The sequence below is a fragment of the Papio anubis genome, chromosome 19, assembly GCF_008728515.1.
Source record: "Papio anubis isolate 15944 chromosome 19, Panubis1.0, whole genome shotgun sequence".
Lineage (NCBI taxonomy): Eukaryota > Metazoa > Chordata > Mammalia > Primates > Cercopithecidae > Papio > Papio anubis.
Genome location: NC_044994.1, coordinates 69714796 through 69786884, shown reverse-complemented (window position 1 = coordinate 69786884; position 72089 = coordinate 69714796).

Sequence of the window (72089 nt, the reverse complement as noted above, 5' to 3'; positions counted from 1 at the left end):
TATCAACATCGAATTCTATATCCAGTGAAAGTATGTTCCAATATTGAGGAGAATCAAGACATTCTCAGCTGAAGGAAAACTGAGAGATGGATGGTTAGTATCCCTACCCTACAAAAAATAGCTAAAGATAGTTCTCTAAACAAAAACAAAGAGGATAAAAGAAGGAATTTTGGAACACCAGAAATAAAAAACAAAGAAAATAGTAAAAATATGGATAAATGATAAATATTCATTTTCCTCTTGAGATTTTTAAATTATGTCTGGCAGTTGAGGCAAAAACTTTAATACCATATCAAATGGTTCTTACATTACATCAAAGAAATATTCAAGAAAAATATATTAAAAGGAGGAAAAGAAAGGGACATAGGGATGAAGATTTCTCCAATTTACTTATACAGATGAAACATAAAAATGAGTAGACAGAAAACTAAAGTCAACAAATTATAAAATTGAAATCATACAGAGTATGAGCACAGAATGTATGTTCATGACACAGTAAAATCAAACTGATAATAGATAACAGTAAAATCTTCAAACATTTGGAAATTAAACAGCATCTTTCTAAATAACCCACGGGTCAAAAAGTGAGTTTCAAGGAAAATAAAAAATATATTGAACTTAATGAAAGTGAAACAAAAGTCAAAATTTGTGGGACAAAGCTAAAACATTGCTGAGAGAGAAATTTACAGAATTGAATGCTTACATTAAAGACAGAGAGAAAAAATCAAATAGCCTAAATTTCCACTTCAAGAGCCTAGAAAATGAAGAGTAAAACAAGTGCAAATTAGAAGAAAAGGAGTAATAAAGACAAGGGCAGAAATCAATGAAATCAAAAACACAGAAACAATAGAGAAAATCACTGGTTATTTGAGAAAAAGTCAAAGAATTGGCACTCTTCTTGATAATATTGACACAGAAACAAAGAAAGAAGACACAAATTACCAACATCAAGGAGGAAATAAGAGACATCACTATAGATCACACAGACATCAAAAAGATAATAACTGACTCCAAAGAGCAACTCTACACACAAACATTCACCCACTTAGGTGACATGAATAAGTTCCTTAAAAAAAACCTGAGTACCTCAACTCACCCAATATGAAATTATTTGAATAGTCCTATAATTATTAGGAAAAATAACTTTAAAAACACTTGGAAGAGAACTCTCCAGACTAATATGGTTTCACAGAAGAATTTAATTTCAATTCTATGTAATTTCATCCAAGAAATAGAGGAGACAGGAGCACTCTTATTTCATTTTATGAAGCTACTATTATCCTGATACCAAAATAGACAGACAATACAGAAAAGGAAAATAAAACTAGAGATTAATAATCAATAATGCTTGTGAATATAGATGCAGAAATCCTTAACAAAAGATTACCAATTAGAATTCCACAATACATAAAAAATCATATACCATGATTCCATGAGGTTTATTCAAGGGGTGCAAGGCAAGTTCAGTCTTGAAAAATCAATCAGTATAATCTAACTTATTAATAGGCTAAAGAAAACCACATGATCATATCAATTAATGAACAAAAAGCATGTAGCAAAATTGAACATCTATTCATGATATAACTCTCAGAAAAAAGATGGACGTGATAAAGAGTATTTCCAAAACACTTGCACCTAACATTATACTTAATGACAAAACATCTAATACCTTCCCTCTAAAATAGGGAACAAAGCAAGGATGTTTACTTCTATCACTTTTGTTCAACATGATGCTGGAAGTTCTATCCAGTACAATAAGTCAATAAAAGGAAATAACAGTCATCCTGATCAGAAAGGAAGAAAACTGTTCCAATTTGCACATCACATGGTTACGTACCTCAAATTATTAAGAACGATACATACAATTTTTCAGAACTAATACATAGGTTGAGCGAGTTCACAGGATGCAAGATAAACATGCAAAATACATTTTCTGTATAATATCTATGAATATATGGATACCAAAATTTAAAATATAAGGCCATTTACAATCACTCAAAAAATAATTGGATATAAATCTAACAAAACATATACAATATCTGTATTCTGAAAAATGCAAAAATGTTCATGAAAGAAATCAAAGAAGATACGTAATTTAGTGACATACTCTGCTTGTAGATTGGAAAGCAAACAATCCAATTACAATCTGGGCAAAAATCAGGAAGAGACATTTCATCAAGGAAAATATACAGATGGCAAATAAGTACATGAAAAGGCATTCAATATCTTTAGTTAATAGGAGAATGCCTGTTAAAGTCACAGTGTACCACTGCATATTTTTTCAGAATGGCTGAAATAAGTAGACAACACCAAATGCTCATGAAGATGTGGAGAAACCGGATCACTCAGACATCACAGGTGAGAATATGAAATTGCACTGATATTAGGGAGAAAAAAATGGGAGTTAAAAGAAGAAAACTAAACATGCAACTATCAACTGATCCAACAATTATATTCCTGAGCACATATCCCAGAGAATTAAAGATCTATGTTCACACAAAATCTTAGACACAAATGTATATAGCAGCTTTTCTAGTAACAGCTAAAAATTCGAAACAGCTGAAGTAGCTATAATAAGTGAATGGTTAGAGAAACTGGTGCATCCACACTATGAAAAAAGACTCAGCTGTGATTTAACTGTGTTTCTGATTTCCTATATTTTCTGTATATTTTTCAAACAAGACTTTTTTCAAGCTTTATATTCATCGTTACACTGGGACAAATTTACATCGGGTATATCCCAGTATTTACCACGTGAAGCTCCATTTCGATACACTGGGAAGATTCAGAACCACATGTATGACAGACTAAATTGTTCAAACCTGTGTGTTCTCTTCAGTGCTCTGGTCTAGGAGTAGTTTTCTTGCATAATCTTACAGCTGGTACACTTCACTTGTCTAGTTTCACCCACATTAATTAATAGACAGAGGACATAAACAGAGTTTCAATTAGGCTGGAGTGCCTGAGCAATTCAGTGGCAGCACCTCTTCAATGATCTAGGGTCAATGGATGAATACTGACTTACAAGTGCAAGGAAAATTTTGAGATTTTTTTCCGTTTTTTAGATGTGCTAGTCTTCAGAGTTTTGAAGCGGGAACATTGTACTGTGTGAAGTTCAAGTTTTTAAAAACCTTGGTTATCCCAAAGCTACAGCTTCAAAATAAAAAGTATAAAATCTGGAACACTGATGTTCATTAAATGAAAAAGGACATTATTTACATAATTTTAAAGCCAGTTTAAATTGGGTGTAAAAAATTATCTTCAGATTTTAAGATAAAAGGTGAATATTGGTTTGACAAACTTGAGAATATAGAAATTTTCACAAATATTAGATGGCCCACACATATTATGTACTTGAAATTTGCTAAAAGAATAGATCTTACATGTTCTCAGAATAAAAAGGAATGGAAACTATGAAGTGATATGTGAAGAAATGGATATGCCAATTAGCTTGACTGCAGTCATTTGTTCACTATGTCTATGTATATCAAAACCTCATGCTGTATGCAATAAATATACACAATTTCAATAAAAATTAAATAGTGCTCCTCTTCAGTTCAAAAAATACTTGGAAGAAATAATTCTTAGAGGAACTTTGATCCACATGTTTATCACTTAATTTCTGCTCCTTATTTTTATTTACATGTAATTCAAGTTTATTTTTTTCTTGTTACCTTCTAGCTGCACATTCATATGCTTGGAATAGCACATGAAATCATGAGCCATGTGAATATGTAATATGTCTTACAGTAGTATTATAACATTAAAAATTAAATGTGTTCATTTATATGTGGATCTACAATAAGTCACCTAGTCTTGTTTATAATTTTAATTAACAGCATGTAATATTCATGAAGTTTTCCATATTCTTAAGCCTGGATAACCAGTATTTAATTTTGAAGTCTATCTTAACTTCTAATCAAAGTCACTTGAGGGTTTATGACCTTGAGTTTTCTTTTTCCTCTTGTTGTCTCTCTCTCAGGTGATTGGGGTCCAGATGTCTGTGTTCCTTCCTAATCTCAAGAATTACTTTTGTTAAAAAAATAAAATCACTGTGTTTGAATGAGTTCTGATAGATTCCAGGCTAAAATTGACTATACCCCCAGACAAGAAGGCCATCAGAGGGACCCTTAACCCTTTTTGTCATGTGTCACTTGACCTCGGGAAAAGAGAATGAAGAAGCTTTGACCCTGGGGCAGTGGGCATGATTTATCCGCCATAAATCAAGTGCTCACAAGTCCGCAGGTCTTGGGGTAAGTTGTATGATAATCAAAGTAAAGTAAAACTAATGTGATTAAACTTCATCTGTGGTGAAAAACTTTCTCAGGAACATGCAGCAGTAGTTGTTGTGGTAGTCAGAATACTTTAATAAATGTTCAATGATCTTGCCATCCAAATGTTGTTTATGAGCATCATTGCCAGTTAGACTCACTGCACAAGTATTGACTGCATTTTAGTAGTCAAGAATTCTGCCACTGATATAGTTTTATTTATTTGTACATGTTGACTTTTAGCATCCAGCTGAGATTACTTCATAGTGGTTTCAGTTTTATTACTTCATATGATTAATCTGTTGCCTTTAGATTTAATCTGTTGCCTTTAGAATGCTAAAAAGCAGATATTTTAACTCTCATGATGTGGTAAAATTACAACCCTTTCTACCAAGGAGAATAGCATCGATTATGTAAAAGTGAAGCATGATGGGTTTGTGTGGAACATTTGGCTTCCCCAAACACTTATATCTCTCCTTTGAGGTTATGTGTTGAATTTTAGTTTCTTATTTCCAGGCACCTTGAATGTGGATTGCAGGGCAGACCTGAGCTTGTGTTCGTGCTTCGGGCTCACCCTCCTTTGACCCTACAGTGGAGGAATGGAGAATATAAGCATTTTGAACTCACTGTCTCTCTTCTTAAAGTTGAGGACCATTTGCAAGGTGATAAATGGCTCATCTCTAATACAAAAATATCTCCAAGGGGAAGGAGAAGCATACTAGACTTAAAAGTAGAAAGTCTAAGGTTTGATGACACAGACTCACTTTTCCCTGCACCTCCCTCTAAATATGACTAAATACGCTTGGAACAAATAACTTGACAGAAAACCACAAAAGGCCCCTAAAAGGTGGTGGGAAAATAGACCAACTGAAGACCTTAAGACTAGAGGAAGGCAGAAGAAATGGGCTTCACATTTAAAAGGCTCTCAAAATATAATTAAATTGTCATTGAAATTATGTTACAAAAGTAAGCCAGGATGCATATCCTATACATAAATAGGGTACATGCAAAAATAGAAGATTTAAATAGAACCAAGGGTTTCCTGAGATAGTATCTAAGTATTAAGGTTTTTGAAAAATCACTCATGATATAAGTAAACAGCAAAAATATAACCTGAATGAGAAAAGAAAATCAACTGACCTCTCTTCCTCCAACACTGAGATATATTAAATATTGGAACTGTTGTAACGAGGATTTAAAAATATATTATAATAAATTTTCTCAAAACAAATTAAATGATAGAAAAATATCTACAAATACATACCATTTTGTACATTTTTAAAAGACCTGAATGGAAATTATAGAACTGAAAAATATAAAATTCAAAATAAAAAATTCATTGGATTATCTAAAAAGTACAGTGGCTATAACAAAGGATAAAATCAGTGAACATGAAGACAGATTATGAAAGTTTGCACAATGGAGAAAAATTAACCTGAAAAAAGAGAGAGAACAGAGTGTCAAGGACTTTTGGGGCAATAGCAGAGGCTCTAGTGTTTGTATCATCAAAATCCCAGGAGAGAAGAAATTGTAAAACTGCAGATGTGTTTGAAGAAATAATTATATAATTTTGGTAAATCCTATATAATAAATATGTAATGGCTGAAAACTTCTCCAATTTGGCAAAAATCATAACTCTACAGATTCAAGAAACTTAACAAATTTCAAAGAGTATGAATCTAAAGAAATCCCAAACAAAATGCATTATAATTAAAGTTCTAAAATCTAAATATATATATATTTAGATATATATAAGATCTATATATATATATATATAGCTCTCTCTCTTTAAAAAATAGCCATAGAGAAATGACATTATTTGTAAAGGAAGGCCATCTTAATAAACATGAGTTTCTCGTCAGAAACCATGGAAGCCAGAAGCATCACAACATTTTACTGGTACTGAAAGAAAATAATTTTTTTTTTGAGACCAAGTTTTACCCTTGTTGCCCAAGCTGGAGTGCAGTGGCGTGATCTCAGCTCACTGCAACCTCCGCCTCCCAGATACAAATGATTCTCCGGCCTCAGCCTCCCAAGCAGCTGGGATTACAGGTGCAGACAACCACGCCCAGCTAATTTTTCATGTGTGTTTTTAGTAGAAACGGGGTTTCGCCACGTTAACCAGGCTGGTCACGAACTCCCGACCTCAGGTGATCCACCCGTCTTGGCCTCCCAAAGTGCTGGGATTTCAGGCATGAGCCACCATGCCTGGCCAAGAAAAGAATTTTATAGCTAACAAAACTATCCTTCAGGAATGAAGCAAAAGGTAAGATGTTGCCAGTTGAAGGCAAATTAAGCTAACTTGTCACTAGAAAGCTTACACTTAATAGCTAAAGGTAAACAAATATATAGAAAGTCAATAATAACAGACAAACGCCATAAATGTCATAAAGGAACAAAAATGACAATGAAATGTAGAAAAATGGGAATTAACATAATAAACAATGTTTCACTTCATGAATTTCTTAATCATATTTCACTGTTAAAGCACAAATTGTAACACCATTAGCTATGGTGCTCAATGTACACAGAGGAAACTTTTAAGAAAGTTAAGTTTAAAAAGTAGGCAGGGTAAGGGATTGAATTAGAAGTAAGTTTTCAGTACTTCAGTTGAAAAGGGAAAACACTGATGCTAATGGGCTGAGATAAGATACATATATATTGTAATATCTAGAGCAACAACAAATAAAACGGTTTATGGTAATATAGTCATGCTAGACCAGGTGCAGTGGTGCACGCCTGTAATCCCAGAACTTTGGGAGGCCAAGGCAGACAGATCACTTGAGGTCAGGAGTTCAAGACCAGCCTGGCCAACATGGTGAAACCGTGTCTCTACTAAAAACACACACACACACACACACACACACACACACACACAAATAGCTGGGCAGGGTGGTGCATGCCTGTAATTCCAGCTACTCAGGAGGCTGAGGCAGGAGAATAGCTTGAACCTAGGAGGCAGAGGTTGCAGTGAGCCAAGATCACGCCACTGCACTCCAGCCTAAGTGACAGAGCAAGATTCCCTCTAAAAAAAAAAAAAAAGAAACAAAAACACAGAATTCTAAAGACAATGTTCAAGTATCCCACAGGAAATAAAAGAGACAAAGAAACAGAGGAACAGGAAACTAAGAGCACCCACAGAAAACAAACATGAAAATGGCAAATTGATGACTTGACAATTACTTTGCTACTTTGCAACAGTTCCTTTAAGAGTAAATGACCTAAATATGCTTCAAAAGGCAGATTGGCTGAGTAGAAAAAACATGAAACAATGATATGCTATCTATAGAAACTCACTTTAAACATGTAAAATAATGCAAAAAGTTACATCACAAAAAACTTTAAAGGTGTGATGATATTAATATCTGATAAAAATAGACACTAGAGCAAAGAAAATTACTAGTATCAAAGAAAGGCAGCTGTTACATAATGATAAAAGGAACATGGCAATCCTAAATTTGTATGCACCAAAAAACATAGCTTTCATATACATGAAGAGAAAAAACTGATAGAAATGAAAGAGAAATAAATCCACTTTTACAGTTGGGAGCGTCAACATCCTACTTTCATTAATTGAGAGAAATGTAGTACTTGACCAAAAATCAGCAAGACAAGGAAAAACAATGCCATCCATCACAAGGAACTATTTGACATTTACAGAAAACTCTGCCACAAAATGAGAATACACATTCTTTTTAACCACCCATGGAACATTTCCCAGGATAGACCATATCCTCAAACATAAAACAAATGTTAATGAATTTTAAAAATTGAAATCATCCAGAATAGTCCTCTATCAACAGTGAAAGCAAACTGCTGATGAATAACTAAAAGTCAACAGAAACATCTTCAAATACAAAGAAACTAAACCACACACTTCTAAATAATCCATGGGCCAAAGAGGGAAACTCAAAGAAATTTAAAAAATACATCAAACTATTTTTGCAGAGTTATGAAAACAAAACCTCTACATATCAAGGGCATATAATGCAGCTGTGACAGTGCTGAGAAAGGAACCTATAGTACTAAATGCTGACATTAGAAAAGAGATTTTACATGAACAATCCAAGTTCCTTCTCGAGCAACTGGAAAAAGAGAACGAAATGAATCCAAACATGGAGAAGGAAGGTATTAATGAAGAGGAGAAATTAATGAAATTGAAGAGAGAACATCATTGAAACAAAAAGCGGTTTCTTTGGGAAAACAATCAATGCAATCAATTAAACTCTGGCAATACTGACAAAGAGAGAAAAGACACAAATTAACAATATCAGGAATGGAACAAAGAATACCACAATTTTGTAGCCATTAAAAGAATGATTAGGGATTTGTATTAACTTGATCCTCTAAAGTTCAAAAACTTAGGAGGAAATGAACAATACTTTACAAACGAGAAACTACCAAAACTCACTCAAAGAGAAACAGATACAGGAATAGTTCTGTAACCATGAAGTAAATTGATTTGTAACTAAAGACCTCCTGAAAAGAAATATTCATGTCCATATGGTTTTACTGGAGATTTTTACCAAACATATAAATGTGAGTTAATATCTAGATAGATAGATAGATAATACAAAAAAAAACCCATAGACAAATGTGTCTCATGAACCTAGATACAAAACTCCTCAATAAAATATTAGCAGATTAAATCCAGCCATGTACAAGTATGGTATAATTTATCACATATAAATGGGACTCATCCTAAGCATTCAAGGTTAGTTCAATACGTGAAAATCAACACAATCTATCAGAAGCCTAAAGAAGAAAAAATAGTATAGCAAGTGATGCAGAAAAAGAATGTATTTGATAAAATTCAACACTTATTCATGATTAGAAACAAAATTCAGCACACTGTAAATAGAAGGGAACTTTTGCAGCCCAATAGAGAAGATCTACAGAAAACCTTCAGCGAACATCATATTTACAGATGGAAGACCGAATGCTTTCCCTCTAAAATCAGGAACAGGCCAATGACATAAATTCTCACCACTGCTACTCAACAGAGTACTGGAGGCTTTAGTCAGCATGATATGCCTAGATAAATAAATGGCCTACAGATTGGAAAGAAAGAAATACAACTCAATTTGCATAAGATATAATTGTCTATGTACAAAAATTTCAAGAAATTTGCAATTAACCTTCTAGAACTAACAGTGAGCTGAGTGAGGTTAGAAGATACAAGTTCAACACAAAAGTACCAATTGCATTTCTATATACTAGCAACGAACATGTGGACACCAAAACTGAAAGCATGATTCTATCTAAAAGCACTCCAAAGAACATTAAGTACTTAAGTATAAATCTATAAAACCACGGACAGCATCTTTGCCCTAAAAATTACAAAAATAATGCTGATAAAAATATTAATAAGAGAAGACCTTAATAAATGGCAAGAAATACTGTGTCCCTAGATTGGCAGTTTCCACACAGTAGACATGTCAATTCTCCCCAAATTAATCTATAAGTGTAATGCAACTCCTATTAAAATCCAAGCAATGTAACTTTTAGATATATGCAAGTTTATTCAAACATTTATATAGAAAGAAAAAGGCCCTAGAATAGTCCAAAGCATTTTGCAAAGGCAGAATGAAGGGAGAGGCGTCAGTCTTCTGATGGTAGGGTGTACTATCTAGCTGCATTAATCAAGACTGTGTGGCCAAAGGATGAACACACAGATCAAGGAAACAGACAGAGAACCCAGAAATAGACCCATGCAAATATGCCCAACAGATTTTTGATAAATATAAATAAGCAATTCAAAGGAGGAGAAATAGCTTTTAAATAAGTTGTGTTGGGGCAATTGGACATCTGTAGGCAAAAACATGAACTTTGATTTAAACCTCATACCCAATACAATAGTAACTTGAAACGGACCAGGGAATCAACAGAAGATATTTAATATTTATTATCTCCCTGCTTCCCAGAATCACCTCAACAGTGCAAAGAAATGATGCTAACCCCAGCATGTACATATGTTTCCTTTATAGGTGAACATTGATATTTCTGGAATACACTAAAATTTCCCTTTACAAATAATTCCCCTTTTGTCTGTAGCGTTCCTCTTCGGCTCTCTCCCCTCTGCACCTTGCTGACCCCCACTGATGTGAGGCAGAAAAGCCATCGCCACCCACACCAGGGTGGGATGAGACTAACACTCCAGCATCCTTCTCCCTTGGGAACATGTTGGGACCATCCCCACTCAGGTGAGATGGTTTCTTCTTCACAGGTATGGCTCTTCCTCTATGCTGATTTCTTCCAAGCTAGGCACCTAACCTTTTATCTCTTTTCCTTCAGCACCTAGCAGGGTACCTGGCACACAGTGTTTAATCGCTTTGGCTGCATTGATTTCCACAATCAATTTGAAAAGATTTCAAATGAACTCTCTGTGGTTTGCTTTGATTTGAACGATTTGATTTTGAGGTGAATTACGATAAAGTTGGAGAATAAGACTGAGTGGAAACAGTGAAATTCCCTGGGTCTAGCAATTTACAGTCAGCACTTGTTCAGCAGCAGACTTTTGAGTCAGTGAGACCTGAGTTTCGACCTTATCTCCAACACCTAGTAACGGTGTGACTTTGCAAAATGGCTAATGTTTGCTTAGTAATTTTGCTAGGTAATTTTAATCTTCAAAATATGGGTAATAACAATAAATACCTGTATCAGTCCATTTTCATGCTGCTGATAAAGATATTCCCAAGACTGGGCAACTTACAAAAAAAAAGAGCTTTCTTGGCTGATAAAGATATTCCCGAGACTGGGCAACTTATGAAAGAAAGAGCTTTCTTGGACTTACAGTTCCACGTGGCTGGGGAGGTCTCACAATCATGGTGAAAAGCAAGAGGAGCCAGGCACGTCTTACATGGATGACAGCAGGTGAAGAAAGGTGAGCTTGTGCAGGGAAACTCCTATTTTTAAACCCATCAGATCTTGTGAGACTTATTCACTGTCATGAGATCAGCATGGGAAAGACCTGCTCCATGATTTAATTACCTCCCACCAGGCTCCTCCCATAACACATGGGAATTGTGGGAGTTACAATTCAAGATGAGATTTGGGTGGGGACACAGCCAAACCATATCACTACCTCATAGTGCAAAATTAAAAGGACTCAGTAATATCATCCATTAATTTGATTATAAATATCATCGTATTATTCCAACATTTGAAAGACTAAACCTCTCAAGTGCTGTGACAATGTAAAATGATGTATTCGGGTCTATGGTGTCCATTTTTATATTTGTACATGTGGTAATCTTTGAGCGTGGGGCTAGTGTTTGCCCAGACATTCCCAGATATAATTTGTAGACATGTGTCCCATTACTGGGTATATATCCAAAGGATTATAAATCATTCTATAAAGACACATGAACATGTATGTTTATTGCAGCACTATTTACAATAGCAAAGACTTGGAACCAACCCAAATGCTCATCAGTGATAGACTGTATTAAAAAAATGTGGCACATATACACCATGGAATACTATGCAGCCATGAAAAAGGATGAGTTCATGTCCTTTGTAGGGACATGAATGAAGCTGGAAGTCATCATTCTCAGCAAACTAACACAGGAACAGAAAACCAAACACCACATGTTCTCACTCATAAGTGGGAGTTGAACAATGAGAACACATGGACACTGGGAGGGGAACATCACACACAGGGCCCTGTTGCAGGTTGTCGGGGAAGGGGAGGGAGAGCATCAGGACAAATACCTAATGCATGTGGTGTTTAAAACCTACGTGATGGGTTGATAGGTGCAGCAAACCACCGTGGCACATGTGTACCTTTGTAACAAACCTGCACATTCTGCACATGTATCCACACAGAACTTAAAGTAAAATTTAAAAAAAAAACAAAATCCATTTATTTCCATAAGTGATGATTTGTTGATTATTTAGCACAGATATCTCTGAGAAAAGCTGTATGAAAATTAAGGTTCTTTCTTCATTGACTCAGGTAGTCTATCATTGAGTTCATTGCTGCATGTTAGATTGCCTTGTAACTGATTAGGATACTGGCTCTTAGTGTACGGTTAACACAAAGTATTTACTACCACCGAAATAAGAATCACACTTATTAACATTGTGAGACTAACCACTCCATTAACTACTACTTCTCCTTAACTTTCTATGATGACAGAAACTCATTTGATGCTTTGGATTCAGAAACCCAAGTTTGGTAAAAATCTCCTTTCTATATTCATTTCACTAAACGATAGCTACAAAACTTTCCTCTCTTTTCTCCACTGTCATAGTGAACCCACTTACCAGAACTAATAGGCTGTCTTCAATCTAGAATACTTATATGATTAATCATGTCTCACTTATGCACTATTAAGTTAGACTCAAGAAGGGAGAAGAGGTCCCAAAATGAGATGAGTTCTTCCTGATGAGCAAAAGGTTAGAAACTATAACGGTCTCCATGTACAGACTTCAAAACATGCCGTAGGCCTTGAGTGCAAGGTTTTCCTGTAGGACAAAGGATCTTTCCCATTTGCCTAGAACAAGCAACTTTCTATGCATTTTGTTTGTAAATTTGTCTCTTAGGTTGACTTTTCGGGGGTAAAAGGATACGTTTATTGACATTTCTGCTTATCTTAATGAAATGTGTATAATGATAATGACATATCATAAATTGTTGATACTTAAGGTGCTCCATACACACTCAATTTAAATTAAAGCTATTTTATCCCATTCCATGCACAGAATTTCATACTATCTGAAGGCAAATAATGCTTATTTGAGCCTAAAGCCCAATATAAATAAATCAAGTGCCCTGTTTACCCCCTTTTTAACCCACTATGATACAAATTTTACAGAACAAGACATTTCCCATATCTCAAGGCAGCTGTGGGATACCCTTCAGGCTTTTTTCTTTTTTCTTTATACCTACCAACATTACATGACTGCGTTTGGATTATTTAGGTAAAAATTATTCATCTTATTTTCATTAATTCTTAATTTTTTACCAATAATACAAAATATTTTTGGTGCATGTCGGGAGGTGCATAGAGGGAGACAACATTAGTTTGCTCCCTGCTCCGAAGTCCTATTTATTGGAGAGGAGGTGTTTCTTTGTTCTCCCAACATTCTGTTATGATGAGCGAGACACCGCTGGTTGGATAACCTCTACAGCATGGAAGAGGATAAGAAAATGACATCATTTGGGGGAAGCCAAAGTCACAGACACAAAAAGCTTCCAGCTGTGTTTCAGTAAATGAGGAGGCAGAATGGCACCCTCCTCCTGCGGTATGCCTCCGTGTTTTGTCACAGAGTTACTTGTGGCGAACTCCAATGTCTGACAGTGCGCCTTGAAAAAAGAGAATAGTGAGGCCATTGAATGTGGATGAAGCTTCTCCCTCATGGTTGACTTAAAGTAATATTCCTATTAGAAGGTTATGCAAATCTTTTTGATCAAAAGTATTTAAATCCCTTTGATGGATTCAGGGAGGATTCTAAGTATTTGAAGAGAACATTTTGACATTGAATGGATGTATCACTTATTTCTGTTATGCCACGAGAGGGTGAATTACACTGCATAGTAAGACGAGAAAATTCCACAGATGACCATGAAAGGAAGCACATAAGACATCTCCAGGTAGGCAGGGAACTTGCAGCTGGCCAGGTCTGAGTTGGCACAAGAAAAGAACTTCTCCAACATAAGGAAGATCCAGAATGCGGACATCTCAAAGGAAATTTCTTTTTCTTTTTTTTTTTTTTTTTGAGATGGAGTCTCGCTCTGTCATCCAGGCTGGAGTACAGTGGTGCAATCTCAGCTCACCACAACCTCCACCTCCTGGGTTCAAGCGATTCTCCTGCCTCAGCCTCCTAAGTAACTGGGATTACAGGTGCCCGCCAACACCCCCAGCTAATTTTTGTATTTTTAGTAGAGACGACGTTTCACCTTGTTGACCAGGCTGGTCTCAAACTCCTGACCTCAGGTAATCTACCTGCCTTGGCCTCCCAAAGTGCTGGGATTACAGGCATGAGCCACTATGCCCAGTTTCATCTTATTATTACTTTATTTAACCTACATCTCTTTTCCTTTCATTTGCAAAGATCAGTATGAAGCTGGAACATGTTTTTGTTTTGCAGCAGGGTTCTCTGTGTCCTATTTATGAAATATTGGTGCCATTTCCTGATACCTTTCTCCCTCTGAGCACCTACATTGGACCCAGCGACAGCATATCAACCTTAACTATGACCTCTCAGACTTTCCTCTGCACCTGATCAGGTTTGTCAACGGTCTTCTTAACGTACACAAGTCAAAGAAGAGTGCGTAACTTCCTGGAAAGTCTGGGTATTTTCCTCTAGCTTTGTGTATCTTTCTCTGCCAAACATCTGCCTATCCTGAAACTCAGACATGCTTCTTCCTTCTTCTACTCCAGCTCAAGCAGAAAAACACTTTAAGAGCCCTAGTTCATCAATTTCCAAATTCTAGGACCTCCACAAAACATGTTTCATTTATAAAATAGGTAGATCCATGGTCTCATAAGACCCCTTACTCCTTGGTCATTCATAATATCCATTGGGCTCTGAAAAGCCTACAGTTAAAAATGAAAAACGATTTAGCATTGTCTCAACCAATATTCACAAAACTTATTTGCGCACATAATATTCTTTTCACATACAGTAAGAATTACTGTTCCATCCCAATTCCATGACTCTGCAAAAAGTCATGGTTTGTGGTTGATGCAACTCTGCCTGCAGCCTTCTGCTCCCACAGCTGCACAAATGGAGCTCTCTCTGGGGGACCTTCAAAGAATATTTTCTAATGACTAGAAGCAGTTCCTCTCCTTGAAGGGTTGACTGTTTCTTATCTGTTTTATCCCAAATGCACCACCTCTTAGAGAGGCCTTCCCTGTTCCCTCTATTGTAATCACTCCCTTGAGTCCAAAGGCTGTGAGAAGCAGAATTCCCTCCTCTCCCGGGCAGGTCAGTTTCTTTCTTAACACCTTCAACTGACTGAACGAGGCCCTCTCACATTATGGAGCATGATCTATTTTACTCAGTCTACTGATTTTAAATGCTAATCACATCTAACAAATGGCTTAACAGCAACATCTAGAATGGTGTTTGAACAAAGGTGGAGCACTAGGATCTAGCCAAGTTGACACAAAATTCACCATGACAGTATCTGAAGGTTTGATACCGCGTATTCCGCTGTTTCTAGATTTAGCCAAATAACCTGCAAGGCCAGCCCAGATTTCACAGAGTGGAAATAGACTTGGACTTTTTCATGAAATAAAACACAAAATCGTATCACATAAGGTGTAAATAAAGAGAGGAATAAAGATTCAAGGCCACTAATAAATCAACACAGACTTCCACACCGTCAAAGCCCCAATATCCACATATACACTATGTCTGTGTGTAATGCCTGCCATAGCCCAGGGGGTGAACACCCCTCCAAGACCTCTCCCCTCCCGCCCACTGGGAGTACCTTCATCCCTGGGAGCACCTTCATCCCTGGGAGCATTACAGGGTATCAGAGGCAAAAATACAACAGGGACACCTTGGCAGAACTAATGTTCCAAATTGGTTGTTCCAAATCTGTCAGCAATAAAGAATTTCGCAAGTGGGTTTCTAAATCTAAGTGAGAATGTGTTTGTTTCTACCTAAATATACGTTTTCCATAGATATTTATTATGATATGTCAAATACATAGTGGCAATTTTGTGATTAATAAAATATATGTTAATTTGTAAAAGTATTAACAGTTTGCTGTCGTTCTTCATAATTTTCACACATTTTTTCAACCAGTAGATAGAAATACACCTACTTGTGAAATATTTTGTTTTACAGTAGTCCTTATATAAAAGCAGCTGGGTAAGAGAGTACTGGGTGCTAGAAAGTGTAATTCCATTTCTTGAAATAATATCAAATAATTTACAAAGGGAAGAGGAAAATAAAAGCGGTATAAATTTCAGCTCTGCTCTGTGTGACTTTAATAGTTTGGAGCAGGATATTTTTTCTGATCCTCATTTTCCTCATAAGTGAAATCACAATTAAAATACATATTGTGAATATTTTGAGCAATAATTGATCATAGATGCCAATAAACATTTCCCATTTTTAGTATTTTATGTACAGTGTAACATTGCTCTTCTACACAAAATCAAGACAGAATCCTGTCAGTCACTCATGCACTCACTGGAACCAAACAAGTTGCCAGGATCTTAGGGGAGTTTTTTCTTCTAACTCAAAAGCCGTAGAAGAATTTGTGCATTGGAGATTCTTCACCTGCCGCATCTCAGGTGTCAAGACCCCAGGGTTGTCCTTTGAGTAGGGAGGTAAAAAGGTTGCACACTCCCTCCCTCTGCAGTCCCTCAGCTGTGCCTGCGGGAAGGTTCTGACCCCGGTATTCAGAATCGTCCTCTTGCCGTTGCGGGAGCTGTCATTCTCCTTCAATATCTCTTGCTTGCACAGAACGTCTGAGTGGGATTGGACTACTCTGAGCCTAACACTTCCACTTGCCAAGACATTCAAATGTATTACCAGTCAGTTCATTCCACAATCTTATCCTGCAGCTGTCAGTGACTCATCCCATGCAAGAACCACCTGCTACCATATATCCAGACACCTTGTGTCCTGCTTGTACTTTTTGCTGACTTAGAAATGGTCCTGCCCCATCCTCAGAGAGGGCATCACCACCTGCAACAGGTGCTCCATGGAACTGCCCAGCTCCACAACCCACCTCAGAGGTCTGCAGGCCAGGCTCACACATCACTTTAGCTTGCGAGTTGCAGAAGCCATTGGCAGACCAAAATCTCTGCGGCTACTTCTTGTTTCAGGGGTGCAATCCTGGGACACATGAGGGAGAGGAGAGGGTTGTGAGGCAAGGGAGGAGGAGCGTAATATGAGTGTGCATCCCCCATGCTGGCCTCTGCTGGTCCAGTTACAGAGTGTTCAGTCTCACTGGACCTAGTCCTGGTGAGGCTGATAAAAGTGCCTCCTCAGAGAAATCTGTCCACAGTAAGAAGAGAAAGGAATTTAACCATCAGCTCCCATCAAAGGTCTTTTGCCTGTAACATTGACTCCCTCACACTTCTGACTGTGTGTGCATTGGTGTCCTAGGTGGCTTGTCTTGCCTGTGTCACTGTGAACCCCCACGGCAGGAGGTAAGAGGCTGATCCTGCTATCTGTATGCATGGGAAGCGATCAGAGGCTCCTCCACATCTCAGGCTGGCACAGGTGAGGCCGTGGGGCCAGGGCAGGTAGCAAGGACCTGAAGTTGCCCAGGTGAGGTGTTGGTGGAGCTGTTGGCAAGTGCAGCTCTCTCATCTCCCACAGCATAAAGCAGGGCTGGCCCTGGGCAGGTGCGGACCTTGTCTTCCTTAGTCAACTAATACATGGGAAATTGCATGAATGATGGAATGAATTGATGAACTCTTAGTTTTAGGATAATTCATCCCTCTTTTGTTTTACTCTCATAGACAATCACTGAATGCAGTCACAAAACTTCATTAGGGTTGTCAGAAACAGTGAACGATGCTGGGAGGGCCAGGGAAATGCTTCCTGCCAATCCACTTTTCTCATCAATAGAGTGTGTGTGTTGTTTGTTTGTTGGGCACAGGGGAGAAAGGCCACCCTTTGTATTGCAGTGGCTGCTAATCTAATTTTCCAGGCCAAAGGATAGTCCCTGTGATCTAATTCTCAATCTACTACAGGATTGAGATGAAGACCAAATCATCTTAGAGGATCTAATAATCTTGTTTCAATCGATCAGTTTCCTAGGCAGTATCCTTCGGTTGAGACTTTTCAGATAAGTGAAGAAAATTAGGTTAAAAGCAAAATGCTTCTTTCTAAAATGTGTCTTGCGCGTTGCCCATTCAGCCCAGGGGCAGCTGGGTGGCCTCTCCTCGGGGCGTTTGGGGCCCACGGAGAGACATTTACTGTACTCGGGCAAAGCCGCTGCTCCTCGGCTCAGTGAATAAAACGCTGCGGTTTCTCCCATTGACTGCCTGAAATAAAATAATCTATGATGCATGAACAAGTCTAAATGAAATAATAATATCCTTAGCAGTGAAAAACGGATTGGTAATACAGTAATTGAGCAGATTTATTGCCATCTCCTTGAGCTAGCCTGCTGAAACAGCCGGCTATTTTATTTAATCTCATATCAGAGGAATTACTGGCTGGTAATCCATTGTTAAACATCATTTAGAATGATGGATGAAAATGTCAGCTTTTCCAACATAATCAATTCATATCTCATTAGCACATATTATTTATGATTCTCATAATGGGACCTGCAGGGGTCTCCAGGGGGAGATGGAGACCTCAGCTGTTGTCGAAATGAGATGAGATATACTGTAGCTTATGAGTTAATAACTGCATATAAAAAATACTTCTCCCGTATTGATTGTTCTCACCATTTTACGAATGAATTGAAGGACTGGGCCTCCCCATCTTGCTATGTATTGGCTGTGTCTGGCAGCACTTTCTCGTGTGACTTTTAAGGTTAATCATTAGGCTGAAAATATTTTAAAAACGTATAATAAGGATTCTATTTCAGAAGAACGTTCCCATCCTAGGAAAGCGAGCCGTTGGATGCCAGGTGCCCAGGAACGCTTGGCCGCCATGTGGCTGCCCGATGAGGACTGGGGAGACTCCTTTTCCTCTCGCTACCTATGAAGATAAATCGACATATTTCTTTAGCTCCAGCCCAGTTGCTTTCTAAGGATACTCTCTACCGTGTGCTGCCTCCAAGACCAATGAAAAGCAAACCTTGATTCATGGCCTCCACACTGCTGATGGCGTATCGGTAATCATGGTTACAGTGTCAACCGATGCCTCAATTAAACTACATTTGAGAATCATTTTATGCCTCAGCTCATAAACATCAATAAACGAAAATGAGTAATAAATGACTGTCTAGAGTACAAAGGACCAGCTCATATTTCAGATGAAAATGAAGACAAAATGTAGCTTTTATTTGCCTGTGGAATTCCCATTAACTGCATCACTGACAAGAGAGAGCTGGATCAATAGCTGGCCGGCCGCAGAAAACCGTTTCTGGCTGTTCAGCAGCCAATGCAAAAGGAAAACTGTCATATTGTGATCTTTATCAGGCAATCTTCATTACACCAGACCAATGATATACGCGTATGCTGGTCAGCTAGGGGCACTTCTAATTCTTGGTTCTATTTGTGGTTTGAGTGTACAGCGATCACAAATTATTTGTTTACGGCGATGAAAAATCTTCAATGTTCATCCCTTTTATTCTTTTTATAGGTAATCTATATCTGGAAACTTTCTCTCAAGACTACTTTATTCACTCAGGATTTTAAAGAAAGTATTATATCAAATCTTACCTTCCTCCCCACTCTGAGTAAAGAAGCACCTGTCAAGGCTGGTGCGGGGCTTGACGGAGCAATTTGTAAGCTCCTTCTCCAAGTTCTCGAAGGAAATTTTGCCTTCTTTGTGAGTTGCTGTTCTCCCTTTAATTGAACAGAAAATGCTGCTAGCTGTGAGGAATAGAAATGAGTGCTTCATGCGACACGGAAATACAGCAAAACTCGTTTCTTTTGTGTTTTGTGTACCTGCCAAAATAGAGAAGAAAAAAGAAGATGCATTCTATTAAGTGGGAGACTGGGTCAGTCATTTCAGGAAGACCCTTTTTACATAAATTCCATGTTAATGAAGGAGTTCCATGATGTTTATCAAAATCTCTGTTCCGTTAAATCGCATCACAGGAAGTCCTTCACAGAAAGATGAATAAAAGAGGCAGAAAGGTAGTGGGGGGAGAGGCAAGACATTCCATAGGAAAGACAAACTGGAAGTTGGGAATAGCATTAGTAATAGTTACAAGCATAGCAATTCTAACATTTCCTGTTACTCACTGAAAACCGTGACCCTGACGGATCTCAATGTACTTTACCAATGTTATCGCATCCTTCAGAATTTTTGCAAAGGAAATTACACTGGATGATCGCCCATTTAGATTCTTATTGGCTTAAATTTCAGGAATTGAACCAGGTGGAGGGTCAGGCCTGTAGACTCACCTGAAGAATGTTTGGATGTCTGATGCGTGACTCCTTCTTGAGTTTTCAGCGTTAAAATATGCTTTTTGTCCACATATCTTCTCTCTTCTTTTTACTCTCAATGGTCAAAATTCTTCTTACTGAACTAATATGAATTTGACGCTGCTATGAAACTTCTCCTGTCATGTGAAACGTATCCACTTCTGTTGAAAGTGAAACTCTGACTCTTAGGAATGTACAGAAGTTATTAGCTAAAAATATAATTTACATACCAAATATGGTGGAGGGTCTTACAACTCGCATATTTGCCAGAACATTTGCCAACAAAGAATCTACCAAGGGATCCTAAAGATCTTTTACCCTTTTTGTGCCCAGTAGTTATGGCTACCAGCCCTTTTTATTTTTTAGTCAATGATATAAAAATAATGGTAGATGTCATACCTGAAAAAGTGTCACCTCCTGTGCATTCTCAGGGAAGTGTGATTCAAAAGGACCATTTAGTCAAGTTTTAAAAGTAGTATCTGGAACCTCAAAAGCCCCACCAAATTGACTTTGATGGCCTTTCTTGGCATTTTTTTTCCAGGAACAGTGACTACTAAATAAAGGGAAAGCCGTTTCCTGTAGTCAGACTCCCACGGCCCACCTACAGTGTTAATTATTTCAGAAGTTCAAGGGCATTAGATTCAGAACCTCAAATAGTAGGCAGGTGCTGGATTTTAAAGGTTCTCTTGCTCTCTGCCATCCATGCATCCATTCTGTAGTCCTAAGTCTGTAAATTTAACCATCACCATGAGGTTCAAATGGGATGTTCGAGAATTACATGGTCTATTTTCACCAGCATTGTTTTTAGGCAAGCGACTGCTAAATTAGTTGAATATTCAACGCACAGAACATTTGATTGTCAAAAGAAGTCAATGAAGCAAATGGAAAAAGTAACTTAGAACATTTCGTGCATTGCTGGTGGGAATGTAAAATGGTGCAGCTACTTTGAAAATGGTTTGCATCTCTCTAAATATTAAACACTGTGTTCCCATGTCCCCAGCAATTGTACTTCTAGGCATGCACCTGAGAGAAATGAAAGCATACATCCACACAAAAGCTTGTGCGTGAAGATTTACAGCAGCATTATTGACAACAGCCCAAAGTGCAAACCATCCAAATGTCCATGACCCGATGAATGTAAACACAGGCTGGTGTATCACACTGTGTAATACCATCCACAGTGAAAGGGGATGAATGGCCGATGTGTGCTGCAATATGGATGATCCTTGAAAACATTACGTGGAATGAAAGAAACTAGACTCAAAAGCACATGTTGTATGATTCCATTTATATGAAATGTCCAGAATACAGAAGCCATAACAAGAAAAAAGTAGATGAGTGATGACAAAGGGCAATGGGGAGGAGGAGACAGAGAGGGATGGCTAAGAAATTGCTAATGTCGGCAGGGTGTGGTGGCTCACGCCTGTAATCCCAGCACTTTGGGAGGCCAAGGCTGGCAGATCTCCTGAGGTCAGGAGTTCAAGACCAGCCTGGCCAATATGGGGAAACCCCATCTCTACTAAAAAACATACAGAAAATTATCTGGGCATGGTGGCGGACACCTGTAATCCCAGCTACTCTGGAGGCTGAGGCAGGAGAATCATTTGAACCCCAGAGGCACAGGTTGCAGAGAACCAAGATCATGCCATTGCACTCCAGCCTGGGCAACAAGAGTGAAACTCCATCTCAAAAAAAAAGAGAAAGAAATGGTTAATGTCGTTTTTTTAAGATGTGATATGTTCTGAAATCAGCAGTAATAGTTGCAAATTACTATAGGTGTGAATATACTAAATAGTTGTGAATATACTAAAGACCACTGAACAGCACACTTCAAAAGGGTGGGAGTTACAGGATATTAACTACATCTCAATGAAGCTGTAAACAAAAGCAACCAAGGACAAAATACACCATTTTAATAACACAAATAGGTGAAATATCAACAAATACAGACGCCATTCAGTGCTACTGGTGGTGTTTATCAGTTATTTTTCTAACATAGCCCAAATATTACAGAAAAAATGTCTCTGGAGCTCCCCAAGTTCAGGTTTCACAGATATATAATCAGTCAGCTGGTCCATCTGTCAGCCAACAGGTAATATCTATTGAGCTCCCACTGGGTGCGGATAATTCAGATGGGAAATTAATGACAGCACGTAATAGTGACTCATTACGATTAATCTAAGTAGTTATTATCATATGGAAAGCAGGTAGACAAAACCCACCTAACCTTCAACCTCTTGCATTGTGGGTAATAATACCATTTCGTGGAAAGCCAGAGCAACTCTTCCTCGGGGACAGCGGGCACACTCTGTCGGGAGGAAGGAAGCAGAGGTTCAGCTGGCGGGAGCATGAATGGAGGAGCCCGCATTCAGCAGAGATGGTGAAAACATGCTGCTGAGTTGAGTAAATGTTCGTTCATGTTATTTCAGCAAATAAGCACCTAACGAACATCTGCTCTGTGCAAAGCCCTGTGCTGAATATTATGAGAAATAAGTGTATTTAGACCGAGCCTTGTAGGAGTCTGTGATTTGTCTGGAGACGGTCCATAGTGTGTTGTGAGTACACAGAACTTGGAATCTGAGTTCTGGATTCAGACTCTATCCATGTGCTTTACTGCTTGTTACAGTAAGATTTAGTCACTAAACTTCTCTGAGCCCCAAATTTCGTGTATTTTACCAAGTGCATCTAATGTTATCTATCCTGCTTATCCCATAGAATCAGTCTAATGGCCAAATAAGATAATGCATAAGCATTAATTTTATGGGAGAAACAAAATATCAGTCAGAGGCATTTTCTTTGGATTTTAGTGCTAAAATGGCTTTCAGGACAGTGATAAAGAGGTGATTTGTAACACGAAGAATGGGTAAGATTTTTCGAGCTAAAGAGGAATAAAGAAAATATCTTCTGTATGAGAGAAAGAAGGGGACATCATGAGCTAAAGTAAAAAGGAAAGAGGGCAATAAGATATTCTCACTATTAGAGAGCTTTTGCTTCAAAACAAACGAATTTCAGTAGCATGCGTTTATTTTACACTCACGCATCAGACGTTTAAGTGGGGTGGTCGGGCTTCACAAGTCCCATCCTGGGGCCAGTGGCAGGGGAGCAACAGCTACACAAGTATTTTCTGTTCATGGCAAAGGCAGAATTTCAAGAAGTCAAGCCCCACCATGGAAACACATTTTAAGCCGCTGCTTGCACCGTGTCTCCTAGTATCTCAATAAACAAATCAAATCACATGACCAAGCCTAAAATCCATTCTGTATCTATGACACCCACACCATCATGTAGACTCATGACACTCTTAGGGATGAGTGAAGAATTAGAAGCAGGCATTCTACCTACACAACCAGCTGGGCTGGAGGTGAGCATGGGGAGCAGCAAGCACACTGCAGGTCAGAAAGCAAACATTGAGGAAGTGTGAGTGTCTAAATCATTAATACAAATATGATTTGGTGAACATTAAGAGTCAAGGACTATTTTAAAATAGGAATTGGCTTTAGGGAAATGGGCTACTGAAAGCAGGTGTTTAGAAAGATGCTCTCGAGCTCACTGGAGCCTGTCTTCAGCTCACTGAGATATCCAGCTCTTGTTCTCCCCAGGCTATCGTACCTCTTTTCCCTGCATAACCTGGGCCACAGGTTGGTTATCCTCATCACACTCAACTGCACCCCAAACCCACCTGCCTCTATCAGTTTCTCAACTCCACACAGAGAAACTCCAACACTAGATTAATGTAATAGTCACTCACCTTCACAAAGGGTATTGTGTCCATTCTCTGTTTCTGCTGTAAAAAAAAAAAAAATCACTGCAAATTTATCAACTCAACACAACACAGATGTTTTACCTTGCAGTGCTGTGGGTCAGAGGTCAGGTCAGAGGTCCTGCATGGAGTAGCTGGATTCTTCCCTCAGGGTTTCAAAGCTAAAGTGGCAGTGTTGGCCAGCTTGAACTCTAATCTGAAGTTTTGGTGGAGAATTCACTGCTGGGTTTATTCCAAACTCATTGGGCTTGTTTATTCCAAATTTATGGAATTTGCTTCCATGCAGTTGTGGGACTGTGGTCAGCGTGGTTCCTCTTGAGCTTCCAGATCCCACCTTCATTCCCTGGCTCACAGTCAGGCCCTTTTCACCTTTTAGCCAGTGTCCCATGCACTGCACACCTCAAATCTGACGTCTTCTGCTGCATCTCTCTTTGTTTTCTGTCCACCTTTTTGAGGCTGTGTGGTTACACTGGGCCCACCCTGATAACCAAGGATAATCCTTATTTTAAGGTCAACTGATAAGCAGCCTTAATTACTTCTGCAAAGTCTCCTTTTCCATGGAAGGAGACATATTCCAAGGTGCAGCACGGCAGCACAACAGGGGTGGTGGGGGCGTCTTCCTGGGCCATGCGTTTCCTCCCACCTCCGCAGTCTGCTCTGGTGCCGAATGGTACTGGAGAATGCCCTGAGCCACACAGACTCTCTGCCCTGGACGAAGCCCACCGTGAACAAACTCACCCACGCCAGTGAGCTCTCCATTCCATCCTTAATTCTTTCCATGTCCTTGCTTGGTTAGCTCACCCATCGCTCTCAAGCTAAATCCAAAGTCCCAAAGTCTCAAGTCCCAAGATCCTCCATCCTCCTTCAGCCCTGCACAGGAGCTCATCACTCTTTTTTTGCGGGGGAGCGGTGGGGGGACGGAGTCTAGCTCTGTTGCCCAGGCTGCTGGAGTGCAGTGGCACAATCGCGGCTCACTGCAACCTCTGCCTCCCAGGTTTACACAATTCTCCTGCCTCAGCCTCCTGAGTAACTGGGATTACAGGCACACACCACCATGCCTGGCTAATTTTTGTATGTTTAGTAGAGACAGGGTTTCACCATGTTGGTCAGGCTGGTTTCAAACTCCTGACCTCGTGATCCACCCAAAAGTGCTGGGATTACAGGCATGAGCCACCGTGCCTGGCCTCATCACTCATTCATAAAATCAGTTTGTCGTTTATGTAATTGAGGAAGGTGCAGCCAGCAGGCAGCTGTGCACTGACACTCCTGCCCACCTCACAGTCACAGCTGCCCCTGTGTCCAGTGGGCCCACCCCTTCCTGCAGCTCCATCAGGGAAGTGCACTGTCTGCATTGCAGGGGCCTGGGCTCTTCCCCCTGGCCCTGGCAAGTCCAGCCCCTTGGCTCTGAAGCTGACTTAGCGATTACCAGCACTGCATTCCCTGCTGACTCCCTGATTTTAGCCTGTTTGTTGAGTTCTCTCTCACCTGCCTCCAAAGAAAATCCCCCCTGGACTGCACATGCCACCCTAGCTCTATCCATCTGTCTCTCCTCCCTTTCCCAATGGGAATTCTCCAAGGCTGAGCTTCCACTGACTGTGGACTGCTCATTTTCTTCTCAAGCTTCATTGGTCATCTTTCCTTGCACCTCCACTGCCTGGACTTCGGGCAAGCATGGGCCACTGGCCTTCCTCCCCTCATCTTCTTTGTCCCTTGACCTCCTCCTATGGAATCATCTCCTGAGGGGATCTATTCACTTACCCACTTTGCTGGGGTCTGTCTTCCTCCATTTGGTGATTACTTACAAACGGGGCCTAGACCCCTCCTCCAAGCTTCAGGCTCCTCCACCATTCACCATCCATCACTGTCACCTCCATCTTCACAACTTCAAACTTGACACCTTCAGACTGGGACACATGTTCTCTCGTTGATGAGCTCTTGACACCTTCAGACCTGGATGGGTGTCCTCCCATTGATGAGCTCTTGACACCTTCAGACCTGGATGGGTGCCCTCCCATTGATGAGCTCTTGACACCTTCAGACCTGGATGGGTGTCCTCCCATTGATGAGCTCTTGACGTCTTCAGACCCGGATGTGCGTCCTTCCATGGATGGGCACTTCCTCTCTGGGCATTCCGCCTTGGCCCCTACGCCTGTCCTGGCTTCTCAACTTGCCTTTGGCTGCATATACTCAATGCCCTTCCATTTTTCCTTTTGAGATTTTTAACCAGTCTGTCTTTCTTTTCCTCTTCAGAAGACATCATCCCCGTTGAAGCCATTGCCAACTTGGAGATTCCTAAAACAAGCCTCCAAATGGCCAGGGGGACTCTTCAGTCTCTGCTGCTGAGATAAGTTTTCTTCACAGCCACAGGAAAGCCCACCTGAGTGAAAATCCATCATCGCATTCTCCAGCAACGTGTGTCATTGCTTGACACCTCATACTTTTGTCAGGTCTATGCATTTGATTTGTACCATAGGTATAGCAGTCACTTCTCTGTCTCTATGATCCTCCCCCGTTTTTCATGGGGTGCATTTTCACAGGGTGCAATCAATCTCCGTTTTTCATGGGGTGCATTCATCATTTCCCTTTTGGATATAGTCCAATGGGCACTGCCTTCCTGCAGCCGGCTGGCTGGGAGAGCTGCCATCCCTTGGATTCTTAAAGAGTGCAATGTATCCTTGCATTTGGCATGTTTTATGTTGTCATCTGCTCACTCCTCTAATTGAAGGTGAATTATTTGAAAATAGGGCTTTTATCATTCAGTGAGGTCATTAGTGAGGTAAGCGAAATGAACTAAGATGCAGAGCAAAGGAACAAGGATCTGAGACAGTGGTGAAATGATGCTGGTGGCATGCAGCGTCCGGCACGTGACGAAAACTGTAGCCACACCAGGAGGAAGACAGCCGGCACTCCAGGTGGAGCCCTGCGTGAGCCCAGACCGGTGGCAACGTGCTGGGACCCCTGCACAGGGCTGGTTGTAGCCAGCACAGAGCCAGTGCTGGCCTCTTTCCTCCCTTCCTTTTCTATCGTTCACAAACTACCAACAACTGTGTTTCCTTGGGGAGGAGAACTATGTAACTCTTTCTGAAACAGGAGTCACAAAGGTACAAATGTTGGCCTTTTCCTGCTAGTTTTGGAGATAAAATTGTGGCTACCTGATATTGAGAAAAAAAGATCTAAGTTGACCAAGATTTAAACTCGAAGCAAGCAAAACATTCGAACTCCAAAATGAAGATTGAAATACTTTTATAAAAATATATTGTAAAATGATATTGGCTCTTACATGCTAATAAAGCAATATATTTGCATACATCTGAATTTAGTAATAGTTTCAGAAAAACCTATTAAGTATTCTGCCACAAATTTACCGCACTTACTAAAACCAGAATATATTATTTCATATATCATGTATATATGTTACATATGTATGTAGTTAAACTGCATGTTAGATTAAATCTGAATGAGGACAGAGTATTTTATCTAATTTGAGATTGTCAAAATACTAGGAAATGACAAGATACAGGGAGGAGATACAAGGGTCCAGAAAAATCATTTAACAAAGGTACCATCAAGAAGAATTTTAAATGAATACAAATTCAAATTTTAGCTAAGAACAAAATGAATTTAGTTTCTGGGTCTTGCATCATTATTTAGTACATTCGTTACTATCTATGCCGATCCTCCTTAAGTTTTTCCACCCTGAATGACCCAGTGAAGAGTTTGGGTCATCATGTTCTTTAATTCACGTTCCTTCACAGAAGTAAGAAAGTCCTCGTTCTCTAAGCGGGAGTTTTGTGTAGGTGCAGCTCTGAGGAAAAGCCTGGTGGACTGACTGATGCACCACCGTCTGGTGGCCGCCCTGCAGAGCTCGGGGGCAGCGTCTTCCTGGCGGTGCGGAAGAGGAAGACGGCTTCGCCTTGCTGATCTGGGTGCCATAAACCCAGCAACTCCCCATGCACAAGGGAAGTAAATGGGTATGTGTTATTTTAATTCTGGAGAGTACTTAGAATAGGTAGTGATGTTCTTCCTTTTTGCTTAAGGAGACCCCAGGTTCCTAATTCTTAGTCTTATTTCCTGAACAGATTTCCAATAGGGAACACCAAAATGGATGGCATGGGGGCTGTTCCCTGATGGTGACCACAGACAGTCATCAACACAATGGAAACAGTTACATGAAGTCTCCAGGGCTCATTCAAAGGGAAGAATACCGTGTTTAAGAAGCTAATTACAAGAATTGCAAGCAAAGCTTGTCCAAGGTTTTCCACTAATTCAAATATGGAAGAAGATTACATCTTACAGGAACGTTTGCATTTAAATGCCCAGTGCAGATACACAAACGACCAATGCCTTATGCAGCACCCAGTGTTTCCAAGGGTGGGGAGACCCACATCCAATCAAAGAGGTTCAGGCTAGCCCTAAAGATTGTAACAGCCCAACCACACCATGTCCACAGGGCTGAAAGATTAAGACAGTATTCTTATCTCTTCCCAGTGAGAGACTAATTGTCTATTTCTTTGTCTTTTAAGAACACAGCATAGTTTTCACAGCCATAACTAAAAAGTAACCTTATTAATTATCTGTAGATATACATGTTTCTATCTTTCCAAATCACAAATACATTTATAAAGATCTTCTTTACATAAAAAGTTAAGGCATATCCTGATTTAGAAAACAAAATACGTACTCAACATGCATAGTTATTGAATGAATGATTGTTAAGAATAAGGATATGGCTACTTCTGAAGAAAATACACTAAAATTTTTTATATTCTCAGATTCAAATAAATATGGAGCCCCAAAACGATAGCGGTGGCATCTCATTCTGTGTATGGTTACTCTGTGCCAGTTACCTCAACAGAGCCACCCCAAGCATTTTGGGGGATTATGCCCTCTTGGAGAATACACTGAGCTAATAGATCTAAGTCACGTATGGAGTGTTAATCTGGGAGGTGGTGTTGGGCACCAGGTAGTCCTGAGCAGTGCTCACGTAGAACATTTCTGTCCTTGCAGGAAATTCCTGAGCGTGCTGATTTAGCCCTCCACTGTGGTGAACACAAGACAGGCACAACGCACTTTAATGCTGATTCCCAAGGAAAGGTCAACAATGACATGATGCAGGATTTTTTTTCTTTTCTTTTTTTTTGAGGTGGGGTATCGCCCTGTTGCCCAGGCTGGAGTGCAATGGCAGATCTAGGCTCACTACAGCCTTGACTTTCCTGGGCTTAGGTGATCCTCTTGCCTCCGCCTCTCAAGTAACCGGAACTACAAACATGCACTGCCATGCCTGGCTAATTTTTGCAATTTTTGTAGATACAGGGTTAAGTTATGTTGCTCAGGCTGGTCTCAAATTCCTGGGTTCAACTCATCTGCCTGCTTTGGCCTCCCAAAGTGCTGGCATTACAAACGTAAGCCATCACACCTGGCTGGATGACGAACATTTTTGTCATGAAAATCCAGAAGTTACCTTAATCTAACAAGTGGGACTGGTTGATTTTTTTTATGTGTGTGTGTGTGTGTGTATATGTGTGTGTATATGTGTGTGTATGTAGCTGGAAACACACACACATATATATACACACACATATACACACATATATATACACACATATACCTTTACATATACTTTTTATATATACACACAGCAATGCTGCGCAGTAATAATGCTGCCCGCAGTAATAATGCCGCAGTAATGCCTGCCGCGTAATGCCGCATGTCTGCGTAATGTATGCTGCCGCGTAATGTCTGCAATATCTGCCCGTAATGTCTGCGTAATAATGCCTGTCGCATCAATGCGCGTAATAATGCGCGTATGTCTGCGTAATCATGCCGCAGTAATGCCGCGTAATACGCATTAATGTCTTGCCGTATCAATGCGCGTAATGCGCGTAATGCGTAATGCGCATTAATAATGCTGCAATGTCTGCGTAATGCCTGTCAGCCATGTACGCGTAATGCTGCGCATGTGCGCGCGTATGCGCGCAATGAAAATGCGTAATGCCGGATGCTGCGCGTATCAATGTGCGTAATGTGCGTAATGCTGCCGCGTATGTTGAATACGCAATGTCTGCGTAATAATGCCTGCAATAATGTCTGCCTGCAATGTCTTACTTGCAATGCCTGCGTTAATATATATACACACACATATACACACATATATACACACATATATATACACACACATATACACACATATATACACACATATACATACATATATATAAAATATTCTATAATCCCCTAACAATCACCACCATCCAAAATCTAGCCTTAATCCCAAATACAGTGACCCAATGTACTGAGGATAGACCCTCTGCTCTCTTCCACATAGAAGAAGAGCTGACCCAACTCAGGATGTCACAGACAAAAAATAAATAAACTAAGGCCACTGGTAATAGAAGAACACACCAAACAGACAGAAGAAGACAAAATTAAATGTGGTGCTTGTGGTATTCAATGTAGTATTTCACTCTTGCCTCCTTCCCAGGTCTTCAGCATAGCAGCCTAATGATACTCGGGGTGAGCCTGGAGTGAAGAGCTGGAAACGCCACCTACTGTGACAAGTGCCGCTGGGCTTCTACCTGCAGGTGCCATGCTGGACAACAGGGACACAGGACCTACTGCCCCTGCCCATCCTGGCCTGGTCTGGCTACACAATCCCATCACAGAAAGCCTTCCAGACCTGCCCAGCCTTCAGTTCTCAGAAACCACCAACCTGTCCTTGACTCTAGGCAGCTGCTCACGCTATTTCTGTGGCTTTTTCTCCCACTCCGTGCATGCTTATATCCTATTGATTCTTCCAGTCCCAGCTTAAATGTCATTCTCATAGAAACCTTTCCTGCCTCTCTGCGCTAATACCCCTCATTTCCCACAGTCTGCACTTCTCTAATGAGGAGGGGGGTTGCATGCTCGGCGTCTGTTGTCCTGTGAAGACCGTGAGCTGCAGAGGGCATGAGCCTGGGTGCACATCTTCATCCTGGGTGCAGGGCATGTAGTAAGGGCATGTTCAGTGTTTGTTACCAGAACACATAAATGCTGTTATGAGTAAAAGATTGGAGGTGAAAAATGATAAGCATTTGCATTTAGTTTAGCACTGGTGACGGGTTGATCGCATCTCTGCTCCAAATCCACTTTCACTGGCCTCTGGGTGTGAATGGAACTGGGCCCCTTAACAGATCTTTCTTTGCCAGTCATGCAGTGTCAAGCCTTGTCAGAAGAGGGTGCAGAAAAGACACCGCAGGAAGAAGGTTTTCCTTCCTGCTTTCCCATCCTCCCCTCCATGGCTCCTCCCTCACAGGCAGGGTCACCAGCATGCGGCCATGGGCAGCCCCTTGGGGTGGCTTTGCAGCAGGGGACCCCTCCAGAGACACCTTCCCTGAGCTGTCCCCTGCCGCAGAGCGCCAAGAGTGCCAGGTGGTGGATTTCCAGCTTGCTGTAGAGGATATAGGTCTCCAGCATGTCCTGCAGGGCAGGTGTCCCTCGGTGTCTGCAGGGTGAGTTTCTGGCAAGCTCCTCCAGCACAGGGACTTCCCTGCCATTCAGGGAGACTCACTATCCCTCCCCACAGTGCCCAATCCTGCTCTAGGGAGCCACTCTCCCATGTCCACCTCAGTCCTAGGGGCCGTGGCTGCTCCCCGCATCTGCTATGGCCACACCCCTTCGAGCTATCTTTCTTTCCATTCTCTTGCTCCTCCCTTTCTTTATGGTAAATTTCTCCATCAAATTACCACATTAGTCATCTCCTGATTGGACTCAGACACTGCTTCTGAGTAAGATGCTTATATATGATTGTAGCTGGGATAAAAAGTTGTGTGCAAAACCATAAGAAATGCAGGGTGCATGCTGCCACCCTAAAAGTGTGGTTAACATGCCCGAAGCCATGAGGTATGTCCGTGCTGGGACTTCAGTTCTAGTGATGCCAGTTTTGGAAACGAATGTGCAGCAGCCTGCTGTGAGCCCCTACAAGGGTAATGCTGCTTTCACGTCCACGCAGACACACCTACGGAAGGCGGGGTTAGTCAGCTGCAAACCTCACTCGAGGTGTTTGAGTCTGGACACCAGGTATATGGAAATTCTTTTTCTCTTGAGAGTATCTTGAATTCTAAATTTCTAAGTATGAAAATACATACTCTTATTTTCGGTTTTTTTCCTTTTCTTCTTTTTTTTTTTTTTTTTTTTTGAGACAAGTCTCACTCTGTCGCCCAGCCTGGAGTGCAGTGGCGTGATCTCGGCTCACTGCAACCTCCGCCTCCGGGGTTCATGCCATTCTCCTGCCTCAGCCTCCCGAGTAGCTGGAACTACAAGCACCCGCCGCCACACCCGGCTAATTTTTTTTTTTTTTTTATTTTTTTTTTATTTTTAGTAGAGACGGGGTTTCACTGTGTTAACCAGGATGGTCTCGATCTCCTGACCTTGTGATCCACCCACCTCGGCCTCCCGAAGTGCTAGGATTACAGGCGTGAGCCACCGCGCCCGGCCACTTATTTTCATTTTCAATCTACATTAATCAAATCACTGCTGGCTTTCAAACTCAATGCACTTTAGTGAAGCTGAAATTTGTTTTTTTGTGTATTCAATTTTTTACAGAGGGAGTGACGAGAAACTTTTCAAAAAGTTATGAAAGAAATAAACTTAAGCATATTTGCAAGGACCATTAAGAAGCTGTGGCTACAGGGACTCAGTTGTTACCATCTTTCTAGATAGCCGACTGACATATACAGCTAAAGAGACAATACTGCATTCAATCAAGATGAATCGAATATTGACATGTGCCTTCTGCAAGGCTCAAATTTTCCTATTATTCATTGAATACTTGCAATTGGAAGCCCTAGGCTGCATAGAAAACCTGGTGTGTTTCTAAAGTTGTAGAGTCTCTGATAGTTTTAGACATATTACATTTAAAAAAAAAAAAAAAAACTGAGCTGTGTAGAATGGACACTTAAGGACCAGAATGGATCTGAGCTTGTGGAGTGAACCACACAGATCATCAGAGAAATGACCCCAATACACCTAGTCTCCTTAGAGGTGTTGGACAGGTACCTGTGGTGATATCAAGGTACCAAACTGCCTTTCCTGAAAAATGGGAATTGAGGGCAAATGTGAAAAACAAAGCTATAATAATTCTAATGCTCATTATATTATTGAACCATGTGACTAGGCAATAAGTGAAATTCTGAGAAAACTGGAATTTGAGGCTAGCAAATGGCCAGGTGAGGTATTATTTTTCTAAAAGTCTTAGCTTGTAATGCAAATGCATGCACTTACACACACACACACTGAGGAAATACTGTTGCATATTGGAGTTTCTTGCCCATCATAAAAAGCTTGTGACATCCCATCAATATCTAATTGTATTAGTTATTCTACAGGGGTTCCAGGAAAACTGATGGAGAGGACTCTCAGTATTGATCAACGTCCTGAAATCCCATGCCCATTGTTTACTGAACTGGTCAATTATCATTGAATTTTTCATTTTGAGTTGAAACGGAAAATTAACAAAAATTAAGCAATTTTGTAAAACATGTTATAATGAATGGAAAAGAACTGAGGTTTTAGTGTCACAAACATACTACATACTCATAGCTTTTTGTCTAGACATATTATAAAATAAATAAATGTCATTATTAACATTTCAACTAGCCAAAATCATCTCCCACTGCCCTTTTCTATCAAATGAAATAGAACATAAACAATATTAATTTACCTGTTATCTTAGAGTTACACTCTTCTCTCTCAAAGTCAGAATATTGAAAGTTACCATTAAATGTTACAATCACAACTATCATCTCATTGGTTTAATAATAAGCAAGATTTTAAAACATCTATTGACAAAAATTATATGTTAACTGTTTGAAGTTTTTAAAGAACTAACCATTTTTAATTAAATTAATTTGCTGGTCTTAAAGTAGGAAAATAGAGAATCCATCGGGTGGATTATTTTTTAGATAGGTGCGCGGTGGCTCAAGCCTGTAATCCCAGCACTTTGGGAGGCCGAGACGGGCGGATCACGAGGTCAGGAGATCGAGACGATCCCGGCGAACACGGTGAAACCCCGTCTCTACTAAAAATACAAAAAACTAGCCAGGCGAGGTGGCGGCGCCTGTAGTCCCAGCTACTCGGGAGGCTGAGGCAGGAGAATGGCGGGAACCCGGGAGGCGGAGCTTGCAGTGAGCTGAGATCCGGCCACTGCACTCCAGCCCGGACAACAGAGCGAGACTCCGTCTCAAAAAAAAAAAAAAAAGGTAACAATCTAAAGTCCAATCTCCTGCATGATATAAGCTAACAGTGGAACCGTAGCAGATTGTAAAATATGCATAACCCGGAAATGCCAAAATGTCATGGGGAAGAATTATAGGAAATCCAGAAATAGCAGTTTCTACCTATGTCTCATGACTGAGCTTGACACACGTTTTCGGTCTGGGAAGCAACAAATGTGTGTTTGTCAGGCCTACAGAATGCCTGCTGTGGTCTCCACGCCAGCTGAGAACACTGTGACAAATACAGATGAGAGGAATATTAAACATATTTCACACACAGTCTAGGGGTTACCTTAGTTGTTCACACACGGATAATTGTCAGTTCTAGACACTGAATTTGCATTATGATTGATCCCTTTATGGATTTATGGAACAGAAAGTAACATTGAGGGAAGCAAAAATAAGCATGCCCAGGGTTTTTCAGTGGCAGTAAAATGTGCATTTGAGATCTAATATTTGAGAAAAATCAGGCCTGTATGATCAGCAATTAACAAGGCGGGTTAAAGAGGCGAGTAGCAGATGGAGGTCAGACTGTAAAATGACCCCACCATCATGACCACATCACCAGACAATGCCACCATGACCACACCATCAGGATTATGCCACCAAAACCATTCCAACATGGCCATTCCATCACGGCCATGCCACCACAGCGATGCCACCAGGACCATGACACCAGGACCACAGTGCCATGACCACATCCTCATGACCACATCATCATAACTAGAGATAGAGAGATGATTGCTCAGCCCATCAGGGAGCACAAATATCAAGTAGAGTCGGTTCTTTGATTTTGTTCCACATTATTTATAGAATGCAAGATGTCAAGAGCATGATTTACAGATAAAATCTCCTTTAGAACCTTTTTATTTCCTATGTAAATTTACCAAAATCACAGGAAAATGTGTTTGTCTTAATCTTAGAAACCTTTTACTTTATCATTGCATCATACCTTTTATCAAAAGTAACCTTTAAAAAAACCATTGCCTACTGTGACCAAAAAGAGTCAACAAAAAGAACCATCTTAATCGCTTTAAAGGAGTCCGATAGAGTTGTAATTTGCCTTATAAACCACGTCACTGTGCCAGAGATTTACAGCAACATGTGATCTTTAAATAGACTGTATATCACCTTCCTGATGGTCATGCAATTAAGGATCTGGACATGAGGAACAAGACACCGCCAAAAAATAGTTCTCGAAAGGGAATTTGTAATGTCAGGGAAGATAAAAATAATTTAGAATTCAGGGCAACATGATTTTAATGCTAAATACTTTGTGAAGATTAAGCCCCAAATGTCCTGTCTAATGCATAGAACCTTCACTCTGGTCAACATGGGGAGAATGAAAGGAGATTAAAAAAGAAAACATAAGAAAAAGAATTTAACTAGGCAAAGAGAAAGCATATTGTAGATTTAATGAAATAAGATTGTTCAAATTATTTTATAAATAAGTAGTTTTAACAGCAAAATGTGAAATGCCTATATAAAACAAAAGAATGCAATCAAGGTACTCCTTGCAACCTCTACTCAACCAAATATTTTGGTAAATTGAGGCATTAGATTCATTGACTGAAATTTTCAAATTTTATCCAGATACTGTGTCAAATACGTAGAAAAGCTAAGATTGCACCAACATGTCATGACAGGCCTCGCCTTCTCCCACTGAGCTTATCCGGGGCCTCTTCATGAAAATTGAGCTCAGAGTATTTAACAAAGAAAACAAATTGCCCAGACCTACTTCTATTCCCAATATACTACCAATATGAAAGGATTCTTACATCTATTAAATACAGTACTTATAAAAATAGAATGTAAACATTATTTGTGAAATTATTGGAATATTATTTGTTTTTGTTCTGCTTCATGAGTTCAGGCTCAGTGTTTGTTTATTGCTTTATCCCTAGCTTCTAATACCAAGACCAGAAAAGGGTAGACATGGAAAGGAGGCTTGTTGAATAAATGAGTAAATAATCTCCACACTCTTTCTTCAAATATTTCAAATCTCACATTGCCATATTCCCCTTCCTTAATATATTATTATGATATATAATACACTCTGAGTTGTATATATAAAAAATGTGTTACGTATTGTTCATACATAAATGAATATGTGTGTGTGTGTGTATATGGATTTGTATGGATATACCTGTGTGCCTGTATACATGTATATATACTATATATACTATACGTACAATCTGTTATATATAGTTAACTACATGTTGATAGGCTCACATGTATCTATGCATGTATATGTGTATATATAGTGTATTATACATACAAGTTATTATTCTCAGTACATAACCCAATTTTTATTTTTAGTTTTTACTTTGCTCACAGGCTGAAGAATGTGCTTTGCCCACCGCAGGTGTAGGAGCAGTTATGAGGCAGAGTCTGAAGAAGAGCCCGAGGGATGTGCGTCCCTTGCTTTCACTTTTCTATCCGTATCTATTGCTCCTTTGCCGCACACCAGGTGCTGTGTTAGGCTCCAGGGATTAAAGCAACAGTAATAAAACCCATAGTACTTCTGCATTGGCTGTGATTCTTCCACACGTTTAACCATTAACTTCTCTTTTGGCTAAAAAAGCTGTATTTTTATACAGATCAACCACATAACAATTCACTTCATTACTATTAAAATTATTTTGTTTAGAGGCTTTTTGTTTATTCATTAAACTCCAGTAAGTAAATCTAGGACCTAGAATTTTTAGGAGCCAAAGCGTATTCCGTCTTGGCTGTAATTGCTGTAATTGCATCTGGTAAAAATATGGTACCTGCTATGTATCTCTGAAAGAAGTAGTGAATCCAGGAATAAATGTCATTTTCAGACGCGATCATTGGGACAGAATGAAAATACAACAATATTTCAGAGGTCAAAACACTGGAAGGTTTGGGGACTCTCTTGACTTCCTTTATAATGTTCTTTACTGTCATTCAGTCTGTTCCAAGTAAGGTGTGGTTTCAGATATTTTGCTTTAAAATTGTTTGCTTCTCCATTCCCCTTGTATCAAGGAACTGATGGCACTGATAGATATGTAGGAGTTAGAAGGAAGGAGGCCAGGGGAGCAAGAGGGCTGCTGCCGTGAGCATCATGGCGACCACCTTTCCCAGTGTGAGTCCCGTGAGAAAACGGACGTGTGCTGGGATGCTCTGCCTTTTATGAGACACGCCCCCTGGGCAACTTACCTATCTTACATCAATATCATCTGACTGGTCAGTTTGCTTTAGGTGAAAAATAATTTCTACTTGGATTTAATTAATAACAGTTCAAAACTTTGAAATTTAAATATTTGAATAAATAAAAATTTAAAATACAACTAAAACTCGAAAGTAATGTGCACAGTTAAAATATATCGCAATAATATATTTAGGTGACTGTTTTCATAGTAGCTATCTTGCCCTCAATTGGGTGTAAAGAACACATATTATGCATTAAAGAAAAATTTTAGGTATATATTTTTACACTTATTTTATTTAGGTAGAGAGCATATTTTAACCAAAAACGTGTCTCTTTTTCAAGTGACTTTTACTTGTAGCACATACCTCTTTGAATATTTATGAATATAAGTTTTAAAAAATTCTTTCATATAGAACTCCTTCCTAAAGAATATGTATTATTTTTGTCAAACACTAAAAATTAGGTTGAGGATTTCAAAAACACAACTTTGATATGATTGAAAACAAATGTTGGTTACGTTAGTTTAGTCACTGACTAAGTGATAATGATAGAACAAATGCTGGATTTTTATCCTGGCGGAACACTTACTGGATATTTGAAATATGAAAATTAAGATATGAGTATAAATAGAAGAATTTCATAAAATCATGATTTTTATTGAATAGTATAACTTACCTGCTGCCTCCTTAGGTTAATAGAAATTAAACCCCTACATTAAGTCGTGTTTTGATGATTAAATAAGTGTTATGAAATATGTCATAGATGTAACTGTGGGATTTTCTGGGAGCCATCCTGTATGTACAATGTCGCTTCCTGAGAAAACCACAGGGACTTTAATTTCTGCCGTCTCCAAAGGAAGGTGCAGTTCCAGCGGTCTACACTGGTGCAATGCTGCCACCAGATGGTAGAGATCACTACACAGGGCCGGTTAATGTGTTTTCAGAAAGACTCAGTGCATTTCTGACATAAAAGGGATATTTTAAATCCAAAGATCCTACCATGTACACCCACTCCCATTTGCATGTTCACACTCCTTGCCTTCAACAAAGAAAATACTCAGAGCAGTGAAGATATTAATAGTTTTCCCTGTATGTAACAGCCTAGGAGAAGGGCAGCATGTTAGTGGTTTAAGGTATTTACTCTGTGTGTGTGGATAATGTTAACAATTTATTGAATGAAAACAGTAGAAGCTTAAAATTATGAACACATCAGCTGCTGCTAAACTGGCACTAAAATGGGTTTCTAGGAAAATTCAACATTCAGAGCTCGACTGTGACTGCTGCCGGCCCGAACTTAGTGTAGACGCTGAGAGTGACGACAGTAACAGCAATGATGTCCTTAATTAGGACAGAAATAAATTCTGATTTGTAACATAGAATATACCTAGGAAATCATTGTAGACATTTTCTTCTTCATCCACTGTCAAGTTAGTTAAAAAGTGCTTTAGGCTTGAAGAACGTTGAAGCATAGTACTGGAATTCCTTCAGTAGGACTGAAAGCTTTTGTGTTTCAAAGCAGATTACGTTGTTCAAGCCGGTAGACGAAATGACTCCAATTACTCTGTCCTCATTCACTAAAGATTTTAAAATAATATTTAAGAAAGATGTCCAGTCATTTATGTTAGTGCAACGATAACCTAACCCTCTTTAAAAAAAACCAGCAATAAAACAAATCTTGAGAGACTGTCTTCCTTCGAGTTTGCAAAATTTATTTCAGTGTAGAACTATCAAATTTTCAGTTAAGAAGCTCATTCATTAACCCTTTAATATGACCGACGTGCCTTTTATTACTTAGTGACAAAGTTCAAAAACGCATCAATTACCGTGAACTCAGACTTGGGAGATCTTTTAGAAAATAGAACAAATACAAATGGTGTTAGGGTAGAAAGTATATCCTTCAATGGTCAGAGCCTTACAAATAGGTTAAATATTACTAGAAAAACAGGAATGTGGGTATACATATATAAAAATATATTTTATTGATATATAATTATTTAAATATATAATTTTACATTTAGCCTATCTTTCTCCTCATAAATATTTTGAATTTTCTAGTCAAAAATGGAATATTCAAGACATTAAAATTGGTGACAAAGTATTTACAAATATTTTATTATAATTATATGTTTCTATAGATATGTAGTAGCTTCAATACTACCTTAAAATGTATTTAAATAAATATATTTGGCTACATAGTTGCACAATCATATGTGTTGTATTTATTCTATGTAAGAATTATTAAATCATTTTAATGAATGATGCATCTTTAAACCTTTCCGCTTAGATGTCAGAGATTGTCATTGTTGTATTGGAGTGCAGCGGTACTGAATAACAAAGTGTACTCTCTCAAAGGAAGGTTACGTTGTCAGTTAGGATGAGCAAGAGAAGAAGTATTTTTCTGCAACAAAAAGGGACTATAAATCAAATTATTCTTAGCCTGTGATTAGTTCTGTCCTTCATTCTGAATTTCTTTTCTTGTGTGGATTTGAGTCAACCCATAATGTTATTTTAATTTAGTTTTTTGTATGTAATACATGCTCCTGTCAGGTAAATGAACTTGTCATGATGGAATTCAATAGATTATAATGACCTTTTATCTGTATTGCGGAGCCTTAGCTCATAGTAGGCAGGACTGGCTTAAGCGGCTCCAGATCGGGAATGAGTTCTAATTGAAAGTCTTCATCAATCTTTAATGACAGCATTATTATCATTGTTGAATGTGTTCTCCCATTTGCTTTCCCCCTTTTAGAGCAATTTTTAGCAGCTTCACTGGTGCTGGTGAGGGGAACGGTTCAGGAAATGGCAATACCTGAGTTTCCTATTGTCAAACCCGTGACAGAAGCCAGGCAGCCGCTCTTAACCCATTCCTTCTGGCGGTGCTCACCTCGGACCTTGTTCTCTGGGGACAGATCCAGCGCAAGTGCTTAGGAAAAGCCTCTGAGGAGTGCTGCTTGGGGGAAGTGGTGTGATATTGTGGCAGAGCTCACAACAGAGCAAAACGGGCCAGTGAAGTGACTATTTACGAAATGTTGATCAAAAACAGCACAGACTGAAAATGTATCCTCCTGTGACAGTGTTCGACTCAGAATGGGCATTTGGTCAGTTTGATCTTTAATTCTGATTTTTAATAAAACAATCAGACGTTAGAAAGGAATTAACGTTAATAAATGTGCAGGTGTTTATATAGTCATACATGAGTGTATTTGAGTCATATAGGCACACATACATACACATACGTATTTGCATATTTATGACTGACTGGACTGATATTTTTAGCTAGGTAATGTTTCTTTGATTTTAAGTGAAGACTAAAGAAAAGTCTCTTATTAAATTTTGCTAGAAGTGTGTCACAGATCCCAAACACTTTTCTAATACACACCTATCATTCGTTGCTTACATTAAGACATATTCCAGTAATGATGGTGAAGTGGCCATTTCCTTTGTATTTACAAATTGAAACACTTTTTAAAATCTTTAGTTTGCACTTCACTATTTCCAACATTTGGCCACAATAAGTATTTCCAAAAGCCCTACTATTGTGTGCACCATTGTGAATAATTTATGCAACAAGGAGGCAGGGATTTTAATTGATAGCGATTAGTGAACTTTCTAAATCTGTAAAACTTCAACAGGCTTAAGCTTCCAATAAATGCCAGTGTCTATTTTTATGCTCCAGCCTCTATGTAACAGAAAGCCAAGTGCATCAGCCTGCAGCTGCTGGTGCTGCAAATGCCAAAAAGAGGCTTTTGTTCCACCCACCATGCCGTGGGAGGGCCATTCTGCACAAGCATTGGGAAACTGCTGTTTGCATTTCCTTTTTGATATTCTTACGATAGGGTGGAGAAGTTGTTGTCGGGCTTTTGTTTTTTGTTTACAGAATGATATTCTGGTGACTCTCAGGTTCCTATCACCAAGGTTGATACCTAGAAGGAGTGGAGGGAAGTCAGGCCCTCATAGAGAGCACGACATTAGTCGATGGAGTGCACTCGCTTAAACAGCAAGCTTGAAATTTAATAAGGAACGGCAGATTATCAAAGACCATCTCTGTGTAGTGCACTAGACTCTGGGAAAACTGAGCACTGCAGAGAGGGAATGTGGTGAGCTGAACTGGTTCTCAAAGAGCTTCCTTTGACAATCGTCGACTCCTTCTCTATTTTTACGTTTTATTTTATATTTAAAAGGGTGCATGCTCTTGAGTTTCAAATTCTGTTAGTGGAAATTAGCAATAAATTTTTACAGAACAGACATGCTTTGATATGATAAAGTTATTAGGAAAAATTATTAGGAAAGTCTCAAAATTTGACTTGGGTTAAAGAATAAACCTACGTTTTTAGAAAGTCAAGTTTTGAGGAAGTCATCTCTTATACTTTAACCCATGATTAAGTTTTGAGACTTTTTATTACTTTTTGAAAGTATAAAACAGGAACATAGCCCTGTTCTCAAAATTTAAGGAAGTCATTTTTTATACTTTAACCCATGTTTTCAAACTTTAATTATAAATGTAAAAAATAAATAATCCCTAGTGAGATAGCTCATAAGAAGAGGAAGTTTACCCATTTTGATTTTAAACATGTTCAGAGAATCATGCAATCAGGAATCATGGATTTCCCATTATTATTATTACTCATTTGAATAAAAATATTCATACATTTGAAAAACCACAATGCAAGTTAGTCAAGCAGAAGGCTGTCTTGAAGACCATGTATTGGTGTATAAGTTTTCTATGCTTTTGGTGCTATTTTTCTTTACAAAAGATAAACAGAGCTGCTTCTCTGTTTCTCAGAGCATGCAACATTTTTGTTTCTGCTCTTCCAACATGATTATTGTTTGAGACAATTTAAAGATGTAAACTATACCGTCTCTGTACAGACTGCAAATGTGAGAGAGAGTAAAGAAAAAGAGTGAGACACACACTTTGACGAGTTGTAAACTGTGACTCTTCTTAGGTTGAATATCATTATGCAAATGAGTTAGTTATTTGTGAAAATTCAGTGTCATTATGTAAATGAGTTAGATGCTTGCGTAAATTCAGGGTTGTTATGTAAACGAGTTAGGTGTTCGTGTAAATTCAGCATCATTATATAAACGAGTTAAGTGTAAATTCAGTGTCATTATGCAAATGAGTTAGCTGTTTGTGTAAATTCAGTGTCATTATGTAAATGAGTTAAGTGTGTAAATTCAGTATTGTTATGTAAATGAGCTAAGTCTGTAAATTCGGTGTCATTATGTAAATGAGTTAGGTGTTTGTGTAAATTCAGCATCATTATGTAAATGAGTTAGGCGTTTGTGTGAATTTGGTGTCATTATGTAAATGAGTTAGCTGTGTAAATTCAGTGTCATTATGTAAGTGAGTTTGGTGTGTAAATTCAGTGTTGTTATGTGAATGGATTAAGTGTGTAAATTCAGCATCATTATGTAAATGAGTTCGGTGTTTGTGTAAATTAAGTGCTGATTACGTCCACTGCCCTCTTTCTGTCCCTTGGGATTACTCAGAGCTTCCCCAGGAGTCCAGGTTCTTTCTCCAGTCTCTCCCCACGCATCCATCCCTGCCGGTGTAGACCTGATGGACGCCCTGTCCCCTGCACTCTATTGCGTGGGGCTAAGGAGAAGCAGGCTACAGCAGGTGCAAGATAAAAGCTTGGCCAGTGAGGGCTCACAGTCCAGGGCAGCTCCCTGCCATCATTCCACCAGCTGCCCCAACAAGGGCAGCACCCAGGGATGGGAGCTACGACCACCTCCTCCTCACTGCTCTCTCTTCCCAGTCACTGTTTGGAAGGCCTGACTCCTAGCATGCTGCCTTAATTCTCACTTCACACTCACATCCACACTTAAGATCTGATGACAGTCAATGTTAATTCCAGCACTGGCTCTCGGCTTGCCCCAGTTCATACTTCAGAGGGCATTTATCTGTGGCTGGCTGGGTTCACCCTTCCTCAGCTTCAGATGGGCAGACTTCCCCACAGAAAAGCCCTTAAAACCCGCAGTCTGGCCGATCCACCTGCTCGGTCCTAAATTGGGCTCATAAGTCCATCTACAATCTTAAACTCAAGAGTTCCTGTCTTTGATCACAGCCTCCTTAATTGACTCATCTTATGAATTGACTGTTTTCACTGTGATCTCAAATCATTTAATCCGGCTCACTTCACCCAACCTATTAGCCTGTTTGTAGTTACATTTGACTTTCAGAGATAAAGGATATGTAAGTGCTTTATACACTTTAAAACATTCACTAAAACTAGCTGATTCTTCATCAACCAGATGTTGTAATGAACTACTTAAATAATATCCCAGATAAGGCCCTGGACTCTTGGGCCCACTTGATTGTTGTCCTGGTGTTGAATCAATGCCCCAACTAACATCCTAATGACCTGGCTACACTCAGCATCTCTTCTCTGTTCTTGATCTGGACCACACTGCACAAAACAACCTGCTGATGAGTTCACTATGCACAGTGGTTTTTTGATTCAACTCTTTAAAAATTATCTTATTCCAAGAAGCATTCCCAGCTTCCAGCACTAAGCTCTGGCACACATGTAGTTGGTCTTCATGGAACGTCTGTTAGTAAGAATGCTTTTCCTCCAAGCCCTCATGTCAGCCCATGTGCGCTCACTCTTGGTGAAGGTTCATATCTACCCTGCAGAGATGAATGAGGGTGTCCACACTAACCAGTCAGCCATGATCATCCCACTCTCCATGTGAAGGCAAGTCTATGCATCACTTAAACTATTTTATTCTTTACTCAGCCTGGGTGAAATAGTATTTATTTCAAAAGGCAACATACAGGACCTCCTCGGCATGCTCTCTCTCTCAAGCAGTCTGTGTGATGTTGAGGAGCTCCGCCTCCCATTTTCTCTCTTCATCTTTCCTCACTTTGTGTTTGTGTCCAAAGTTCTATGTCTTCCAGACTAAGGGGAAAAGCACAGGAAACACATTTTTTGGTTCCTGTCGATCGTTGCTGCTGGTGGCCAATATCTGCCTCTCTTTTGACAAACAGTTGTATTTAACAAAAGGGTCATGTCCATTGTTTCCATCTACTGTACAACAGCCAACAACTGTCCTTCATTTCCTTTCATCTGGCTCTTCTATTAAAATTTCCTCCGGGAGGCCATTAGAAAACACAACGCCAGGTTGTTACTATCATCCTCAATCCCTGTGAGGACTCTGTAGCCCTTGGCTTTTCAGGGCTGTTTGCTGTTGCAGGCATCTCCACGCAGAGCAAGCTCATTCCTGGAGTCGAGGGCTCTGACTGTTCCCTTGCATCCTCTTCCTCCAAAGGATGTTCCTCAAAATTCATTTACTTGCACACTTTTCTCTTTTCAGGAGATACATTATTTATCCGGAAGATTTAAGGTATCATCTCAATGCAAACGAGTAGCAAGTCAAGGTTCTCACTTTAACAACTTTTCAGATCTCAAGGTGAGACGCTTCAGTCCACAGCAGACAACTTTTCAGATCTCAAAGTGAGAAGCTTCAGTCCACAGTAGGACACTGCCTCTTAGACACAGCCTCAGTGATCAGAAGTGAACCCTCTCTTGCCAGAACTTCCAGCTCCCTTTTCCAATGTCATTTCAGAAAAGCTTCAACTTCCCACAAGTCACACAGGCTGAAAAACTTCATCCGCTCTGACTCCTTTCTTTCCCATGGTCTTCTCCTCCACCTATCACCGAGATGACTGTTTCTTCATGTTTTCTGCCTGCCTTTTCATTTCTACAGGGTCTGGGATCTACCGTATTTCTTCTTTTTATAAATCCCTAACTGTGCTATTGGAATAGCATCTTACCTGTTACCCTAGCACATCCTAAAGAGCACTGGAAATTAATCTCCTTTACATTCATGGCCATGCAAGCAACCTGGCTCAAAAACTTGTGAAGTTCTAAGTTTTTATGGGAAAAAATTTATAAGTCTCTGAGCTCCGGACAGAAGGTCCTCTACAAAGTGTTCACCCTTATCTCTCATTATTACTTCCTCTCAAATCCATTTACTTTTCTCCCAGAATAGACATAGCTCAGGGGTGTCTCTTTCTTTTGCTCCAGATGCCCTTCTACCTGCTCAGAAGTCCTGAATGTCCTTTTATTCCTGAGATGGAGTCTCACTCTGTCACCAGGCTGGAGTGCAGTGGTGCAATCTCGGCTCACTGAAACCTCCACCTCCTGGGTTCACATTATTCTCCTGCCTCAATCTCCCAAGTAGCTGGGACTACAGGCATGTGCCACCATGCCCAGCTAATTTTTGTAGTTTTAGTAGAGACGGGGATTTACAATGTTGGCCAGGAAGGTCTCACTCTCCTGACGTCGTGATCCGCCTGCCTCAGCCTCTCAAAGTGCTAAGATGACAGGCGTGAGCCACCGCGCCTGGCCCTGAATGTCTTTTTACCAAAACGGTACCCTCCGCAGGCATCAGTATTCTCTGTGAAACATGCCCTGGACATTTAACTAACAGCAATTTCTCTTGATGATCCATCAATTACCTAAATCACTCTTTTGCCATCCAGTTGTTTATTGTTAGCTTTTTGGCTACTTAGCTGTTCTATTTTTAGTTTAAAAATATAGTATGATTCGATCCAGGTGGATTTGGGTTTGAATTATGACTTTGACTTTTTTTATGTTTATGAAGCTGAGTAACTGATTTGAACCCACGTGGTCCCCTTTCCAAACCTATAGTGGCGGAGATCATTACTTCACAGCACTGTGGAAGGATGAGCCAATGATCTATCAATGTCACATGCAAAGACTTTGATTACATAGTATGTGCTTATTAAAGTTGAGTTTCTTTCTCTTCTTTAAGGACTGATGCCCAGAAATGGCTTCCTTTTCTCTGTATCCATATCACTTAGACCTAGCACCATGCGTGCTTGTTAATAAATGTGTAGCATAGATAATTATGAGTAGAATCCAAAGGAATTACGTTTTTGCAGGTGTGTTGGTCTAGATGCCTTTGTCCAAATGAGGCACTTAAGAACTCTATTGGAGGAAACAACACACACACACACACATACATACACACACACATACACACACACACACATACACACACATACACACACACACACACATACACACACATACACACACACACACAAGTTTAATGCATTAATGATGAACAGAATATTATCTAATATCACCAGATTTATTTTATTCAAGTTGATCTTTAGAACATTGTGAGATTTATAGAGAGATGCTAATATTTATTATTTAAAAGTTATAACATGTTTTTTGAAAAGCCAAATAAAATATCTTTTAAAAAATGGAGAGTTTAATCTTAAGGTAAACTTCTATTCAGGATTTTTAAAAATTATGCCTTATTTGGTAATGGCATAACTTGTGTCCATTTTCTTAAAGATGTTTAATACATGTTTTCTTCCAAATTAATATATCTCTGTAAAGAGCTATTAATTATATGCACAAATTTAATGCCTTTAATTTGGGTACTGTTTTTCATCTTTCATTATTGAAGCTTCAAAGTCCATTTAAGTTTCTCATAACCCCATCCGATTATCTTAAATAGCGGTTCTTAGATCATATGCTTGCCAATGAAGAGAAAAGTCATCAAATCTACATTTTATTGAGTTGATAATTTTACATATACTTTAGCTTTTAGTATAACCAGCTCCCAAACTGTGTGCATGACTCGTTTCGCTGTAACGTAACTGAGTCTTGACACAATAGTGCCCAGGCCTCCAGCAGGAACTCGTGTCCGCACCTGCCCCGGAGGGCATGGACCATATCCTCATCATCAGTCAGGTTAACCTTTGTACGTTCATTGAGACACTGTGAATACGACCTGCTTTTGTAGATTCATACAATTTTATCAGATCAATAGAGTCATGAAAAACTAGAGTTGGAACAGACCTTTTAAATAACTTTGTCCAATTCCCTCACTCTACTGATGAGAAGCCTGAAATCTAGGGAAGGTTAAACATCTTGCCTAACAGAAACTCTATTTTCATGAATACATTCTATATTTCTCCTCTAGTTACTTGAGAGCAGGAGCTGTGGAAGATTATCCCCACAGGACCTCATGAAAATCTGAGCAATTTGATGGAAACATTTTCAAGTCAGCATTAAAGCATTTAAAAGAACACATCAGATAGGTTACTGTATACACCTTGGCCACGATGCACCAATTTGAGAAAAGAATATTTATCTGGCTTGTGTTATTAGTCAAAGTATCTGTACATAATGAACATACAGTGGATTTTAACCAAAGGTCTAAATTCTGTTTCTTTTACCCCTAAGAAGTCCGTAGATCATTTTCATGATTTGTATGGATCCCTGAAATTGTATTTGAATTTCCCGTGTGTGTGTGTGTGTGTGTGTGTGTATTTTGCAGAAAGGGTCTGTTGTTGACAGGGTGTGTGGGCCAGTAATAATCCAGCAAGGTCTGATGATGAATGCCCTTCTAGGGAGGCGAAGGCGCTTTCACACCAGCAGAATTGCTTCTTCTCTAGGCCCTGCTACAGCAGGGCTTGCTGCTCCCACTCACTACGGCCACAGCAAAGCTCAGAGCACTGTTTGGGGTTGTCGAGGCTGGGATGGTGCTAAAAACAATCTCAATCAAAAGATAAGGGAAGTGTGGTGAATTCCAGAGGAAGAAATCTGATAAAATTAAAGTGTAATAGACACTTCAAACTGTGTGATCTGACCTAATAAGTTATTAATAGGGAACCATTACTCCTCATACATTTTTTATTAGGAAGGCATTGCCTTTTTGTCAAGATTAGTGGATTATAAAATATTTGTGCTACACAATATAAATGACCCTACCTATTAATAAGTCTCTAGAAAGATATGCTTAAATTGAATTACATTAGGAAGACAAGTGACAACAGAAAATTAGGCATAATTAATGGGAACACATAAATAAACCAGATATGGAGGGAAAAGGACATTCTTCCCATTGATCATTTTGAGAATTAATTGCCGATATATCCTAATGACATAGCTACTATTACTGTTTGCATAAGGGCTGTTACATAGAAGATGAAATTCATGTGACTATGAATATGTATTATAATTTATAGCTGGGAGATAACTAGGTTGATCACATGTCTCTAATTAGTGGACATAATTTTGAAGAGCTAAAAGCTACCACTTAAAACACAATATTGCAATGAGGGCTCATTAAAATTTGTTTCACTGGAGCAGAATTGGTCGTTTCCCTGTGAATCGAACGGTAGCTGTTCCCAGTAAGCTTGAAGGAAGATGACACAGGGTCCCTGCTGAATGTGGTGGTGTGGGCAATGTCACTTTATTATTTTCCATGAGCCAGAGCCAGCAATCCACTTAGTGCTGGGATACCTCAGAGATACAGGAAATTATTTTTCACGTCTCATTCACATAATGGGGGGTGTGAATTGAGTTACACAGTGGACAAGCTTCCTGCATCATCTCCATTTGCAAACATGTATAAGGTTTCCACTGATACCGCAGCCCCTCCAAGTAAACACTGCCCCAACAGTTTCAGGAAGCTTTGTACATGAAGGATTCACTATCTGTCACCGTTTTAGATTTGAATCTTTGCTGCTGTAACATGCTGATTTTATAATTACATATGTTATTTTTTGTCTGCTTCAAGTAGCCAGCATCATACACTCTATTTTTCCTTTTGCTCACAGTAAGCAAGTCTAATTAAAAAATGCTCAACATTCAATTTAAAATAATTGCCAATGCAAAAAAAAAAAAAAAAAAAAAAGCTAATCAACCTCTTATTTGCTAATCCACATTATTAATCCAGAAAAAACGCATTAAAGCAATGTTCCGGGCCAGGCAGAGCACAACATGGGCAATGGGGTGGTGGAGCCCTGATTCCCACCTGGGCTGCCTCCCAGGGAGGTGCTGTCTTGCAGGGGCCAGGCCTGTGGCTTGCAAATGTGTCACATGCAGAGGGTTTTTCACACGGATACCTTTAATTGTGTGTTTGTGTGGAGCTTCCTGCCTTTTGTTCTTTGCGGTTTAGGAGGAGGTGTGTTTTAATAATAGTTTGAGAATGGTTGACTCAATAGGAGAGAATTCCTTCAGCATGCTAGCACCATTATCACTAAACTAGGAGAGCAGGTGCTTGCTGCCGGGAAATGCATTTTCTTCACCTGCTCGCTTGCTCCCTCCCTCGGAACACTGTCCTGTGACACTATGGATGGGCAAGGTCACTCCGAAATAAAGAAGCTGGGAGCCTTTTCTGAAGTTGGAGGACAGAATAGCCCACGTGGGATGAAGGTTTGTGATAAAGACGGTTATCAATGCTTCAGGAACAGCCAACACTTAGTATTCTAGTGTGATTTGCTTGCTCTTCTTGACCATAGTAGCATTACCTTTTTAATTTATGTGTGTATATATGTTTGTATTATTTATTTATTTTAACCTTTAGATGATTATATTTTTATTCAATGGTCCTGGAAAACGTGCCAACGTTGAATTTACCAATAGGAAAACCAAAATGCAAATACTTTCATGCACAGACGTGGGCTCTCCTGGAAGATGCTTGGAAATGGAAGAAGGAGTTGTTTCCTGACCAGAATTACAGCCCCAAATTTTCTATCAGGGAGGCGGCCCCAGAAAATGTTCTCCTCTCTGACCTCATTCCCATTATATGTGAAGTGAGGAGCGTGGTGCAACAATCGTAGTCTGTTCTAGAACTGGGCTTATTTAACTTTAATTATTGCCGTAAGTGTTCTTGGAGGAGTGAACAAGGGGAACACGGACATGCATTGCCACGAGTAGCCCAGGCAGGGAGGTCAGAATATATGCACGTGTACGGTTGTGTGCTAGGAAGAGGGAGCAAATGTTCCAGTCAGCCACAAACACTCAGGTGTGCCTGGGAGCCTGTGCCTCCCACACTCTGAGGGGCATCCTGGTGTGGCAAGACCAGTCTACAGGGAGCTGTAGGTGCCAACACAGGCCATGCCTGTTGCTCTTTCCTTTTCCCTTAGCTAACTCTGCACCCATCCTCCTGCAGCTGGCCATGCGCTGTGTGCACCTGTGCTCACCCGTGTGCCAGCCCCTGTGCAGGCCAGGCAGGCATCTCACACCCCTCCAGTGGGCTGCCGAGCTGGGCTTCATAAGGTCAATAAACACAGGGCAGAGGCTCCTCTTCCTCTGTGAGGGCAATGTCTTGAGAGCAAAGGAGACGCATTCACACCCGGCAACCAGAACATCACAAGCTGCACTGACCCATTGGAATCCACTCTTGGGCACAGCTGTGACCAATGTTTCTGTGATTCTGTGCCAGTGTTAGCTTTATGCTTGAGGGAGTTTAATCACAATTTGGAAAAATCATGAAAATTTGAAGTCGTCGACATTGTAGATCATCATCGTCATCATCATCAATAAGTAAGTTTCTGAGTCTATCTCAGGCTTGCAGTGGGTCCCAGTTTCAGGCTTGTAGTGAGTCCAGTTTCATGCTTCCTTGGGGCAGTGGGAGAAGGGAGGTCATTGCCACTGGGTGGAACAGGCTGGCACCTGCAGCTCCAATAAGGCCAGGAAAGACATACAATGCCATCCACAGGATCAAGTTCAGATGGGTGGCCATGAGGTTAGGGTTAGAGTTAGGGTGGCCACAAGGCCAACTGACCTGTGGAACTGGGAAACCTTGAAAGGCCCTGAAAGTTCAATCTGTGAAAGGCAGCTATGATTTCCTTTAATATCCTAAACACATGATCTACTTATTAACAGAAAGCTGTGTTCTGACATTTGGAAGCCATGCTCAAATCACAATTGAACAAGCCCCCAACATTTTCTAAATTACGTCCGTTTCGTTCTTATGTATTTCTTTCTACTTTCTTAGGTGTTTTGGGAGGCAAATTCATTGATATCAAGCATCAGCGCTGTTTATCCTTTGGTTGTTCTATCGTCTTCTATCTGCTGTGTTTATCACTCTGTCGCAGCAGCTGCTTGTTTCTCTATTTATTCTTGTACTTACATCTTTTGAATAAAATGTCCAGTCTGTCCCCTCAAAACTATAGGATTTTATTAATGCAACCTCACTAATTTTACAGAGAAACCCATCTCTACAAGTTGTAAGATGTGCATCCATCTTTTTAGTGGTTGCAAAACCAAAGACCTCACTGTCTCACTTTTCTCTTTTATAGAAGGAGTGGATTAGATTAGCCGCTTCTCCACAATTCTATATGGCACGACTTTTAATACATACTAGTTATTAGTTGCGTAGGTGTTTATTCTATCCTTCCTGAACCCTTGCATGTCAGAGGCTGTGAGTGATTCCCTACTCTGGGTAAGAACACTCTCAGCTGATAGTAATTAAAAAATTGAGCATGTGCTGGAGAAACTACCGAAACAGTGAATAACAGAACATTCCTCAGCACTGGGAATTTCTTAGTAGAATATCTCCTCCTTTGTACTCAACATTTGAGTCTGAATACAAAGGGGAAAAAGAGACTTTCTTAATATAGCAGGAACACAATGTCATTTTCAAAATAACTTTGCTCAAAATCATAACAGAGCAAAACTAAACTAATTATAGAAAAATTAGTATCTTTTTTTTTTTTTTGAGACAGAGTCTTGCTCTGTCCCCCAAGCTGGAGTGCAGCGGCCGGATCTCAGCTCACTGCAAGCTCCACCTCCCAGGTTTACACCATTCTCCTGCCTCAGCCTCCCAAGTAGCTGGGACTACAGGCGCCACCACCTCGCCAGGCTAGTTTTTTGTGATTTTTGTATTTTTTTTTACTAGAGACGGGGTTTCACCGGGTTTGCCAGGATGGTCTCGATCTCCTGACCTCGTGATCCGCCCATCTCGGCCTCCCAAAGTGCTGGAATTACAGGCTTGAGCCACCGCGCCTGGCAGAAAAATTAGTATCTAAACATTATTATCCCTCAATCAAAGTCAAGATGACCCCCCCCCCACCATAGGTGCCCATCAAGCAGGGCAGCATTTTCCAGGACACGAAGCCTAGTTATTCAAACATGGCTGTATTTTGCTCACAAAGAAACCCTGAAACTCGCTGGCTTCCTTTCTCCCAGATTCTTGGTTGCTTCCCCTCCTCCAGACAACATTCGTGCTCCCTGGCAGTTTACATATTTGTCCACATTGACCTCTCCAAAGATTCATATCTAGTTTGTTGAGCATTTTTATGCATGCATTGCATAGATAGTATGGAGGATCCAGACCAAACATTGCATTGCAGATTTTTTTTTAACATCTTCCATGTGCAAGATGCTGAATTCACCTTCTCTGGTTCCTGAGGCCTCGTTAAGCCCATGGTGCACTTGTGTGTAGGGATGAGCATCTCACAGCCCAGCTCTTCCTGCTCTGTTGTGGGTTGCTGGACCAGGAGTGGGTCTGTGTGTATGCCCTGGGGCGGCTGCCGCAAATGACCGCAGATTAGTGACTTAAGACCACAGAAATATATTCACCCACAGCTCAGGAGGCCAGACATCTGAAATCAAGGCCTCAGAAGGGCTGGCTCCTTCTGGAGCCTCCCAGCTCCGGTGTTTCCAGGCATTCCCCGGCTTGCAGGGGATGTAACGCAGACACATCCCTCCAGTCTCTGCCCCCACCATCACACGGCCTTCTCCATGCGTCTGTGTCTCTTCTCCTGTAAGGACACCAGTCATCAGATTTAGGGCCTGCTCCAAACCAATATGTCCTAATCTTAACTTAAAAGATATTGTTTCCAAATAAGGTCACCCTCAGGGGTTCTGGGTGTACATGGACTTAGTGGGGGGGCACTCTTCACCCATGCCAGGGCCTGGAAGCCTTCCTGAGTTCTCCCGGCCTCAGCTTTCCTTTCCTTGTCCTGTGTTCACCCTGAGACCTCGGTGTTCAGCTTGCGGGTGTTGATAAAGGGCCCTCTGCGTGTGTGTGAAGGTCCAGTTACAGTGGCCTCCAGCCAGGAGGATGACTTATCCTCTCAGAGCCAAAGTCCCACATAGTTGACAACACTTTCGAAGAGCGACCTGATTTGAAATTCTCTAACAGGACCCATGTGAATTGTTACGTATTGCAGACAAAATATCCCAAAAGAGCCCAGTAAAATGACTGATAATGTAATGCATAACTGTAAACCATGTCTGCCTCCTTTACTGGGCCCTGCTGGCAAGTTCATAACCTCATCAGGAAGCTTCCTTGCCAAGGTCCCAATTTCGAGAAAGGTATTTATGACACAGATTTCACTCGCTACAAAGACATTCGAGGTTTTATTTTTTGCTTTTTTTTTAGGTTTAGAAAGTTCTGAATTTTACCCTGTATTTTCAAAAGGAAAAGATTGAGCATTTGAATGCAGTCAACATTTTCTGTGCCACATTGCTTCTGCGCTTTACATATCCCAAGTGTAAATCCATTTTAAAACACTGATAGGAAAAGAACTCATCTCCTCTCTGAAAACATTGTAAAGGTTCTAGGCTTGAGAGAGGGGACAGAGCTGGTAGGTAGTGAAGTCAGGTTTCAAGTCCTGTTTCCCCAGCTTCCAGGAAGAGCTCTTCTGGGACACCTGGGCTCTCGATAGGAGATGCACCGCCCCTCCCCCCACCTCCCGCCCCCAGTCGTGCTCCTCTCTCTGCCCCGCAGCATGGAGAGGGGGAAATTTTCTGGGTGCCTTCCTGCTATAAGAAATACTATCCATATTGTTAGGCAACTAAGGTCAACCTCAAATGGAAAAATCCAGAAGAACATGGTCCATATTTTCACAGCGTTATCTCAGAGCGTAGAGACCATGCAGCATTTTTGTTTTCTTCTTTTGCCTTTATTCCATGGCCCAAATCCTTTATCATAGGTTAGTATAGCTTTGAATAGTATTTTTAAAGTTGACTTAAAAATGCAGTTTTCCTCTCTGGTTTTGCACACACCCGGCACACAGCTTTTGCTCGTCTGCTCTCACTTCCTTCCCTTCCACATCTGTGCAGAAGTCTGGTCCACTTTTCACCCTTTCTGCAGATGTAACCACTGAAGAGGCTTTGGAAACAGGCTCCTCCCGCACACAGTTCAGCCCTGTCTGCTGGGCGTGGAGCCGCAGACGCCAGCACCTGTCTGTTTGCATCTTGGGCTGGGGTTTCAGCCCGGGTCCCTCACAGCTGGAGTCTTGGGGGTCATCACACAATGTGCTTCTTCCACAGGGCTCGGCAATTGTGGAAATACCAGTGATAAATATTAAATAATAGCTTTGTGCCAAACCACTGGGGAAACGAAACAAGCATTCAGCAGCTCTCCTAATTCCTTCTTTTGTTCCTGCTGTGGGGTGGTCTGGCAACGGCACACTGAGCAGCAGAACAGAGAGGCGGAGACAAAGGTTCGGGGCCTCTTTCCGAGTTGTTTGTGCACTGATTGGCAGGTACACCTGGCCGCTGTATTTAGATTTCTGCGTTTTCTTTGTTTCTTTCCATGTACATATTTAGGTGATTCAAATGGGAGAACACCATTTATAAAGCCTGCATCAACACACACATGTGACTCTTCCTGGAAAGATGGCAGTTTGTGATTTTTTTTTTTGTTTTTATATGAACCAGTAGTTAGAGATGAATTTATATCCAAAAATGTAACTGTTTTCTGTAAATTTAGCATCATCTAAAAAAATTCAAGCTGGTATCTTTGGCCCTTATTCAACTATTTTTTTAAAGAATAAAAAATTGCTTGTGGTGATGCCTAGCTTTTAAAATATCAATGTTCCCTCTTGGTAATGAGTAAGTGTAAATTTATCCTCAATATTTAAGCACGTCCAGTTTGGAATCCTCCCCTCACTTGTCTTGGGCCCAGTGCCCTCTGGTGGCTTTCCCTGAAAGTGCGGCTCCAGGTGGCGGTCTCCCAGGGGCAGGTGGGACTGGGAAGCGCTGGCCCCGCTCTCTGCACATCTAGAGATGTTGAATTCATCTTTTTTTTTTTTTCCTGATATGTACCGAATGCTTTGGAGACGTGTATAAAGAATATTATCTTTCAGCTAAAAACTCTCAAGCATGTCTCCATTATGTATTGAAATGTTATTTTTAGCAAAAGGATAATTCTTGTACGCTACATGAACTAAATTCAATCCATTGCACCATGCTGGGAAAAATATCAAAAGTACACCCAAGGTGGCCTCTGAAAAACTGAATTAAAAATGTAAAAATAAGAGAAAAAGAACTATTGGCTAAGAGTGTAGAAAAAAAAACAAAGTGTTCCAAAGTAACTCCCCTACAGGTTACAACCTTCCCGCAGAAGCTCTGCTCCTTTCTCTAAGGGTCACACTAGGTGTCCTACAAAGACAGTCACGTCAGCACGACAGAGGCTCTCCCGGGCCACCAGGCTTCTGACCACTTTCTTGCCAGGCAGAGGGAGAAGGAGGCCAGATGGACGACTTCTAGAATTCAGCTCGAGTGACGAGAAGAAAGCGCTGGAAGACATCAGGCCAAAGGGAATCACGCCTCCGATATACACATGGGGACCTGGGGGAATTTCTTACACAAAACATAAATCAGTAAATATTAGTTAACTACGTAAAACATTCAATCTTTTGAAATTTTGTTAAAGAAAACAAAATTTGATAACTCATGTTTTTAATTTGGCCCCCAAAACCTATACGCTTGTCCAGGCACAGCTGGTAAGGGAACCCCTGCTGGGGGTGCTGTTTCTGTTCATGATGTGTTCGATTTCGCTGTGACCTCCGAGCAGAGCGATGCTCTGTAGCACTGCACATCTCCGGGCCGCAGCTAAAGCACTTGTTCATCGTGGGCTAACTGGACTTGATGTTCTCAGTCCCCTGTGTGGTAGTTACTAATATTACCGTTATCTGGAAAAGGTTCAGTTTCTATACCTGGTCTGTCTCTAGAGGAGACACCTGAGTCTTTCAAATTATAAAAACAAGGTTGAGGTGCAGCAACAATAGGCTTTGGAGTCGGAGTAAGTTTCCTCAACGGTTAAATTATACATTGCAAGCAGACCTAGCCAAGTCAAGGAAACACGGCACGTTCTTAGTAAGAGATACTGCTGATTTGCATGTCTCCACATCTGGTCCCAGATTCCAAGTTCTTTTCTCTCTAAGTCACTGACTGTGCCTCTGTGGCCTTCCTCTGGTATTCACCCTTCATCTTCCTGAGCTGGTGGAAGCTCCCTGCGTGTTCCCTGCTTATTTGTCTCTGTGCCTTCCACTCATGTGCACCCATCCCAGCAGTATCCTCCCTCTGCCTTGAACATGACATTACGGCTCACTCATCGTCCCTCCCCTTGGTGGCCTTTCACACCACTGGAGCTCTCCCACCTGACCTTACCTGACGTGGCACGTCCTGCCCCTTGGTGGCCGTCCACACCACTGGAGCCCTCCCACCTGACCTCACCAGATGTGGCACGTCCTGCCCCTTGGTGGCCTTCCACACCACTGGAGCCCTCCCACCTGACGTCACCTGACGTGGCACGTGAGGCTTCCTCACAGCTCCTTCACACTCTACTGGACTTTCTCACCTCTCGCTGCGTGTGAGCCTTTAAGGGCATTATTTGTGTTTGTGTTTGTTCATATGTAGCTACCAACTAGACCAATGCCTTCCCTTGGCAGGGAGCACACTTAAAAGTGTGTCAAGTGTATGGACAAATAGACAAAGCAATGTCATGCTCCTGACAGTTAAAGAAAACATCGACGCAAAGCAAAATAACCACCCTCAAGATGTGGACTGCTCGGTGAGATGTGTGCCTGGAAGGAAAAGCACCGAGTTCTATGCGCTGCGGGCAGGAAGTGATCCCGGAGAAGCGCACCTTGGGGAGTCTGCTGAGATCTGAAGGATGAGTCTGTGGGAAAGAAAGAAAGAGAGAGAGCAGCGTGGTCCAGGGTCTGTGCCACGAAGACATGGCACGCAGAAGGAATGTGTGGAAGGCTGGGTTGGAGGAGGCAAGAAGCACAGAGATGCCCTCAGGACTGTGGACAGGACCTGGGCATTCACACTGAGGGCAGCCAGCACTTTTCAGTGGGGACAGCAGAAAGCAGGCGGCATGGTGAGTGGAGGTACTTTTGAAGAATGTTGCTTTGGGCTCCTGGATGAAGAGCCAATGGTGGTGGGCTCCGGGTGGATGAGGACATTCAGCCAGCTGGCTGGGGTCTGGCAGGTGCCCATGGCTCCTGGATGAACAACTGGGAGTGGTGAGCTCTGGGTGGGGAAGGATGTTCAGCCAGCTGGCTGGGGTCTGGTAGGTGCACACGGCTCCTGGATGAACAACTGGGAGTGGTGAGCTCTGGGTGGGGAAGGATGTTCAGCCAGCTGGCTGGGGTCTGGTAGGTGCACACGGCTCCTGGATGAACAGCTGGGAGTGGTGAGCTCTGGGTGGGGAAGTATGTTCAGCCAGCTGGCTGGGGTCCGGCAGGTGCACAGGTGGGAAGAGGTAATGAAAAACTGCTAGGGTTCTGACAAAGACAACAGGTTTGAGGGCAGTGACAGAGAAAACACCTGAATTGACCCAGATGTGAGGGCCCTGTGTCCATACATGCCTGCTTTGGATTTTCTTCGAGATGTCCATGTGAAGAATGGATTTAGAGAGTCAAAGCTCACAGGAAAGCTTTGGACTGAAAACAGGAATTTAGGAAAGCAAATCAAGCAGGTCAGTGTGAAGAGTCGCTGGGCAGCGCTGGGGGCCACAGCTCGGATGGGCTGAAAGAGTGGCTACGGTGGGATAGATGTGGCCGTGAAGCACAAGGACTCTGAAAACAACTCGGTGCTATTGGGTAAAAATGAAGATCTACCACCTCGCAATTTCTCCCCTAAGCGTATCTTGGAGAAATGGTTTTTTGTGTGAACCGATATACATGTGTGTGTAGTTCCATCAGTATATATGGATGTTTTAGTGTTTGTTTTTGGACAGGGACTTCAGGTTCTTTTAATTTTTGACTTTTATGCATAATTCTGTTATGAATATGGATGTATATATAATTATGTATATATAATTGTAAGACACAAATATTCAAACAATTTAATTGCATGTTTATCATAGAACAGATATCTAATTTCTGGCATAATTCAATTGAATACTCTAGAGAAACACAGAGTAAATAATATCAACCTATTCATAACAAAATACGTTAACCTTAAAAACATCGTATTTGCAAAGTAAGGAAGGCACACAATATACACAGAGTGTAATTTCTATTCATGTCAAGAAACAGGCAAAATGAAATGATCGGTATTTTGGATATGGAATGGCACTGTAATTAAAAGCTAAGAAATGATGATCAGGAGGGGCAGAACAGCGGCTTCCAGGAGAGGAATGATGGGCTGTGTCAGGAACCAGAAGCCAGGGGGATTCGGGTCTTGCTTTTTTATACAAGCTGAGGACCTCAGTCTTTTAATTGGTAAGATTAGACTTCTCACATTTGATGAGATCAATGATACTGTTTGATTAAAATCCAACATCTTTCTATTGGTTTTTTGTTTATTTCATCTTTTATTTGTTTATTTTTTTCCTCTTTTCTTCTTTCTTTTGGTCTAACTGATCGTTTGCTATGGTTCCATTTTATGTCCACTATTGACGTATTCATGCCTTTAAAAAAACAATTAAAGATGGCCTAGCATTTACAATAGACATCTTTAATTTCTCAGAGCTAGCCTTCAAGTAATGCTGCACTACTCACAACAGTAACATGGCCTGGTCTTCTCCAGATTTGGTCCTTTGTACTTGCAGGGACTCTGCATTTCAAAACTCTCTCCTTTCATTACAAGTGCGTTCCCACAGTAGCTTTACTTGACATGAGTAATCATTGTTTTCCATGGACTCTGGACACTTTCTTCTTCTCTCCATCATCTTCAAAACATTGATGAGGAGTATTTCTTCTCTGAACACCCCCTTCTGTTCTTGTTGCTCTCTTTCCCAATATGGCCACTACAGCTGTTCTGCAAAGTAACACAGAGCTTCAGGCCACAGACTTCTCCCACTACTAAGACCTCCCTTGCCTCCCATTCTTTCCCAGCCACCAGCCCTTCCTTGGCCTTCCAGCCACTGAACAGAAGAGCTCTTCCCCTTCCTCCTCCACTTTCTCCTCCCCATCTTCCCCACCCTCCTCTGCCTACTCCATTCACCTTCCCCTCACTCCAACTTCCCTTCCACACTCACCAGCAACCTGTGATCTTCCAGAAGACAGGGACTTAGGTTCCTTTGTGTTCTATCTTCCTGCCACACCTGAATATTACCTAGGAAGAAGATACTGAACAACTATTTCATGAGTACAAGGATGATCTTCACTATGTTTAAGGTAACATAACACAAGAACAGTCCACTTTGTGTCATGTACTCTGTGTGTGTCTGTGTATACTCTGTATATGACTTTGTCTTGTCTTACAGGTAAAAGTACAACTTCAAGTACCACTAAACAGCACAGTTTTAAGGTTCTATGGACCCTAGATGTAGTACTGCAAATTAAAATTTTTATTTCTTGCTCATTAGAGACTCCATCTGTATGTGAGCCTTGGGATAAAATATCTCAATTTCTAGTCACATCTAATTTCTACTTCTATGATATTAATATTATATGGTGCATTTAGTTAAAAAAAAACCTACTATCCTTGTTATTGTACCAAACATTTATTTATGCATTTAAGAGAAAAACATGATTTCTTAGATATGTTTGTCTTGCCAAAATACTCCAAACTTTCAACTTCACCTTTCACCTTAAATCCAGAAGCAACATTACAATTCACTAATTCTGTCCTTTCATAGTAAAATCATACGTGCTCATTTAGACCTAAATGACATTTTGCTGAATATTCCTTTGCTCTTCAGAATTTTTAATCTTGTGTGGGATAGTTTTTGTAATATGGTTATGGAAGGATTCTGTTTTCTTCCAAAGGCAAGTCAGAGGACAATATTTCCAACCACTCATCCCCTAAGAGGTGGTTCCTAAATGCTTCTCCCATCACTTCCTGTTCCCTGTGGCCCATAGGGCCTTGATGGTAACAGTCCAGGTCGTAGAATGGTGTCACACTGAAGAAATGCTTTGTCATGCCTCCCAACAATGGATCTTTCCCAATAAAGTTGGAGAGACTAAGTACCCAAGTTGCCTGAGGATGTGAGTGTGTTTAAAATCAGGTCCCTGGAAGGTTCAGACTTGTAACTATTGGACTGCTCTGAGGAAATATGTTTACTCTTGAGAAATCATTGTTTCTCACCTGCAATATCTCAAGGTTAGAGTCAAGAAAGAATATAACTTCTATGATATTAATCATCTTTTTCCTGAGATGTATGTATCAGTGGAATTCTTGCACTTGAAGATTTCAGTCTGATAAGCAGGTGCGACCCGATAGCAGTGAGCCTCTATGTTTGCGTCAATATCATCTTTCCTCCAGGACACAGGATCAGTTCTTGCATTACAAGCAAAGAAAAAAATAGCTCTCCAAATAGAATAGCTCGTCTTGATGTGTGCAATTTAAAGTGACTTAACTCTTTGACAGTTAAGCATCAGCTTTGAAATGTTTCTCTCTCAGGACTCGCCCTCCTGCCAAATGCTTCATTTACGGTCAATTTGGTAATTGGGGGCGAGTTCATCTGTTCCTTTAATAGCACTTGCTGAAATTCCGGAGCCACTCGTGGAATAAAACTGTTGTGCACAACCTCGTGATTTTCAACATTGATTACACCCATTGTGTAACGTCTCTTCAATCGTCGCCATTTTTATAAGTTTCTACTGATTCCTTCTCCTGTCAGCTCTTTGGAAGTGATTCTGTATTTTTACCGTCATCATAATTGTGTTGCTTTATCAGTTAACACAATCATGCCTCTCAAGTCTTTACAATGAGTCAATTTGACTCATTTTATTTTAGAACGACCCTGTGAGGTAGCAGCGTGCCCTCATTCATGCATTTAATACTTTGCAAAATTATGCCAGAGTTTATGTGACTCATCATACTACGAAGTAAGTAGACTGCAGATCCCCAAATTAGAACCCACAGCACTAATTTCCATACAATTGTTACATTGTTTACTCAATGAAATGCCTCCTCTATCACCCCCCCCCCCCCACACACACACACACACACACACACACACGAGAGAGAGAGAGAGAGAGAGAGAGAGCGCGCGCATCATCTGTGTCAGTGCCAGTATCATGTCTCATATCGGGGTCTTGATGAGTGAATGAGAAGGAAGGCAACACCTGATTTTCTACCACGTGGCAAACTCAAAGACCTGTATATATGCAAAATATTCACATCACAACATAATAAGAAAGTATATTCTGATTCCAGCCCTTTGCTTTGACAGGGCCATAGCTAAACCATCACAGCTCAATATGGTGAAGTTGTTTTAAACACTAAAGAAGAAAATTCCAGAATATATTTTAATAAACCACTCAGATGTCTAGCTCTCAGTGTCTTCTACATATTCCAACCTAAGACTTTTGCATTGTTATTTAAGTATATTCATTGTGTTCTCTTCCTAAGTAATAATTTAAAGGTTTTTTTTTTTTTAAATTAAGCACTTTAAGCCACCCAACCCTCCTTTCAATGCCAGTAAAACGACTTACTCCGTGCATTTCACTCTGTCCTGTTTATTTACATACCTGTTTCACAGATGCTTGGATGAAAGACACGGCTTCTGGCCAGTGTTCAGTATGCTTCTGTGAACTGTTCTAGAATTTGTTGGGTATCTCTCGTGAAAGTCCCATTGAGAGCCTTCTGGATTTCCACGGAAAGGGCTTCACTGTACTTGCAAGCAGAGTGGCACTTTGGTCTAATATCAGTACTAACTGGGAGACTCTGTGTTTAACTGAGGTAGATAATTTGGATTTTACTAGTTGATATGGGCATCATATGTATCTTTACGAGGCCAATGAGGCAGGCAAGGGGATTTGGAAAGAACCTTTTTATGTTTTTCAGATTTTCATTGGTATAAATGATGATTTCAACTAAATATAAGTTATTATCATTATTTGAGTTTTCATTTGTTTGGTTTAGGTTCATGTTACTCAGTGGTTTCCTCCAAACAACACTGAGATCAGCTTCAGAATTTGGGTCACTTTAAAGATTCTGCAACTTTGTTCTCTAGTTTTCTCTAAAACTTGTCTGCTTTACAAAGATGAAATCGTATTATTTTCCACTTAAAAGTTACTTGAGTCATATTTCCTTGGAGATGAAGCATTCTCACACTCACACTATCCTTTTAATAATTTTGATGAAAACAATCCAGGCCATGTTTACAGAAGATATAACCAGGAGTGTAGCACACAACAGAAGTCTCCTATGATATCCTAAACATTCGTGTCTAAGGTTTGAGGGGTTCATCTGATAGCTTGATGAATTGGAAGACATGCCAAGTCCTATGATAGCTTTACCAGTCACTTCTCAAGTGATTTGAAGAAGGTCCAATATCAGCTATATAATGATGATGAAATTTTAGTACCAAAAAAGAACATCCTTCATTCAAGGATACAGGATACTACCGCAAACTATTTTCTTTGACATTTTCCATCAGTAAAACCATTATATTAATACTTTTACTGCCCAAAATGGAAGCCATTAGTGACAGGGTTTTTTAGTTGTCTTAAGAATAGGTGGAATTCTTTTTTTGTAATATTTTTTTCAGCTCATGGAAGGAAAACAATTTTCCTTTTATAACAATCCAATATTCGTAAGTTCAAATCAAAAATACTATTTTGAATAAAACATTACCACAATAGCAAAGACTTGGAATCAACCCAAATGTCCATCAGTGACAGACTGGATTAAGAAAACGTGGCACATATACACCATGGAATACTATGCAGCCATAAAAAAGGATGAGTTTGTGTCCTTTGTAGGGACATGGGTGCAGCTGGAAACCATCATTCTTAGCAAACTATCACAAGAACAGAAAACCAAACACCGCATGTTCTCACTCATAGGTGGGAACTGAACAATGAGATCACTTGGACTCGGGAAGGGGAACATCACACACTGGGGCCTATCATGGGGAGGGGGGAGGGGGGAGGGATTGCATTGGGAGTTATACCTGATGTAAATGACGAGTTGATGGGTGCTGACGAGTTGATGTGTGCAGCACACCAACATGGCACAAGTATACATATGTAAAAAACCTGCACGTTATGCACATGTACCCTAGAACTTAAAGTATAATAATAATAAAAAAAAAATTACCTAAATATGAACAAATAGATTATTTTACCAGCTAAGTAAAAATTATTTTAAATAACATATCTTCTAGGTCTGAGAAAAATAGAAACTTTAATGTGATCTGAATGGCTTCTTGTTTGATTAGTTTGGCAGGATCTGATGAGTGCCTGGTCTCATCAATCATGTTAAATCTATGTCAAGATCTACGGGTCAGATTCAGGAACTACTATAAGAACACAGTGGCCAGACAGCTGTCATATAAAGGATTTCATTTAGATGATTCATGTCCTAAATTTGTTATACTGAAATTGTGACATTACAAAAATTAGTTGATAACATCATCCTTATAACAAAGACATGCTTTCATCTTTCATCACGAGGGATTCCTAGTATTACAGGTACTTTTCCATGTGACTCTATGAGCAAGTGCATGAAATAATATTATTCTATATTTAAATGCACATTATTAGATAATACTAATATTAAAGGTTTGGTATTTTGATTTGGTTTTTGTTCATTGATTGGGGAGGGATTTGACAATTTTCATTTAATAAAATGCAAATTTTAATCTTTTCACCAGTCTCCATGGGTTATTTATTTTCAAGTTAAATGAAACTTCTCCTTGGAAATTTCTATAACTGTCTCCACTGACCTTCTCTGGGTTTTCAATCTTAGCTGTGTTTCGGAGACATGGTCCTATTAATTTGTACTTTATACAAGTGTTAGATTATTCTGTCCTTAATTACACTCTGTCAGTTTCCTGGCTCTGCGATCTGTAATTATGGAGGTCTTCCCTTATGGCTGGGTACCATGTTGGTATCTTTCCATTCTTGAGAAATCATTTCTATTCTTGGAAATGCAGATCTTCTTCCTTCAATTTCTGTTCCTTAGGACACTTGGATGACTCCTTCCTAAACTAAAGGGTAATTTGATACCCTTAACCTACACCGAAATATGTGCTTTAAAGTTTTTCAGTCTTTAGGTTAACCCACAATATCATGATTAACAGGAAAGAAATCACCTTGTAAGTTACTTGTTCACGTGTTTTATGCAATTATCAAGTAATCAACAACACAATGAAAGTAATTGCCTTTAAAAAAATGTTCTTCTGATTGTACTTTATCTTATCTCATTTTATTAAGAATTAGGAGCTTATTATATTTCCCAGAAAATGAAATATAATGAAGAAGTTCTTGATCCAAATAAGATACTGTGTTTTTTCTCTCTCAGTTTAAACTATATTTTTAAAAATTTGCTTATATGTAGACACAGAAAAAAATTATAATTTGCTTCTTAACCCTTCCCAAGATGTTGCTATCTACAAATAATTTTTCTTCATTCAGTGGTAAGTGATACTCAAATAAACTAATTTGCAAAATTTGCTGCTCAAAATGGAAGCCATTTGTGATTGACTGTTTTAGTTGTTTTGAGGTTATGTGTAAATTTTTTTTGTTGTTAATTTTTTTTCAGCTGATGGATTGAAAATAATGTCTTTTTATAACAATATAATATTAGTAAGTCCAAATCAAACATTATCTTTTAAATAAAACATTACCTAAAAATGGAATAAAGATTCTTTCACCAGCTAAATAATACTTTATTTTCATTTTTATGAAGTTGAGGATGGTTTCACAATTATTCTCACTTCCATCTAGCTTCAAGAAACAAAAGATTTTAACATTTCTTAAATTTTCACTACATATTCCATAGTTAATTAATTTTACAAATACTTTAAGAAGATATATTTAACTACTTCACATAATGTAGATATATATTATTATTATTGGGACAGGGTCTTTCTCTGCTGCTGAGGCTGGACTGCAGTGGTGTCGTCACTGCTTAGTGCAGCCTCAGCCTCCCCAACTCAAGCGATCCTCCCGCCTCAGCCTCCTAAGTAGCTGGGACCACAGATACATAACCATGCCCAGCTATTTTTTAAAGTTTTTTGTAGAGAGTAGGTCTCGCTATGTTGCCTAGACTGGTCTCGAACTCCTGGGCACAAGTAATCTTCCCACTTCACTCTCCACTTTTATATTATTAAATGTTGAAATTCTAAAAACATTTCCTCACATAAAGAGGAATGTGTAATCATTTAACATAATGAATGATTCAGGACACAGTTTTTTTCCCACTTTTTATTTATTTTTTATTTTCCGTCTTCACAATAATATTTCCTGAGGAAGCAGTGTCATTGCTTAAGTAAATTATGAAAATGTACGATAGTTATATGAAGCTTTCATACTCTTTTTTTCTGATATTGAAAAAGTTTGAGACTGATCTTAATTTCTCTCTACTTTTCAAAGATGAAATCATATTATTTTCCACTTGAATATCAATATTTATATTTAAAATCCACTTTGATTTTGATCAGTTAATTAAATGGACAATAGTTGAAGGAAGAAATAATGAATTTACTAAATATGCTGCAATAAATATACATTTTCTCCAATATTTCAAATTCATTCCTTTTTTCCAAATTTTATTAATTTCAAAGTGTTTTGTTGGCTCTATTGTGATGAAAATATATAAACAAAGCAGAGAAAAATTTAAAGTATTCTGAGCACAGTTGTACACATTCTTAGTGATTCCAGTGGCTAAAAATCTTTGACAATATTGTAATTTTTGTCCTATACATCAATTGTCATGACACTGATGAAATGACATTAATCTCCTTTTATATAAAATTGTTTTCTAGAATATTCAGATACTTCCTAAGCACTAATGTTACCTCGATTCTATGTTATTAATTATACATGCTCTTCAAGGAGTATGCAAGTATATGCCTTCTTTTTTTTGCTTTAAAAGCAATTCTCCAGGGGGTCAAAAATGGGTGTTACGCTTCACACTAAACAAAATATGTTGAATTAATACTTATTTTCCAAAGAGCTCCCTCTGTGAAACACAACTTCTCATTTATACTCTCAGCAGGACCGGGGAAGCTTTACAAGTGAGAACTTAGAGGTTAAGTAGCTTGGCCACTTTTCCAAATCAGCCATAGACCAAGCCTTCCCATTGGCATATTTTGGCTGAAGTTGTTTTGTGTGAGAATTCAGGGAAAGAAAGCATTTGTACACACAGACACATACCGGAGGAGGGCCTGCCCTGTTTCCATGTGTATTACATAGGACACAGACCTGTACTAGGATGTGATGAATTGTGGAACACATTTCCATATCAAAACCTAACACAATTCATTTGGAGTCTCATTTCAAAGTTGTGCTCAGTTTCGCAAATCTGATACTCATATACATCATATAATCCTGTTAGTATTTAAAACTGCATACGATATGACATTTTAACACAGAAGAAAGTGCCTTGTTTTCAGGAATTCTAAAGTGTTTAGAGGCAGAATGAATAAAAATGCTTAAATTAGTTAATTGTCATGTGTTTATTAATGTTGAAAAGACACCAAATAACAGTGCTAGTGTTGCTTCACAGTCAGCTATTTTTAAAACTATCTTATAAATTAGGCCTCCTAAATCAGACGGTGTTTTTCCTCACACATTTTGTTATTAAAGACAATTGGTTTAACTCACCATTTGTCTTCATGCCCAGGTAAATCTGCATCATCACCAGGAGACACCGGCAGAGGCTCTGTGCATCGGTCCGGAACACACCGTCATCTGGGAGGTCGTGGGTTATTGTTTTGCTATGAAGGATGCCATCTAGACGAGTTACAAAGTTTCTGTAAATTCTAAAATTGTGTGCAGTCATACATGACTGAATTCTACAATTCATATATGACCACATAAAATTTTAGAATTTGCAGAAACTTTGTAACTCATCTAGATGGCATCCTTCATAGCAGAAAAGAGAGAGAGTTTAGAACAATGACACAGGACCTTCCAGATGACTGGAGGCTGGGGAGACCCAGGGTGAGAGAAGAGAGAGGCAACTCATGTTGCCTTTGAGAAGACAAAAGAGGAAGCAGAAGAAAAGAAAAGGAAAGAGAAATGGACACAGAAGGGGCTCAGGAAGGTGGAGAGAAGGCCCATCAAAGGAGGAATGGCAGCCTGCCTTCCAAGACAAGGGGTCCAGCAGTCCTTCCTCGTTAGGAAACCAAGATAATTTCCTGTACCTGCAAATGCACAACTTTGTTTTCTCCTGTGTAAAAACATCAACTAGATTGAGTGGATACCCAACAAACTCTCACAGGAACAGATGGAAAATAAGTGAGGGACCATCATAGTGATGCAAGCAAACTGCTTATAATGCTTCTCACAACTATGGTATTCACTTAACCAACAAAAATGGAGAGAGACCTACTGTGATCTCAGCACTCAGCACTGGAGATCAAGGGGTCACGGAGACAGGCATGAGAGTGGCCCTGATGGAGCCCATGTTCTGGGAGTGGACAAAAGTTACACAATCAATTACTTCAGTAGAAGCCTGACGACTGAGACAGAGTGCATAGGAGTGACAATGTCACTGGCCCACATGTCAAGAATGCTGTCCGCAATTCTTGCGTTTCCTGGAACTTAAGTAACAGTTGAGTGTAAGGGAGCACATCACGTTACTAACAGGTGTCCCTGAATTATAAGACAAGCCCCGATTCCACCCTAACTGTATTTCAGAATTGAAGGATCTTCATTTTGTTGCCCACTCTAGTAGAATGGATGACAGTTTTGAAGACATTGACAGCACTTCTTTCAAGTCTTTATTCTTTGAGGATGACTTTTTAAAACGGAAGTAAATGTTTTAAAATTGATTCATACAATCGGTAAAACTGTTTTGTCATGTGCGACTCTAAGCCTTCTGGTTTTGTGTTTTTCATATCGTTTTCTCATTTCCTCAAAACAACACTAAATTGAATGTGTTGAGTTTTATGGCTGCTATTAAACCCACCAAGAACCACTCTCAATAAACCCTTCTCCTTAAAGAAGAATTTTTCTCCCTCCAAATGATTGTCTGGCATCCTGACCTTGACCTTGACACAGACCTCAGCCTTTAAGGACACCTGTGGTCTGTGGTTGTGCTAACCACAGAACCCAATCTCTTTCACGGTTTTGAGCCAGCATGTTTCTCCAGAGCTAATGGCATGCTTGCAATCATAAAAGATATGCATTACACAAGCTCTCTATTTTGCATTTTTGTTATTGTGACTAAGAAACAGTAAGTAGACCAAATTGAACTCCATTAAAAGGGGACTCATCGTGGAACGCAGAGGCCTCGCTATTGCATATTTGTGATATATGGGAAGTTTCATCTTAAAACATGGTGAAAACATCATTAAGAAATAACTCAACAAAAAGGCTGTTGCTTTGAGATGATTTGATCCCTTGATTGTTTTCTAATCATTTGAAGTTGACTGCTTGAAATAAAGACTCTTTATATTTTTACAACAGAGGAATGTAGAAACACCAGTGACTTTTGAAATGGTGTTAGGAGATGACGTTGGAGCACTTCTTAAAGAAATGCTGGCAGGGCGATGCACATGGGTACAGTGAGGATACTGGCACAGAGAAAGCCCTCCCGACTCTTAGCACAAAGCCTCCTCTCAGTCAGCAGGTGAAGAATCTTTATGGACATGTTAACTGGTTTCACTTATATTTTCCTATATATGGAAGCCTGAGCAAGGCGCATTATTTTAAAATCTACCTAAATAAGTCTAAGTGAGCTCTTCCAATAAATAAATAAACAATTACATGATTTCCATCCATAGGAATTCTAATTAGAAAAGTTTGCCTCTTATTTTCCTTTCCAGCACACTCTCATCATTATGATCTCCTCATCCCCTTGTGATGTATCGTCCCTTTGGAACAGGAAACAGCATCGTCAGACTTGGCTGCTTTCGTTTCCTGTGTCTTTGTTGCCAGGTGTCTTGTTAAAAATAAAGCCAAATATAAAGCAGGTGCTCAGTAAATGTGTGAATAACTGAATTAATAAATGAACCTATGAGGGTAAATTGCCATAAATAGGTCATATAAATTTTAAACCATATGAGCAAAACCAAATCAAACAGATATCCCCTTCATCTATCCATCCATGAGACTACTTTCCACTTAGTTAAGTTTATTCTCAAGAAAGAAAAATCTCTAAGGAAAGATATTCTTCAGCATCAAGTTATGAGTTAATTGTACTAACTGCTATTTCCTTAATGCAGCGTTATTTTGAAAGGTAAGACTTTGCTGACAATTCTTTAATTTGAAACCTTGTACTCTGTTTTCATCAGAAGAAAATTTTAAACTAGGAGCTTTTAGAATTAAAAAATATATATCTTTCAAAACATAGTATCTTCCACATAAACAGTGAATTCTATCCCTCCCCTAACAAAAAAACTTATGGTTTGATATTAATCATGAGAACAAAACACTTTAGTAGCTGTGGAAAACAATAAAAGATAATTTTACCAGGTGAAAAGAGATTAATGTAAAGAAGTGTAGGAAGGAGATCCACACAAAATATAGAAAACAAGCTTGAAAATGGCTCTCCTTTAAAGACCTATTCCTAAATAATTCATGATGAACTAATTAATAGTGAATTTTGTGTCTCTTATAATTACTAACATTGGTTAAACTGAGCCCTAATAAATATCACATTAGGTATTGAAAAGTTCATTTTAGTCAGTATCACTAATCCTGCCCTCAAACATCCCTGGATAAACTATTTCTTTAAGGCTGAAAGATTCTTGCTCTTTTTTCTCTTTTTAAAAGAGGGAATTGATGGATTCTTAGGGAGAATAATTTTTACATGTTTATATAAATAACATTGAAAATTATTCTCAATATTTGAGGTTACACAGTTTAGTCAAAATGAATCAAATTATACTGATAATAAACTTTTAATGGCACTTTGAATTTGAAAGAAAATTTGTACTTTATCATAACATCATTGTTAAAAAAAAAAAAAAAAAAAAGCAAATGACTAGGAAACATCTTTCCTTTGAGCTGAAGTTCATATTACCTTAGAGGTAACATTATCATTTCCATGATCTATTTGCTGCCTACTTTTGGCAGAAGCTTTATTTTTTATGCCAGAAATAGAATTTTCTAAGTTGGACATAGAAAAGCAAATTCTGATAGCATGTGGTTAAGAGCTGCACGTATGTGGCACTCTTCTGCCTGTTCCAAACTCCAATCGCAGAATTAGATTCAGTACTTTTGCAGGATGAAGTTCATGAACACTGGGTATGGTTAAAATAAATCATGAACTAAATTATTCTTTAAAAATAAATGTTAGAGTTGCATAAAGTACTAAAAATACATTTACTGTTTTTTGATGATTTCTCTACAAGTCACTTTCTAAAAATATTTCAGATCCATGATAGATGTAATGTGGTTAATGGTCTGATGGGTAATAATAACAGTAATTTTACCTTTATAATACTTTAAATAAATGTTTTAGGTGAGTGTATTTTAAAAATCATCTATATAATCCCAAGAGAAGGATATTGGTAAAATATTTGAAGGCTCTCCAAATGCTTCCAAACTTGTTCGTGGGCATTTTCTTTATCCATTATGTAAATATTTCAACTTATCAATAATTAAAATAGCAACACATTAATAATTAGGATCTCCATTACAAACCTGACCTTTAATTGAATTCTATAGGAATAGACTGAAAAATGAGCCTCTTGATTTATGCTAAGAATAAATGTTAAAAACCATTTTCCTAGTCAACCTAATTTTCTTGTTCTGGCTAAATAATAAACATTGAAGGGAGATTCTTCTCTAGGCATATTCCACTCCCCTCCTATACACGCCCCATTATGCTCTGCTTTGACAAACGGGCTAACAACAGTTCAAAATTGGGGGCACATTCCTTGTGTGTTCTCCAGTCTCCCTTCTCTAGAGGCAATCTGGGAAGTTAAACGTTTCCAAAGGTTTGAAAAACAAAACTGGAGGCAGGTTATGTCCATGTGGAACTATCAGTGCAGCCATTTTAACCAAATTCAGTCAATTCAGACACATGCCTGGGGAATCCAATCAATCAGTTTGACTGCGTTTTTTTCTCATTTAATTAGTCATTGAAGTACAGTGATTGACTCCACGCCTTGCACCCACATCGCTGTTATTACACACACAAATTCATGGCGGCAGCCCCTGCTCCATGAGGTGGAAACAGGGTCCAGCAGTGCTGGTGCTTCCAGCCTGTGGGCCTCACAGGTAGGAAGATGTGGATGGGGGGCTGTGTCCTAAGGGCCAGCATAGCACACCGAGGCCTGGAGTTTCTTCGTCCCTCACATTGAGAAGGCTCTTGGGACGCATGAGTTCCCGCCCTCTCCAGCCCTTGTCTCCAAGCTCCACACAGGAAGTTCTCCTGCAGGGACTTCCTGACAGAGCCGCAGGTGAGAATGAAGAGTTTCTAAAAATGAGGGGAAGGTGATGTACTTATCGATGACAAAAACAAAGTGCATTTCTCCAACAGCAGCTACAACCACCTGAGGACGGACAGAGGAGCGGAAAGAGCAGATGTGAGGAAGCAGGAGGGAGTTACAGGGCTGCCTCCTGCGATCACTCCTGAGGAATCTCCATTTACCACCTGCAGGTTCCTTTGGCGGACACTTCCGCAGCGCCTGCCGCGGCTTCTAGTGCTTCCGGTTCTTTCCCTGTGAATCGCCAGAAAATCATTGATGACGCAGGACTTAGTGCTCAGCATCCGGGTTTTCA